The 72,089-nt window shown below is 35.6% G+C and overlaps 4 protein-coding genes and 2 non-coding genes across 10 annotated transcripts; 4 read left to right on the forward strand and 2 right to left on the reverse strand.

Moving 5' to 3' along the window:
* Nucleotides 1–5,235: 5,235 nt before the first annotated feature.
* On the reverse strand, nt 5,236–5,308 carry TRNAV-UAC. The gene has a single exon. It is a non-coding gene; the product is annotated as a tRNA-Val (tRNA).
* Nucleotides 5,309–20,929: 15,621 nt separating this feature from the next.
* Nucleotides 20,930–38,185, forward strand: LOC120177170 (ATP-dependent Clp protease proteolytic subunit-related protein 3, chloroplastic-like). 2 transcript variants are annotated; one of them, XR_005521387.1, is made up of 10 exons: nt 20,930–21,278; nt 22,080–22,181; nt 22,653–22,775; nt 23,171–23,230; nt 23,401–23,497; nt 23,607–23,680; nt 23,880–23,932; nt 24,045–24,128; nt 24,366–24,494; nt 37,966–38,185. XR_005521387.1 is itself a non-coding variant. In XM_039183393.1 (10 exons), the coding sequence occupies exons 1-9, from the start codon at nt 20,985–20,987 to the stop codon at nt 24,459–24,461; spliced, it is 975 nt and encodes a 324-aa protein (XP_039039324.1). In that variant the 5' UTR covers nt 20,930–20,984; the 3' UTR covers nt 24,462–24,494; nt 37,966–38,185. The 2 variants fall into 2 exon arrangements, 1 of the variants encoding a protein (XP_039039324.1); XM_039183393.1 differs by having other exon boundaries at nt 23,607–23,685; nt 23,893–23,932.
* Nucleotides 38,186–39,337: 1,152 nt separating this feature from the next.
* Nucleotides 39,338–43,583, forward strand: LOC120177218 (F-actin-capping protein subunit alpha-like). 4 transcript variants are annotated; one of them, XM_039183440.1, is made up of 10 exons: nt 39,338–39,543; nt 39,752–39,867; nt 40,540–40,629; nt 40,854–40,918; nt 41,466–41,627; nt 41,791–41,869; nt 41,988–42,065; nt 42,469–42,543; nt 42,645–42,658; nt 43,241–43,583. In XM_039183440.1, exons 1-10 carry the CDS (start codon nt 39,441–39,443, stop codon nt 43,371–43,373), a joined length of 915 nt encoding a protein of 304 aa, XP_039039371.1. In that variant the 5' UTR covers nt 39,338–39,440; the 3' UTR covers nt 43,374–43,583. The 4 variants fall into 4 exon arrangements, with proteins under 4 accessions (XP_039039371.1, XP_039039370.1, XP_039039373.1 ...); XM_039183439.1 differs by having other exon boundaries at nt 41,791–41,865; nt 41,984–42,065; XM_039183442.1 differs by having other exon boundaries at nt 42,623–42,658; nt 43,241–43,580.
* Nucleotides 43,584–45,888: 2,305 nt separating this feature from the next.
* TRNAE-UUC lies at nt 45,889–45,960 on the reverse strand. Its single transcript has one exon. It is a non-coding gene; the product is annotated as a tRNA-Glu (tRNA).
* Nucleotides 45,961–47,243: 1,283 nt separating this feature from the next.
* Nucleotides 47,244–51,172, forward strand: LOC120177373 (26S proteasome regulatory subunit 6A homolog). The gene is made up of 4 exons (XM_039183551.1): nt 47,244–47,432; nt 47,691–47,812; nt 48,142–48,207; nt 51,167–51,172. Exons 1-4 carry the CDS (start codon nt 47,321–47,323, stop codon nt 51,170–51,172), a joined length of 306 nt encoding a protein of 101 aa, XP_039039482.1. The 5' UTR covers nt 47,244–47,320.
* Nucleotides 51,173–56,622: 5,450 nt separating this feature from the next.
* LOC120177375 (26S proteasome regulatory subunit 6A homolog) lies at nt 56,623–66,651 on the forward strand. Its single transcript, XM_039183552.1, has 4 exons — nt 56,623–56,835; nt 56,944–57,135; nt 57,290–57,323; nt 66,563–66,651. The coding sequence occupies exons 1-4, from the start codon at nt 56,776–56,778 to the stop codon at nt 66,649–66,651; spliced, it is 375 nt and encodes a 124-aa protein (XP_039039483.1). The 5' UTR covers nt 56,623–56,775.
* The last annotated feature ends 5,438 nt before the right edge of the window (nt 66,652–72,089 follow it).

The following is a 72,089-nucleotide window of genomic DNA, read 5'->3' on the forward strand; positions in this document are numbered from 1 at the left end:
ATGATCCAACCAATGGGTTTTCAGAGTCAAGATCATCCTGAGTATGTGTGTAAGCTGCAAAAAGTACTCTACGGATTGAAACAAGCACCCAGGGCATGACATGGTAAGATTTCTGAATTTCTAACAAAAAATGGCTATTCAGTAACACCTGCAGATTCTAGCTTGTTTGTCAAAGTCAATGAAAGTAAGCTAGCTATCGTGCTAGTGTACGTGAATGACTTAATCATAACTGGTGATGATGAGGCAGAAATTCTTCAGACAAAGGAGAATTTATCAGTTCGTTTCCAGATGAAGGAACTTGGACAACTTAAGCACTTCCTTAGTCTAGAGGTTGATCGCACACACGAAGAAATATTTCTGTGTCAACGGAAATATGCTAAAAATTTGTTAAATGGGTTTGGAATGCTCGAATACAAGTTAACTTCAACGCCAATGGAACCAAATGTCAAAATGTGTGCACATGAAGGAAAAGATTTGGAAGATGCAACAATGTATCGACAATTGGTATGTAGTCTGATCTACTTAACTTTGACCCGACCTGACATTTCTTATGCAGTTGGTGTGATGAGTCGATATATGCAAAATCCAAAGAAGCCTCATTTGGAAGCAGTTCGACGAATACTGAGATGTGTGAAGACTACAATTGTCTATGGTCTGTTGTACAAGAAAGGTGAAGACTGCAAGTTAGTTGGTTATTGTGATACTGATTATGCAGGAGATCATGACACCAGGAGATCAACAACTGGGTATGTGTTTAAGCTTGGCTCCGGAACAATTTCTTGGTGTAGCAAGAGACAACCAACGATATCATTGTCAACCACTGAAGCTGAGTATCGAGCAACAGTAATGACATCTCAAGAGAGTTCATGGTTGATACAGTTGATGAATAATCTACATCAACCAGTAGATTATGCAATTCTTTTGTACTGTGACAACCAATCGGCAATTCGGCTGGCGGAGAATCCTGTTTTTCATGCAAGAACTAAACATGTGGAAGTACATTACCACTTTGTTAGGGAAAAAGTTTTGCAAGAAGAGATTGAGATGAGGCAAATCAAGATAGATGAGCAAATTGCTGACTTGTTTACAAAAAGCTTGAGTGTTGGAAAGTTTGAACATTTCCGTCGTCAGCATGGCGTGATTCAAAGAATGGAGGCTAACATTGAGGGGGAGTGTTGAAAAATCAATATTAGCCTAAATAAGTTCACACCTAAATTAATTTGATGTCATTGCTTACATCAATTTGGTTAGGTGAAAATTAAGTATTTTTCTCATGTTTTAATTTCAATGGTTTAGATTATTTAGTGCTTATTTTAATGAGTGGTTTAGATTGTTTCTTGTAACATATAAATACCCTAATTGTATTTGAGTTTTATCATCCAGCAATCAAAGCTTAATTATAAATATTTAAAAACTTTCTTAAGAGTTCTTCCCTTTTGCAATTTTGTGAGATTATTCTAAAGAGAGTTTTTCTTCTTCTCAATCAATTAGAGTTTTTACTCTATTTTGATTCAACATGAATGAAAATTTTCTTAGTGGGTATAAAACTTATGACCTAAAGAAATACGAACGAATTAAATATGTTATTGTATAAAATATGTTAAGCAGTAGAATCAAAAAGCAAAATGTCACACATGCAATGTTTATAGTAGCTTTTTGTTGGTGTTAGTTTGAAGGAAATATAGTAGAAACATGGTTTCGTGGTTAATGAATTTTTTATGCATACATCTACAAGTCTAGATATTGTTCCCGTCCTGTGTTAAGCCATGGAAGCAGAAATTTACATTATGTATCTGTTGTGAACTCAAGAACACACTGATATGAATTAAAGATGATAAACCTGTATTTTCACTGAATAACAAGAAAATTACAGTAACTAAGAAGAAGATAGAAGGGAGATAGGATAGAAGAAACACATAGAAGACGAGAGAGAATTAGAGAGGAAAGAGGATAACAGATTTCAACAATATTTTCCATCCTTTCCTTCTATCTTCTATTGCCTTTAATAGCCAGCTAATGTAACCACCAAACGAATCGATTTTGGAATGCCCTTTCTTACGTGTATTCTTCCTCACCATTTGCTGACTTGGCAATGATTGATGTGCGTGCTGAGTTGGCATGGACTGCTCTTGGGTCATAACAATACCCTCATCTTGGAAAAGAACCTTGTCCTCAAGGTTCGAAGCAGATGTTGAGCCTGAATTTTCCAACCGTGGTTGTGGAGTGATCAGTTGTAGAAGAATGTCATGACATGGCTTAAGCATGGCTGCATGAACAACTCGATGTAGTCGAGGAGATGCATGTAGCTCCGGCTTATACGTCCCAATACTCATCCTTTGAAGAATGTCGTAGAGTCTGAAATAATTGGGTCCAATATCGTGCTGCTTGTGAAACCAAAGTGACCTCTGACAATATGATTGCAAGCATAAAAACATCCAACTACCAACTTGCAGGGTATTATCTCGACGCTTATGGTCAACTTGCATTTTCATTCTTTGTTGTTCTCGAGTTAAATTTGACTCTAATCCTAGCCACAATGTATCTCGTTGTATCAACAATCTATCTCCTCCAAAATTTGGATCAATATTCTCATGATTTCTCCAATTCTGATGCATAACATTACTCCCATCTCTGAATAGGACCTTGTCCACAAGGTCCCAAGTAAAATTTGCTTTCCGAAACTCCTCCATAGTCATCCAATTAGTTGTCTCATTACATAGATCATCCCATTGAACTAACACTTCAGGCTCCAGAACTCCATTTATCATTAATTCCCATGGTGCTAGAAAATGAAACAGTTTGTATTTATCATCAATTGTTTCTGACATCAATAGTGGTATGATTTGCGTACCCATAGATCGCACACATTTCTTAAGAGAAAACATACGAACATGGGAAATTCTTGAAGTTGTGCGCACATCCAGTTTATATCCAACACTTTCAATCCATTCAAGACCACCGAATGACCCAAAGTACATTCGACTTAACTGCGGATTGCTCTGAAAGCAAAGTGGTAGCTGCCGGTTTGGTTGTAATTTGTCAAAAACCAAATCGCTTGTTACACTTGCCTCATGATTAATACCATCTTTGCTCGGTGCTAACCTGTTTTGCATTTCAATCAAATACTTAATCCATCCGAAGTTGTCGAAGTCCTTTGGTAGGTTAGCATAATAACAATATCCTGATAAAGCTTGTCCCCCACTGCTTCGAAAAACAATTGCCGGTAAATGTTTACCAATAAACGTATCACTTTGAGCATTCACTTCATTCCAAGCTAACAAATAGTTGATATATTGCGGATCTTCAACAACTGTCTCGATATGTTTTGCAAGTTTAACAAGTCCATCAGCTTTAACAAAATTAATTATAGCGCTAAGGATTTGATCACCATCTCCATAAACATCAATATGAAGCCTCCAAAAGAAGAACCACTGAGAAATGAAAATGACGGCAATGAATTCAAAAATTCTAATGATTTGAGGCATATACTTTTCCATTAGCAGAAGCCTAAACTTGGAAGGATCATTAAACTTAACCAGCACCTTCATATGTGGAAACACCCATGAATGAATCCCTCTAAACTTTTCCCAAATATGAACAATTAGAAACATGAAATTCCTAACAGATAATCTCTTATATGCAACTCCCATAAGCTGTAATTTATCCATTGTCAGGAACATACGATGCACACAACATCCAAGAATTTAATCTTAGATACCTAACGATATGAAAACTTAATTCAAAGTGATGGTTTCCACACTTACTGCCATTGACATGATTTTGGATGCTCCTCACATGTAGGTTCCCCATCTCATTTGGTAACTGCTATTGTAATTTAATATTCTGATCTTCAATCGGAATTTCTGTTGTTTCCACAGGTTTAGATGAACCTATGATTCCCGTTATATCACTTGGAAAATCAATTTTCTCACTGTTTCGATTTGTTTGGTCTTCAACGCCAGATTTCTTTGGTGTTGGCAAATCGTCGAACATGTAGTGAGCATTTATGCTTAAGTCATTTTGTTTAGCCTCAACTTTCTCAGATCCATCGATTTCAGGGTGTTCATTGAACGTCAGCCCCAACTGCATTGAGATTGCAGTTATTTGACGCATTACATCCTGAAGAATTTGATGGGTCTTTTCGTTTACTTGCTTCTGCTCCTCAGCATGAGCTTCAAGAGAACCCAATAGTTGTTCGTGGCGAGCGACAGTCTCCTGCAAACTTTTAATGGCCTCTGTTTCATTCATCATAGCTCAATCTCTCAACGAAAGCACCAATGTTGTGAACTCAAGAACACACTGATATGAATTGAAGATGATAAACCTGTATTTTCACTGAATAACAAGAAAATTACAGTAACTAAGAAGAAGATAGAAGGGAGATAGGATAGAAGAAACACAGAGAAGACGAGAGAGAATTAGAGAGGAAAGAGGATAACAGATTTCAACAATATTTTCCATCCTTTCCTTCTATCTTCTATTGCCTTTAATAGCCAGCTAATGTAACCACCAAACGAATCGATTTTGGAATGCCCTTTCTTACGTGTATTCTTCCTCACCATTTGCTGACTTGGCAATGATTGATGTGCGTGCTGAGTTGGCATGGACTGCTCTTGGGTCATAACAGTATCTGTCTGCAAAATTTAATCTGGAAACTGCAATAACCTTAAGCAATCAGGATTCCACAGACAATGTGCATTCTGTAGAATGAATTCAATGTTGAAAACTGATATTCAATCTATCCCGTCTCAGAAATAACCTCAAGAGCAGAAACATCGACACCACATCCCGACTTTAGGCAAAACATCAACTGAAACTGTTGTCGATACTCAACAGTAAGTGATTACAGAAGAGTTACCGTCTTACCGACACGACCAAAATCAATAAAACATCATGAGACACGCAACTCAAACTATTAACAAATGGATACCACTTCAACAACAAAATCAGTAGTTTCGCCCTTTCACCATTCAAGGAACAATTTGACAAGAGAGAGCATCTATCCAATACATCTTTAACATCAAACGATCCGATAAAGATCAAACATCAACGTATATTAGTCTTCGCAATGGTATCAACTAATCTGCCCGAATAACTGTCGACCACGGTAATCGAGGTCATCTCTCCTACGCAAGATGAAACAAATATTCCCCAAGATTAATGTCACGTTCATTAAATTGAGCTCAATGTAAATTTCCAACTTAGTAGGAAGCAAAATAATTTCAAAATTAAAAAAATTGCTGCCCAGGATTGAACTGGGAGCCTTCAGTGTGTAAGACTGACGTGATAACCATTACACCACAGCAACCTGTCGATTTTTTATGTTCCTTGCTTCTTTTCCTATTGGGTTTATGCTGGCGTTAATTTGAAGGAAATAAGCAGAAACGTGCTTATGTGATTTATGAATTTTATATGTACACAAGTCTAGATATTGGTGGGCAGTCTTTCCAAGAAATAATAGTGTCGATGTTGGTGAGGTCTGTATGAACATGATCATTTATGTCAAGAGACCTCCCAAACTTGACAAGCTTTCATCTACAACAGCATTGTTAAATATCATATGAAACAGCTCTGACAAGGAGACTTGATCCCACTTGATTAAATTCAACATTTAGTCCAACTAAGGATAAACTACATGAATGATCACTTAATTACGAGGGAGGTTGTAATTTAACCAATCATGTCACTTAACTATCTAAATAATATCAATCAAATTATTTGTCGTGATTAAAAAAGATGTATTACTTTAAAACTGAGTTAAAAAAAATGAAACTCTTAAATCGAGGTTGAATTCAAACTTAGAATTTAAATCATCTTGAGAGAAAGACAGAAATCAAGGAATGAGCTATAAAGTTTGATATAGAACAAGAGAACAAGCTAAAAACGATAATTTAACCGGAGAACATGTTACATACAAGAATCAATCTATAGAACAAGCAAGAACTATTCATCCATGTGTTAATATCTATGGGTAGAGTTTTTGAAACTCGGTATTAACTTATTTCTCCAAACATTAGGGACCGAAATCCGTATAACAATAGGAGTCGAAATGAGAACATAACATGCTCATACAATCCGCATACACAATGTGAGGCAACACGGTTAATATACAAAATGCATAGCATGCTCATAAAACTATCCAAGATGCATGGTACATGTTATAACATAGATACAGATTATGTGTAGGCATACTTATCATGTGCACATAATATCATACAAGTTTCACAGAACCATATATTGTGCATATTTGATTTATAACAGAAAATCAAAATCTATAAATTACATGTAGTATATATATATATATATATATATATATATATATATATATATATATATATTTGAAATATCAATTTCCGATTTATTAACCAATTAATTAGAATCTAATTGTACAAGCAAGACCTGTTATAAGAATAACTCTCTCGTAAAAAAATTAACATTAAAAATTACTTTTGACCCCTCTGAAAAATTAATAGTTCAATTTATGAACTTTTAAAATTAAAAAAAGAGAAAATAACCTCAGTGACCGAAAATTCCTTATAATATACGATTTTAACCAACTTTTTTACGATTTGCCAAAATAACCAACAAAATTGCAATGCGATCTCTAAATCGCAACGCGATCTCCATTATCGCAATTCAGTTTCCAGATTCGCAACGCGATTTTGACCTTCGCATTGTGATTTTTGAAATCCGCGTTGCAATTTTAGATAATCGCAATGCGAATATGTAAATCGCAACGCGATAACACGTGATCGCAATGCGATTCTGACTATCGCAACGCGATAATACGTGATCGCAACGCGATTTTGACTATCGCAACGAGATTCTAACTATCGCAACGCGGTAATACGTGATCGCAACGCGATTCTGACTATCGCAACGCGATAATACGTGATCATAACGCGATTCTGACTATCGCAACGAGATTCTGACTATCGCAACGCGATAATACGTGATTGCAACGCGATTCTGACTATCTCATCACTGAATTTCAAATTCGCAATAGGTTTTAGTTTCGCAACACAAATGGGTATATAACTACTACACAGCAGCATCAACTCATAACCTAAATCCCTAAATCGCAACTCATTCCATCTCCATCTATCACTCTCTCCGGCGACATCCGTTCCTATATCCAACGACATCCTTCCCCATCCGGCAACAGGTTTTAGTTTCACAGCTCGTTTGTTTAGTAAATTAATTTAAAATAATGAAATCATCTAATGTTGATCATGTTTGGATAGATTTGTGTTTTGGAGGGTCATGGGAGAATGTTCATAGTGTTTTACAATATATGCCTTTACCCATGAATCTTCAACTAAAACTGTCATTAAAAAAGTTAACTTATGAAACTCTAATGTTACGTGTTGCAAATAAATTGAATTTAGAGCCTCTAAGTGGATTTAGGCTATCTTATCAGAGAAAAGGTAAAGTTTATTTGTTAACCGACAATGAAGATGTTGAACGATTCATTGCTTACATTAGTGTTTCGCAAGATGATGTTACATTGTATGTTGTTGAACCTAGAAGTAGGGAAGTTGGGTCAGTAGCGGGTAGTAATCAACTAAGTTTTTCAACCCCAGTTTATGGTGCTCAAAATTTAATGGTTCCACCACAATTTCATCACCAAGCAAATGTTGTTTCACCACATTTCCAATACCAAACACAATCTCAAAACCCACAACCTTTCCCTAATCCAAATCTCAATCAACTTTCAGCACCAAATTCCGGTTTTTGTATTGACCAGTTAGACGATGATGAGCCAACAGAAAATTTTTTTAGTACTAGTCAGTATTCGATGATGTTTCAGAAGAAGAAACAGACTCTGCGTGTAATGATTTTGATATTGGTCAATACCCGAATTTTGATGATGAAACAGCCGCTGTCGAGGAAGATGTTGTTGATAATAATGAGGAGGAAGTTACGACTGTGAATGAACATGTTGAACATCCATTCTGTAATTCATATAACCCTGAAGAAGAAAAAGAAGAAGAAGAAATCCCCGAAGAAAAGTCCCCAAAGAAAATGCCACGGGAGTATAACTGGAATATGCCAGAATTACTTCAGATACCGAAAGAAGAGTTGGTAAAGATAGCAGTTGATTCTTACACAAAAATTATTCGTATCAAGAAAGATGATTGTTTTGATACAAAGGAAGACTTGAAGATAGCTTTGTATACGAAATGTGTGGAAGATGGCTATCAACTAAAAGTTAACAAATCAAGCAAAGATCGTTTCAAAACAAGGTGTATGATTGATAAAAACTGTACGTGGCGTATGATTGCAAAGGGGATAAAAGATTGTGAAATGTTTCAAGTTAGGAATTTTATTGATAAACATACATGTTCAAGAACCCAAGTTTTTCCTCACCATAGACAGGCAAACAAAAAGTTGTTGGGTGGTTTTCTGGCTGAGTTAATGTTTTTGAATGGCAGGGTATATCGGGGACATGAAATTATGACTGACATGAATGCTCGGTTCAAGATTAGTATCTCATATTCTCAAGCTTGGAGAGCCAAATGTTATGCCTTGGAATTGTTGAGGGGGTCGCCAGAAGCATCGTTTGCCCAACTGCCAGCTTATTGTCACAATTTAAAGCTGAAAAATCCTGGGTCGGTAACTCATATCAAAACAGATAGAGATGGACGCTTTGAGTTATTGTTTATCGCCATTGGTACTGCGGTTAGTAAATCAATATAATTTTGTTGACTCATTTTTGTTAGTTACATGCATTTCATATTTAAATGATTATATTTTTTGTGTATATTATTTTGTAGATTCGTTCTTTTATTACTTGCATGCGCCCAGTTATTATAGTTAACGGAGCACATTTGAAAGGTCGATACCTTAGAGTAAACTTATTAGCAGTAGTCATGGATGCTAAAAATGGGATATTGCCAATAGCTTACGGGGTTGGAAAATCTGAAACCTCTGATTCATGGACATGGTTTATGGGGCATCTTAGGGATTGCATAGGTCCTATTAGCAATCTGACAATCATATCCGATAGGGCAAACTCAATTGACAACGCTGTTAGAAGGTGTTTCCCAGATGTTTTTTATGGACTTTGTGGTGTTTATTTGTATAGAAATCTAAAATCAAGGTCTGCTGGTATAAAAAATCACAAATGGACATACTGGAAGGCTGTAAAAGCTTATCGGGAAGTAGATTTTAATAAGCATATAAATTATTTAAGACGTATTTTGCCTCAGTGTGCTCAAACACTAGAAGATGTCGGGTTTGAAAGATGGTCAAGAGTACATCAACTTGGAGCAAGATATGGTTTCATGATGTCTAATAGTGCAGAATCAATCAACGCTCTAAGTCGTCATTCCCAAAAATTACCCATTACTATGTTAATAGAGTTTTTTTGAGCCTCTATTCAACAGTGGTACTACAAGAAAAGAAACCATGCATGTATTATTTCTTTAAATTCGTAACTTATCATATAATTTACTAAGTATTATTTATTTAAATTTACAGGAACATTGGAACATCGTGTTACACCATGGACTGAAAAAAAGATAACGAAATGTGTTGTGAAGTCAACGTCATGGAGAGTTGAACCATGTTCAAACACTTTATTTGAAGTACTGGATAATAACTTAAATGGGCTTGTCGATCTAAATGCAAAGACGTGTAGTTGTATGAAATGGCAAACATCTGGTTATCCGTGTGGCCATGTTATAAAAGTTGCTCTTCATCTAAACCAAGATGATTCAAGCGCATATGCTATGGATTGCTACACTACAGAAGTATATCGACAGACTTATGTCGAGATTATCTACCCTATTCCACATCCTTCTGAGTGGGACATACTAGATGACTTACAAACAGTTTTGCCACCAGCCATGGACAGAAGGCTACCTGGCCGACCAAAAAGTCACGATCATATACCGTCTAAGGGTGAAGAGAAGAAGAGATCGATATGTAGTCGGTGCAAGGAAAGTGGTCATACAAGGTTGACATGTGGATCACCAGTGCCATCACAATCATCTTTTCCTGTACCAAAATATGGATCATCATCAAAATCCAAAGCTCATATGGTGTCAAGCAAAAGGCAATCAAAATCGCAATCAAAATCAAAATCCCAATCACAACCGACTTCACCTTTTGGGACTATTAACTTAGGTGATTTTTAAATGCAAACGTTGTATTATGTGTATTTTATGTGTAAACATTTAACATTTTCAGTTAGGCCCATGTATATTATTAGTAACTTGAGTTTGAACATTGCTATGATTTGTTCAGTTGTTATCACTTATTACACATTCATTTGACTATCGCAACGCAAATATGACTATCGCAACGCGACTATGACTATCGCAACGCGACTATGACTATCGCAACGTGAATTTGAATATCGCAACAGGATAATCGCAATGCAAATTTGACTATCGCAACGCGAATTTGAATATCGCAACGGGATAATCGCAATGCGAAAATGACTATCGCAACGCGAAAATGACTATCGCAACGCGAATATGACTATCGCAACGCGAATTTAACTACCGCAACGCGAATTTGACTATCGCAACGAGATAATCGCAACACGAAAAGACTATCGCAACGCGAATTTGATTATCGTAACGGGAATTTGACTATCACAATGAGAAAATCGCAAAGTGTATTAGACTATCGCAACGCGAATATGATGCAGATTGAAATCAACAAATCAACTTTTACATTTCAATCAATTAAACAAGCACAAATAAGAATTATTTACACATCAATAATCAACTTTTAATCAATTAAACAAGCACAAATAAGAATTATTTACACATCAATTAAACAAATAAGAATTATTTACACATCAATTAAACAAATCAACTCTTATTATATTATTTTTCTCATCAATTAAACAAGTCAGACTTTTAAGAATCAATTTCAATAAAAAAAAGTGTACCCCAGACAGTTGTTTATGCACCCATACATCAATTTCACGCAGCTCACTTCAGGATTAACCTGCAGAAACCAAACATTTGCTCAAACAACACTTTCTACACATCTAAAACCAACAAACAACAAATTATATTGAATTCTAGGTACTTAACAACACTTGCATTTGACTTACCAATTGTTTATGGACACTTTCATAACTCGGATGCAGGTAGGCAGCGTCTCACATATATCGTTCTAGCCATAAAATGCCGAAACCACAAGCCTACTGCACCTCTATCTCTATCGGTAGGAGGTAGAAATTTGTGTACTTCCTGTCATCAAACGCTCCAAGCACATGCATACGAGAGAACCACAATCCCCTCTGGCTTCTTGTGGTTTGTTGTGGCGCGGTCTCGTCTCTGATAACTGTAATATTGAACTTCTTTGGCTTCTTGTTTCCAGAATAAGTCCAATAATTAATCGCATCCAAGAATTTAGCCAAATGAGAGCTCCATCCCTTAATAATATCTCTCAAATCAGATAATGATATGTAATTTATCATGCTGTCATATACTATTGTATTCAGGGATGGAAGCTGAAGCTCGACGAGAAGCCAATGAGTACGTTCCAAAACAGGGATAAACACTTACAATCATAAGTAATAATTCAATTGCGCACTTATTTATAAACACCTTTAAAATATTTAAAAAATAAATACTAACCTTATCGACCTCCCACCATGCAGGATAAAGTTTAGCTTGTCCTTTAGCCAACACATATGATTCATGTCGTTGATTCTTCATGTGAACTACGTGAAAAGACGTCGGCATAATTGTATATCGTGTATTTTTTTTTATTTTTTCTGAGTTTCCTTATTATTAGAAGACGTGACACCCATACATCAATATGCTGTTTACAAAAAAAAAGACATATATTAGTGAATTACATAAATTTAAAAAAAAATAATCAAAATGAAATATAAGAAGAAAAATATAAGACTTACCCCCCATCGAAATAGTCGTTGTCGTCAACCCCTAATAACACACCCCACCAAGACTGATCAATCAACAAATGCATATCATCGTTGAGTTTGTATATGTCAGCGTAACACCCCTGGCTCCGCTCATGTAGATAAAAATCAACTGCGGTCTTAGCCCAAATGGTATTATCCAGAATTATTTCCGGTAGTTTTTTCCTCTCCACTTCATCTGCCGGAATGGTACTGGCCGGTAACTTATACGAAAGCCAACAGTCATCCATCATGTATGGCACGGGAGGGGGTTTCTCAATAATTCGATATAATATACCGTGTGAATCGGACTCTAGAATGTTGGGAGGGACCTCTTCAACGATGTCATGGGCCTCTTGAACGGTGGGAGGGGACTCTTGAGGGATGATAGGGGCCTTTTGAACGATAGGAGAGGCCTCTTGAACGATGACAGGTGAGTCGAGCTTCTTCTTACAGAGTCTACGCACTTTGGGGTGAACGGAGACTTAATGGCACGTGCACGCCGTCTGATGCATGAACCCCGTCGTGCAAGAAAAACCCGACGTAAAGCATCCACCTTATCGGGCCGCTAAAAATAAATTAATACATAAAATCAGTAAATAAACAGACATGATATTAAACAGTGAAAACAAAGACAAATATGTTTCAAACTTGCACGATATTCACCCAAGTCATTATTCTATCATAAAGGTTTAGTGCATGTTCAAGGACAACATAAAGGGTAGTAGTTTATTCTTCAAACTTAAATTTGCAACACTGTGAAGTTAGTATTTGTCTTTGTCTTTTGGTTGAAGTAATGCAATCCATTCGAGTTTCAATTTGCAGAAGAAGAATAGTTTCTGAAACTTAAAATCGCAACACGAAACTTAAAATCGCAACACGAAAATGATTATCGCAATGAGAATTTGACTATCGCAACGCGAATTTGACTATCGCAATGCGAATTTGACTATCGCAACGAGATAATCGCAACGCGAAATGACTATCGCAACGCGAAACCAAAATTGCAACGCGAAACTAAATTCGCGTTGCGATAGTCATTTTCGTATTGTGATTATCCCGTTACGATAGTCAAATTTGCGTTGCGATAGTCATTTTCATATTGCGATTATCCCGTTGTGATAGTCATTTCCGCGTTGCGATAGTCATTTTCGCATTGCGATTATCCCGTTGCGATAGTCAAATTCGCGTTGCGATAATCATTTTCGTGTTGCGACTATTCTTCTTCTGCAAATTGAAACTTGAATGGATTGCATTACTTCAACCAAAAGACAAAGACAAATACTAACTTCACAGTGTTGCAAATTTAAGTTTGAAGAATAAACTACTACCGAATGAATTTACTAAGCAATCCAAAAGACAAATATGAATTTACTAACTTCAACCAAAAGACAAAACAAAGACAAATACTAAGTTATTTTAGAACTGTTTAGTAGTATTGGCAGCAACCGAATGAATTTACTAAGCAATCCAAGTGAAATGGTTAATCTAAGTGAAATTACGAGTAAATCAAGTTTAATATGAAAAATCTTAAACTTACCTCGTTGCGTAGAGTATGAACCTCATTCTGCAATGATGCTACCATCTCACGTAGAGCCGCTACCTCACCACATAAAGTAGATACCTCATCACGCCATTCACCATTGTCATCGCGTAAAGTACTGACCTCCTCACGCAAGGCATTGACTTCATCACGTAACTCCCCTAACTCATCCCGTGGAGGTGAAGGTGGAGAACAGGGAGATAAATGTCGTGGCATCTTTGCCGGTCGCCTATCATGAGGTGATGGTGGAGAAGAGGCTCGATGATGTGACAGAATAGGTGATGGCTCTCGTTGTATAGGTGTATAGTGTGGTCGATCAGGTGATGGCTCTCGAAGTGGAGGCTGCTCATCATCCGTGCCATCAAAAAAATGCTTACTAGCTTGCCACCAATCAGTAACAAGCTCAGCTTCCATGGGTGTCAGCCTCTGTAATGGAGTGTTGGCCTCCTAACAATATAAAAGCTCAAATAAAGTTAAACGTGTACTAGTAATAACTTGTTTATATATGGTAGTATTTGTGTTAACTTACATCATTTATTGTCATATACCGTAGTAACTCTTCCCAAATCAACAGCCGTCGTTTCCTCTTCCAGGAAATAGCCCTAGGAATATCATTTGAAGTTTTGAATGCATATGTCTGCATGTCGGGAAAAGCCTTAAATATCCAAATCTACAAACAATATAATACATAAACATTAGTAATTGTTAAAATAATTATAATTTTGGAAACATTATATAGAAATTCTTACCTTAAAGGCCCAAATAAAACCTGACAAAGTGTATTTGGAACCATTGCCACGCAAACTTTTGCGGTCATCAAAGGCAGACGACAACTTATTCCAGGTAGCTTTTCATAGATACGAACCCCAATGAAATAGGTTCCATGCATTTAGGTCCTCTACCAATAATATTAGGTCCTTAGGAATAGGTTGTCTGCCCTCTCTGCCTAAAAAGTCGGCATGCAAAAGTACTAAAAGGCATACTCGGACAACATCGACGTCATCTATCCGAGTAAAACCATCTTTCTTATTAAATAATCTCGTCAAGTCGTTGACGTGTAAATTCGACTTCTCCATTGACAGCTCAGGAAAAACCCAGGATAACCATGATGGGCGGGTAATATGACTAGTGTATCGACCTATATCATCGTGTCCGAAGCGTAGACCAGTGATTAAGCAAAACTCCTCCCGCCCAAAACACGTATACGACGGTGGAAAATAAAACCATATCTCTTTATTACCACGTTCTATACTCTTGGGTAGATCGCGTGTCATGGTCTGAAGCCACAAATGGGTCAAAATAGCATCTCCACCCGGATGTTGTACTTTCAGCCATGGCCCGAAGCAAGTATCCTCAAACAATTGTCTTTGTACAGGTGAAAGCTTCGACGCAATTGTAGTGACTAGGCTTATTTTATTCCTTAAGGTCAATTGAGCCGAAAAAAAGTTCTACAAAATCAATAAACATACCAAGTTAGATATACCAAAAACTACAATGTGAAGATATACCAAAAACAATACATAAACATAAAGCGTAGTAGTTTATTCTTCAAACTTAATTTTGCAACACTGTGAATTTCGTATTTGTCTTTATTTTTTGGTTGAAGTAATGCAATTCATTCAAGTTTCAATTTGCAGAAGAAGAATAGTTTCTGAAACTTAAAATCGCAACACGAAAATGAAAATCGCAACACGAAAAATGATTATCGCAACGCGAATTTGACTATCACAATGAGATAATCGCTACACGAAATGGCTATCGCAACGCGAATTTTGTCGTTGCGATTTTCATTTCGCGTTGCGATTCTCGGTTTCAAATGGTCATTGTCTAAAATTGAAACTTGAATGAATTGCATTACTTCAACTAAAAGACAAAACAAAGACAAATACTAACTTCACAGGGTTAAAGACTAAACAGTAGCAGTATTGGCAGCAATCGAATGAATTTAATAAGCAATCTAAGTGAAATGGTTAATCTATTATTGAAATTACCAGTAAACTTATCATTAATTTCAATATGAAAAACCTAATAATAATGCAAAATTTTCAAAATAAAAATAATTAAAAAAACTAACCCTCGGTGGTTGATTTGATTGATTTTCCATTTCTGATCGAGAATGATTGTGAGGGTGGCTATGAGAGATGGAGATAGACGGATTTCGTCGGAGATGGGGATGGATTTCGTCGGAGATAGGGACGGATGTCGCCGTAGAGAGTGAGAGATGGAGATGGAACTGAGTTGTGATTTAGGGTTTTAGGTTAAGAGTTGCGATTACGGGTAAATATTCATGTTTGGAATTTGAAAATAAAATACGCGTTGCGATAGTCAGAATCGCGTTGCGATCACGTGTTATCGCGTTGCGATTTACATATTCGAATTGCGATTATCTAAAATCGCAACGCGAATTTCGAAAATCGCAATGCGATGGTCAAAATCACGTTGCGATTTTTGAAATCCGCATTGCGATAATGGAGATCGCGTTGCGATTTAGAGATCGCATTGCGATTTTATTGGTCATTTTGGCAAATCGTAAAAAAGTTGGTTAAAATCGTATATTATAAGGAATTTTCGGTCACTGAGGTTATTTTCTCTAAAAAAAATATGTTTTATCTCTTCTCAAAATTTATAATTTTGTCTGCATCCATACAAAATTCTTGACTTCTACCTTACTCGAACCATTGCTCATACCAGAGTCCTCAATTTTCCTCAGCAGGACTTAGACCAGAGTACTTGATGGCTCCATGGGTTCGAGTTTGACTATCTGTGAACTTTTTTCCCACAGCAGGGCTCCGACCAGAATTCTTTTTGAGGCCTACATTGATGCTAACAGTTAGCTTGTTCCCTCGGCTCGCAGTGGAGTTCTTAATACCGCCAAGAGTTAAGTTATGTCCCTCACCAGTGCTCGGCTTATGTCCCGCACTAGGGCTTGGACCAGAGTTCTTAATACCGCTAAGAGTCGAGCTTTGTCCCTCACCAGGGCTCGGTTTATGTCCCTCAGCAGGGCTTGGACCGGAGTTCTTAATTCCACCAAGGGTCGAGCTATCTCCCTCTCCAGGGCTTGGCTTATGTCCCGCACCGGAGTTCTTAATGCCTCCGAGGGGAAAAGATTAAAAAAGATTGGACTGCGTTCATCATATCGGAAATAATATGAAATGAGAATACGAGTAAGGCGACTATTTATAGTAAGGGGAAAGTTTGAAGTTCAATGATTTAACCATGTATTTTATATATAATATTAATTTAATTCTTAAACTTTAAATAAAATATCATTTTGATTAATAAATTTTAATTAAAATATTAATTTAACCCTTAAATTCGATGAAAATCTCTAGTTGTTGGCTACTCACCACCGTCATTGGTCACAGCTAATCGCCGTAAGTTATTGTTAACAATGACCGTTAGACATTCTTTCTCTCCTCTTAAATCGTGAATGTATTTATTTCACTAAAAAATACTTCATACTCTGCAAATCTAATCTAAAATCCTGTACGATATCATCAATTAAATCATTCATTATTTTCATGTGTAATTATTTTCCCTAATATGGTAGTATTTTTAGCATGTTCCTCAATTGTTTCCATGTATAGTTATTTTATTTTTCTAATATGGTAGTATTTTTAGGGCATAATGTTAAAATTAGCCCTTAACAATGATCAAAATGATCATTTTGGTTTCTTTTTTTTTTTTTGGTGTATTTTGGCCTCTCAATTTTCATTTTGGGTAAACAAGCTACTCCATGGATGAAAATCGTTGGTTAACAAATGATTAACGCTCTAAAATAAGAGTTCTTTTACCATAAAATGGAATGTTGGATCTAAAATACTTCAGAAAAAAAGAATAATGGTCAAAGTGACTAAATGAAACGTGGGGCCAAAATGCTCTAAAAAAGAACATGAGCCAAAATAATCATTTTGATAAATATTGGGGACTAATTTTGACATTATACCTATTTTTAGCTTGTTTCTTCAACATTCCCACGTACAGTTATTTCTTATTCTAATATGTTAATATTTTTAGCATGTTTTTTCATCATTTACATGTATAATTATTTTATCTTATTTAAATAAAACAATATCTTTACCATGTTTCTTCATTATTTCCATATATAATTATTTTTTAATATGGAAACATTTTTACCACGTTTCTTCGTTATTTCCATATATAATTATTTTTTTCTATTATGGTAGAATTTTTAGCATATTTCTGACAGAGAATACGCAGTGTAGATTTTTTTTTTCTGAATAAAACCCTTTTCTGCTTATATATTTTGATTTATAAAGAAGAATAAAGGTTAGAATAATAAAAATTATGAGACGACCCTACGGGAAAAAAATGTGAATTTAAAAGAATGCAAACAAAAGATATTAGAGAAGGGTCATTGAAGAACTCAACTAATCATTAACTCCTCTCCGAGATTAAAATAAATTAAAGAAAAGAAAAATACATAATGCCAATTTTCTTTTAATTTATGTTTTATTCTATAATATAAATATATTCTTATGATTTTACAGTTTATATTGTAATTAATATATCTTTATAAGAAGTATGATACATTTACGCCGTGTATTTTTTTTTAATTTTTCGTTTTTATAGAATCTTTGTATAAGTGAAAATAAACTAATGAGAAAATAATAGAAATGAGAATACTCACTGGAAAAAAATAAGAAAATGATTTTAATCATTTATTTTCACTCATTCAACTATCTTAAAATTATTTATAACTTTTTAATTTTTCACCAGGTGTAAGTAGATTCTAACAGTGGCGGATGCATGTGGCTCTCTACGGGAGCACTTACACACCCATTATTTTGGGGGAAATTTAAATTTAGTTTAATTTGTTAATGGAAATAGGAAAAATAAGAAAATTTGCATGCCCAATTTTTTTAAAATAGAGTATTATAATTTTGGACCCTCATTTTTTATTTTTTAGATCCGCCACTGGATTCTAACCCCTTATATATATCATTGATTTAATCATAACTTAACCTAAATAATAATTGGGTAAATTACAAATTTAGTAATTTAATTTTACCCTCTCTCCTATTTTATTTATTGTACTTTAAAAGCTTTTAATTTAATAATTAAACTTTATATATTGAATTTTTTTTATAACTCTGTGGTTAATTTTATAACACCTTATAACTTGACATAAAAGATGATTTCTTTAATCTTTAAAATCCATGTCAGAAAAAATTGAAAAAAAATAAATAAAAAATAAATTTGTTTAAACCCAAAGTGACTTTTTTTGCCCTAGATGTAAGTGGTTGTCGGTTGTTAGAAAGGAAACAGAGCGAGAGAGAAATGAGTTCTAGAGATAGGGACCAAACATGCACAACATCGCATCCCTCTTTCTCTCTTCGCCACCAGGCGTCACCGTGTCCGTAGACTGCAACCTCTGCAACCCAGCTGCAAGCTTCCCAGTATACATCGTCAATGGATTTTTCTTCTGCTGTCTCCGAGCTCCTCCTTAACTTCGCCACCGTTCTCCTCCATCTCCCATTTCAACAATGTTGTTCTCGTTTTACTTGTGATGGTTATTAGAAATGGTTTGTTGGGAACTTGGCATCACGGCGTTTAGTGTAATTAACATCTCCGAGTTGAAGGAAAATGGAGTGTTGATGGCATTACAATCAAAAGGGATGCAGTCCCAATTTCACATCTTCTTTATGTTGGCAACAACTGTATCTTCTTCCAAGCTAATGTTAATCTGCTATTCTACACTTTAGTTGTTTTAATTTGAAGGATATATCTGGAAATTGAATGAAAAGAAGAATATAGAAGTAAAAATGAAGGAAGTACTTCAAATGAAATTAGTTATATCTTTACCACCAATTGAAAGCAAATAATTTGATGTTGGTGTGCATATTTGAAACTGCAATAGCCCCTAAGCAGACAGGACTCGATAATGCTACAACAAATAAAAGATAGTATAGTAGACTTGACTACATGAACATGATCATATATGTCTTAGTGACACAAACAAAGATGGATCGAGCGGATGCTGGTGGAGGCAGTTTCCTCTTAAAAGTTTTAAATTCTCGTATATTTTTTTATACTTTTTTGTGTATTTTTTATCCTTAAAATTTTATAAATTAGTCTCATATCATAAAATCATGTGTCAGTGCTGAAAACAAGTCTAGCAAACAACAACATGATAAATAACTGCTGCATCACAAGGACTGTGGCTAGGATAAAAGGCAATATGGGCATTTTCATTTGAACTAAGCAGAATCCCTTGGAGGAGGTATTGAAGTAGAGGTTATAATCTTCTTACTTCAGGTGATGTTTAGTCTTAGATCAAATAGGTAAATATGTTTTTTAACTCGATAAAAGTAGATATTATCTTGTCGATTGTGTGTAAATATTTGTCTCGTCAATCATGTTTGTTAAAGTTTTGATTATAGCCATTGTATTACCATACGTGTAACAGGCAAGTTGTGCAAAAACTGTATGAATGGAACTAAGAGCATAATTTGCCAATATGAAAGCTTATCATGATGCCTTTGCCAATATGTAATTCCCCAAATGCACACGAAGAAGTAAGTATATCAAGAGAAATTAATGATGAAAGAGAATATTATTTTTTTTAAAGATTTTTGGTTTAAACAATTATGTTATGTCAGTAGGATGTGTGTATAACATAAATACTATCAAATTTATTACATGAGATTAAGTTAAATCTTACAACATGTCAAGCCAAATTTAGAAATTTATAGATCGGGTATTGCAGAGACGATGGAAACTTTTCCAACCTAATTTGCTCAATTCGCAAATGTCATGATTCAAATCTTTGATCATGCTTAAGAGATCTAGTTCATCATCCCACTTATCAACTGATTGTTGGGTAAACTATACTAGATACTACTAAACTTTGCTCTTTAACTTGTTTGTACCACTAAACTTTTAATTTTATCAATTATAACATCGAATTTTAATTTTACATCCAATTATGTCACTCCATCATTAAGTCAGTAACGAGATGACGTGACTAACGATTGTTGATGAGACCTGCCACTCCAAAACAATTTCATTTTGCTGACGACTATTGATATCCAAAATAACGACAGTTTAGACTCCAAATTTTAGAGGTGTATCAATTTTACCATTGAACTTTTAAAAAATTTACCTTTTTGACATTGTATTTTTCAATTAGTGATAGGTAGTTTGGCCGTTGTCGGCAATCAACCACCGCCATTGATTATACTTCGTGATAAGATGGTACTAAAATTATTCACAGTTTACTCATTTTTTCTAAAATTATTTTTTTACGAAATAACAAAAATAATAACCCATAATAAAAGAGATATAATAATATGGTGACTAAGTAAAGAGAGATTTATCAAGTGCTAAGTTGCGGATAAAGCCCAAAACAATGTCCCAACATCAATTCGCGAGTAATGGGTCTTTCCGGGTTATCATTAACCCGACCCGAACCAGAAACCTACTTCCAGGTTCCAGATATTGAGCTGAAAAAGACAGAATCTTTCTCCCCCCTCGAAATTTCCTAGTTTTCTCAAAGAGGAAAAAAAATTCAAAGCTTATAAGGAAATCATGGCGTGTTTCTTACAGGCGCCAATGGCTTACTCAATCGTGTCTTCAGCTTCTTCCTCTTCTAGAGCTGTTCGGGTACCAAAGCCTTTGAAGCTCAGTTGCGGAGCTTTGGGTGCCAGAAACGCCTCTAAAATCCCCATGCCTCCGATAAACCCTAAGGACCCATTTCTTTCGAAGCTAGCTTCCGTCGCCTCTTCTTCGCCCGAAACGCTTGTTAATAGCTCCGTTAATCCTGATACGCCGCCGTTTTTGGACTTGTTTGATTCCCCCAAGCTCATGGCTACTCCCGCTCAAGTATGTTTTATTGTTTGATCTATTTATTTTTGTTAAATTTCTTTCTTCATATGAACTTTGAACGTTTTGAATGGAATTATATAAAATTTTAATGAATTCATTTAGATTATATTTGGGAGCTTGGATTTCACAAGATGGAAATTGTTTCATAGAATAATTATAAATTCAGTGATGATTATTTTTCTGTTTTTACTTTTGAAGTTTCTATATATATATTATTTAGAAAGTCATGCTTTTAAAGGAATTGTGAGAAGTTCTGAATGGAAGTATAAAAAAATTTAGTTAATTAATTTAGGTTGTATTTTGGGAGCTTGAATTTCAAAAGATGTAAATTGTATAGTGGAAGTATAAATGAAAGTTCAATGAATATTTACGATATCTTTAAATATTAATTGGAATTCTTATGAATATTTGTGATTTTGGAATTCATTTGCAAGTATAATTATATTGAATCATAAGTAATTTATATAACTTTTGAAAAGTTCTGAATGGAATAATAGAAAGTTTTGATGAATTAACTTAGGTTGTATTTAGGAACTTGGATTTCAAAATATGTAAATTTTATGATAGAACATGTTCAATGCTTATTCATAATTACGTTTTCAAATTTATTTGAAACTCATATAAATATTTGCGATATTGAAATAATTATGTCGAATATTAACTAATTTATGCATGAAAGAATGGAATCCAAAATTTGCATTCTTGTTTCCAGATAGAGGATTGATCTTTTTTATTTTAGTGATTAAATTTGTATTGACTGAAATAATGTGAATTAATTGTTCATTGAAACTGAACTAGGTGGAAAGATCAGTGTCATACAATGAGCACAGGCCGAAAAGCCCTCCACCGGACTTACCTTCATTGCTTCTTAATGGTAGAATAGTTTACATTGGCATGCCAGTAAGTATTCTTGAATTCCGATTTTAGGAGAGATGAGGTTAATTTTTATAATTATAATTTTGCTGCCTTTGCTTTATCAATTTAGAAATTATTTGTATGAAAATTGCAAAACAAGGTGTTGGATAGCCACAATCATTGTTTATGGGCATTTTTAACACCCCTACAATCCTAGTTTTCATGTTCTTTCAATTTTGTTAAGAGTTTTGAGATCACCAGTTCCTGGAAAGTCTCGTTCGCGTGGGACCATTTGTATCTATATGTATTAGGATCCTGATTCATGAATCTCTCAGTTTAGAAATCAAAATAAGATGAACAAACTATTTTCTCCGGACTCTTTTATAGTTCAATAAATGTTGGTTGATTGTATATTGCATTATAATTCTACAACTCAGAGCACCGTTTCCTAATTTGGACTGTTATGTTGCTATTTTAAAATGTTCAAATGGTTTATAACTGGTTTTTATAGTTCAGCTCGTGCCTGCAGTTACAGAGCTTGTAGTTGCAGAACTAATGTATCTTCAATGGATGGATCCCAAGCAACCGATATATCTGTACATAAATTCTACAGGAACAACTCGTGATGATGGTGAAACGGTGAGCTTCGCTTATGGAAACTTTAATTTGATAATAAATCGATTTATTGTTCAATATGGAATAGTTTTTGTATCTCATAACTTCTGGAGCTGTTAGACTGATACATTAGTTTTTAGTTAATAAGACAAAACTAAGACAACTAGAGTCAAAATTTGGGTTTTCAGTCTTTTGTGTAGGTTCAATGCATTATAAACCTTCAATGCATTATAAACCTGCAAACACGAAACTGTATATAAACCTGAATACCCTCTGGATTGTAAATACTAGTTTCTTCTTCTTCCATGCCAGTGCTTCTTCTGCTTGTTATTAGTACTCGTATTATGTTTGTGTATGTGTGCAGATGTAGGTTCTCTTTATGGTCTATATTTATATAATTTAAAACTCTTATAACGCAGGTTGGAATGGAGACGGAGGGTTTTTCCATCTATGATGCACTTATGCAGTTACAAAATGAGGTGAATTTTCGTTCTTCGAAGATATCAATCTGTCTCGTTTTCTGTATATTGATAAGAAAATTTTCTCTGGATGTCTCGAGTTTATGTTACTTTGTTCAAGAATGAGATTAGCTTTTTTCCCCTTTATTCCTGGTATTCCTTCATAACTTGGTAAAATTTGTGCCCAACAGGTACATACAGTTGCTGTTGGGGCTGCTATAGGTCAGGCTTGTCTTTTACTTTCAGCTGGAACTAAAGGTAAACGGTTCATGATGCCTCATGCAAAAGGTACGATGCAGCTATCTTGTCTGTGATTCTAAATTTAATATCTATTCTCTTCTATGATGCTATCTTTTAAAATACAATCTCTCAGGTGTTTACTTGTATTCTATTTCAGCTATGATCCAACAGCCTCGTGTTCCATCATCTGGATTGATGCCAGCCAGTGATGTTCTCATACGTGCCAAAGAGGTACGGTGAAACTTCTTATTCTTTACTGAGAAATGTAATTAAGGTGTGTTTGTTTAACTGAAAACAACTTTCGGAAAATGATTTCTTTCCTTTAAATGTTCATCATCCTGAGCTCTTCTTGGAGGCTTTTATAACCTTTTTTTGAGGCTGCAACTTAAAGACCGAAACTGTGTCATCTCACTGCAAATTTGTTTTGCAGGTACTAATAACAGGGACACACTTGTGGAACTTCTAGCCAAGCACACTGGAAATGTAAGTGTGATGAATCAATTTTGTTCTTGTTTGTTAAAAATAGAACCCCCCCCCCCCGGATAATAATTATAAACAAATAAGGAACTCATTGTATGATTTTATATTTCATTAGTCGGTAGAGACGGTGGCTGATGTGATGAGAAGACCATTTTATATGGATGCTAATAGAGCTAAAGAGTTTGGGGTCATTGACAAGGTAAGTGCAGTTAAACGGTTGGTAGTTATCTTTCATGCATATATGATATGCTTTCTTGTTCCGATTCTTCATTTTTCTTCAAGTATACACGTCCAACGCATATCCGGAAACGGTATGCAGATATGACCCTCCAAGAATCCTCTAATTACCGATAAAGAATGTGTTGGTTACAAACTTGTACTTGATACTCAAACCTAAGTTCAAGTAACATAACTGAGATATGTGTTTTGGATACAGATCCTATGGCGTGGTCAAGAAAAGGTAATGGCGGAAGTTGCTTCTCCCGAGGAGTGGGACAGAAATGCTGGCATCAAAGTCATGGATGGCTTTTAGTATCCAGACTCCAGATGGTGGATACTATTCGTTGTAAGTGAATTCACCTCCATTTTGCCTTTGTTGAACCAATTATGGTCGAATAGGTATATATATTCCGCCATGAAACTGTAGATGCTCGTTTTTGTCCAGGGTCCAATACAAGATTCAAAGTGGATTGCAGGACTAAAATAAATATAACAGTTTGCAACACCCAGTTGTCTCTCTTCAACCGTTTCGCCTATAACTGCAGCAAATAACCAAGTCAGATTTTTTGGGAGCCAAGTAAGAAGCAATGAGGCAAACGGTTATGGAAAAAGGGTAAAAACTGATGGAAACAGTTTGTAAGTGGGGGCACGACTTGATGAGTATTTTGGGGGAAATAAACTGTAAAGAGTTCAGTTTTTAGGATTAACCACTGGAAAAGGAAGACAAAAAAAGAAAAAGGAGTAAAGGGGGGAGGCTACGCACAAGAGAGGAAGCACAAAAGATTTTTTTTTCCTTTTCATTCGCTTTACACAGAAAAACAACGGATAAAAACAGTGTAAACAATATTTTTTTTAGATTAAAAAGATCAAACAGTGGGTGTAAAAGGGATTCATGTAATTGATCCATTCAAAAGCAATAGAAAACAGAGGGGTTCATCAGCAGCAGAAAACAAAGGAGAGAAGAACAAGAATAAGTGGGAAATTGAAGAAATTACAAGAGCTTGTTTCTAACATGGACAAGCAAACGAGCTATTCAGATATGCTGGACTTGGCTGTGTAGCATATTAAAGGCCTTCAAAACGAAGTTCAGAAACTCCACAAAGAATTGGAAACGTGTACATGTGGGTGCAAACAAAGCTTATGATGATTGCTCGACAGGGTAAAGAAACAAAGTTGTCTGATTTCCAAATTTTGAAGGCAAGACTAATTTAGTTGGATTAACTTGACTTAATAAGGAAAATATAAGATAAACAAAATCAAAATCAAGTTACAAGGTAGTTTCTAAATCTGATTTTAGGGAATTTTTGTTTCTTTTTGTTTCTGTTTTTCATTCGAATTAAAAAAATAAAATAAAAGGGATTGACGTTAGTCTTAATAAAAATATTTTCTTTCTTTAATCAAAACAGTAAAGAACGAAAGAGAGAGAGAGAGCTTACCTTGGTCGAGCGTTCGTGGCTCTCAATCGAAGGGATTTTAGGCATGGTGGTCACCATTTCTGTTAGTTGAGTAGAGGAAGAATAGAGAAGATGAGAGGAACGGCTGGGTTGTTTAGTTTAGAGTTAGGTTAGGTTTGTTATTTAGGTTATATGTTAAAATTTTAGGGTTAATTAGCTTTTAGCCACTGAGTCCTTAGAGTGTCGTTTAATCCCTATAGTTTTTGTGTTTATTTTCATTTTGGTCCCCAAATCGAATGTTTTCCTGTTTCCAATTTTGCATCTTTATCTTATGCGTTTTAATTTTCAGTCCCAAATGTTATATTATTTAGTTTTTGTTATTTTAGACATTTAACTTCTGAATTGTTGCATGTTCGTTTTAGTCCATAAATCAACATTTGCATGTTTATAGTTTTGTCTCTTTATTTTACCCGCATCTAATTTTAGCCCTAAGTATTCTTGTATTTAATCTTTGCCGTTTTAGACATTAAACTATTAATTTTTGCATGTTACATTTTAGTCCCTAGTTAGAAGTTTGCATGTATCTAATTATGTCTATTTATTTTATGTTCATTTAATTTTCGTCCTAAATATTGATTTGTTTAATTTATGTTGTTTAGATATTAGACTTTAAGGTTTTTGCATGTCACATTTTAGTCATGTGGGCATGTTATTTTAAGTTTATGTGATGTTGCATATTTGGCATAACATTTTCTCGGTTTTCATTTTAGTTTTACATGTGGTCTCAGTTTTATGTTGATCTTGATATATGTAATGCATTGATAGTTTTTTTTTTGTGGTCTTTGTTTAATAGTAATTTTAGCTTTAGATTTATTTACTCATTTATTTTAATCGTATGTTTAATTGATTTTTACATGACATCATTTTTGCATAATTTGCATGATAGCCTCACTTGCATAACTCGACATATTCATAATTGGATTAAGGGTAATATATTTTTAATTTAAAATTATTTTAAGTGGGCAGTCATAACTAATTTGAGGTCCGCTTTTAATGATTTTAAAATAAAAGTGTATCCCGAAAGTGAAACAAAAAAATTGATTCGTCACCTAAAATTTGGAAACAAGAGAAAAAGAAATGTTCGTTTATTTAAATATATCGAGAAAAGATTGTTATATCTTTAAGATCTGGTCTCGATATTTGTAAATAATCGAACATTCTTTATCTTTCTAAAATGACTCAGTAATTTTAATTTAATTTATTTGAGTGTTTTTTAGTATTGTAAAATTCACTTTTTTGTTGTTTTACGGGATTAAAAATTAAATTAAATTCGATTTTGTAAAGTTCATTGCAAAGACGTTAATTAATCGACTAGGTACCGATTTAGGGCGTTGTGGGGGTGCTAATCCTTCCCCACACGTAATAGACTCCCGAACTCATTTTTTTGGTAACGCAGACCTCAATTTGTTGTTTTAATTAAAATTAATTTTTATTTAAAATGACAAAACGTTTTTGGGTGTCCAATCACACCCTAATCAAAGATTGGTGGCGACTCTTTGAACTGTATTTTTTTCGATCGTAAAGGAAATCCAAAATTTTTCGAAACGAGAGGTTTTTAAATCGCATTTGTTTTTAAATTAAAAATCAATTGAAAGAGGCAAATTAAAAATTAATGTGGTTTTTTAATCTCACTTTTTCACCTTTTAGAAAAAAATCGTTTCGACAGCTTGGCGACTCTGCTGGGGATTACTTTTTAGAGAGTCATGCCGATAGTCGATTAATTAAGTGTCTTTGGAAATGAAAATTATAAATTCGTTATAATTTGGTTTTTGATCCCTTGTTTGGTTTTAAATGAATTTTTGTGTGCATTTTGATTTGTAATTTGATTAACCAATAAATAGTTGTACTGATATGTTTGTTAATGGTTTCAGATTATTTGTGTGTTGGGATTGATTTTGGAGTGCTTTTATTATGTGTTTTTTCGCTTTTCCTCACACACTGCACAGTTGCATTTTCATGACATGAGCTAAAACCCCGCTCCGTCCTATTTAAGTAGGAATGAGAGACTATGCCCTCGTGTGGTTTTCACCTCCGCATGGGATAGTGGATCGCTCCTGGAGCTCACACCTTATGGTCCTCGTGATGGTATTCACCTCCTCACGGACATAAGGAGGTGTGTTCCCTCGAAATTGAACTCGATCCCCTAAAGCCTGTGATGGGCCAGGATTGAGGGTTCGGTAGCCTAAGAGGGCACTGACAAGGACAATTCGAGAACCTATTACTTTAGAACCGAACCCAGCATATAGTGAACATAGAGCCTGAATTTGGGTCGAGCCTAACCCGAACCTTAAGAATCCCGTGAGGAGTGTCCACAAGGAAAAGCTTTTTGGGTCATTTATTTTTGTTTTTGTGAATAAATGCATGCGAACTAGATATCATGCGGTTAGGTTTATTTTTCGAACAAGCATGCGAATTAGATATCATGCAGTTAAGATTTCTTTTTGTGAATAATGAGGCATGGGGGTAGATATCATGTTGGGTAGGATTTGCTAAAGCATGATTGGGTAGCAAGCATGTGAGGGTAGATTTTATTTAATGACTTTGATACTTATTATTTTGTTGTTTATATTATGTGTACTAACCCATTTTGTTATATGTCTATTTTATTTTGATTTTATTGCATTTGCATCTTCATGTCATCCAAAGGTGTTAATTCACAAGTGATTGACTAATAAGAAGGCTAGTCATAATGAGACAAGAAATTCTTAACCATGTAATCAAAATCGGGAGATCCAGAGATTTTAAGATGATTCATGAAGAAGGACGTCCGATGAATGAAGAAATTTGAACCTGATTGAAGAACGATTCATGAAGAAAGACATACGATGAATGAAGAAATTTGAAACTGATTGAAGACTGATCCATAAAGAAAGACATCCTGAAGATGTTCCTTCAGGAGATAGATGCAGTAATGCCAAGGACGAAAAGACCCTTCATAAAGACGTGAAGAGCACTTTTCATTGAAAGTGGAGATGGAGATCCCAAGATTCAATTCAAGGACAATCGATTTCATCAAATATGATAAAATACGCCGACCATTTTGGAGATGCAATGCCAGATTCCATGAAGAGTATGATTCAAGGAAATGAAGAATCACAATTGTATTTTGATTACATGGTGTAATGAAATCTTCTTGTCTAAATGAAGGTTGTTCTATAGTGGTCACTTTTGGAATTAACACCTTTTGCATTTGCATTTTGCACCCACATTTGCATTCGCATCGCTTTAATTTAAGCACTTTTACACGCATCAATCATGAAAATGTGATAGTAACTCATGAAAGATACTGTGACAGAAGCTTTGGAAGCAAATTGAAGTTACTCTGAGACGTGTTTCTAGAAAGAGAGACAACAATGAATGAGATCTTAGCACGAGTTAGTAAGATCGAGAGAATTCAAGAACAGCTTGTAAAGACCCAACAAGAAATGATTGATGAAGCAAGGAAGTTCCAAGTTGAATCCAGGGGAAAAATGTCCAAGTTGATGAGCATGATGATTACAGTGATATACGGGGAGAAATCATCAGATGACCCTATTACACAAGAAAATATGAAGACTTCGGGTGAGAATCTGAATGTTAGTGGTGCAACCAATGTGATGATAGCAAATGATCAAGAACAGATGAAGACTTCGGGTGAGAATCTGAATGTTAATGGTGCAGCCAATGTGATGATAGCAACTGATCAAGAACCTGTTATGGGATGTGGTAATTCAAGTCAACTCCAAAAATCAAATAAGATTCCAGAAGATGCTATGGAGATCATACTGGGAAAAACAGAAGTTAAGGGTGGAACTTCTAATACGAAAGTGGAACCGGACTCAAAGAAAAGAGGCATAGAGGAAGTTCAAGTGTCAGTAAAGAAGGCCAAAAAGAATAGAAAGAAGAAGAAGAGGACATCTATGGTTCCGATTCCGATCTCATATTCAGATTTGTTACCCTTTCTCTTTGAAAGTGGGCTTCTAAAGTCTTTTCCTCCGAGGTACAATACTTATTTGCGTCCAGATTGGCAAGGTGTCAAAAAATCATGCGGTTATCATTCTCATGAGTTTAGCCACTCTACAGAAGATTGTACGATCCTGAGATTTAAAGTTCAAAACTTCATCACGGAAGGGTTGTTATGCTTTGAAAATGGAAAACCTAAACTCCCCGGAAGTTCAAAACTTATCGATGAAGGGAGATTTGCAAATCAATGTCTCTCCCAAGATGTTGGTCAAAAGTTAAACCTTTAAAGCGAATGTTCCAGTGGTCAGTCACAAGGTCTTCAATATGATCATAATAACGGCAAGGAGAAAGTGGGATCAAAAGAGTTTTCATATAGCCAGATATATCCAAAGTTGCTCCAAGCCCAACTGATTGTCCTACGTCTGGCTAAGCCTTTGCTGCCCCCTTATCCGAGTTGGTATAATGAGGATGTTACTTGTGAATATCATATTGGAGCCTGAGGACACTCCATCGAGAATTGTAGCAACTTCAAGTGACAGGTTCGAGATCTTTTGGCTCATGGAGTTATAGAGGTGGATGCTCAGCAGTTGAAAATTAATCGCCAGAATAAAGTTGATGGGGTTGAAACAAGTGAAGTACATGCCAAAGAGAGTGTTGAAAAGGAGAAAAATAAAATCAAGGAAAGGGAGATATGTGAAGCAGAGATAAAGGACTCAACTCTTGAGACCTCTTTGATGCTAAAAAAGAAGATAGAAGTGGGAAGTAACAAGAAGAAAGTTAAAGAAGAGGTAGTCCGAGACTGGCCGCAGAAGATGTCTTGGGAAAATACGACCCTCAAGGTTTTTCAAGTGCCCATTTCCGACTTGTTATCCCCTTTAATCAAGAATCAGTGCCTCACTCCAAGGCCATTAAGAATGAAGACTAGCCCATCCGCTTATGGCTACGACCCGAATAGTGCTTGTGATTTTCATATAGGAGCATTAGGTCATCCCACTGACAAGTGTATACCGTTGATGGAAGAGATAGAAAATCTCGTTGATAAAGGAGTCATGACACAAGAAATGATCGAGATATGGGGAGAGAATGCGGATAAAAACCCTAATTCAACGGGGCACCCGCCATTCTAGGGAAAGTAGGGCCTTTTGGTTGAACAAGTGAAGGTTGTGCTCCACCACAATCGCATTTCCCATTTGCAACATCATGTTTGAACTTGTTTTTCATCATTTCTCAGTTTTTTTTATATATAATGATATTTAAATGAACTCATGTTACTTTAAGAATGGCGATCATTGAATCAAATCCATGATTTGAAATTCTTCGAATATCAATTGAATTAAAAGCTCTTTAATGGTTAGAGTTATAAGTTTTTGACAAAATGACAAGGTTGAAACATGATAAAACAAGGACCTTGACTTTATCCCAGAAGATACAATTGAACACCATACCTTTTTATTGCAGGGATCGATATAGCCTTTTTCTATCATAATAGAATGAACCATAGGCTTAGTATTCAGATATGCATAGGAGCGGACAACATGGGGCATCTTTTGCGTATGACATTACAAAACTATCTAGACCATACTTTTGTTGACGACGTTCGATGATGATTATGATCTTTACGGATGGAATAGTCGAGTAGATGAGTCTAGTTTAGGTCAGTTGCTTGTGAATTGAACTCTAACGATGAAATTTTCTGACTTTCAACAACACCTAGACTATGACAGGTTCTTCTTGACAAGCTTAAGAAATTGGATCCGTATACCCAGATTATAATAGTATATGTATATAATAAAGCTTGAGCTGTCCCTCTAGAGCAATTGGTTAAAAGCCCCGGCTTTATGGATAGAATTCAGCTACCCTGATAAAGATGATTATATTATATGTCTACAATAAAGCTGAGCTATTCCGCTAAAGCAATTGGTTATAGAGGAAACTCGAAAGCCCTGGCTTTATGAATAGATTATATTCAAACCATGACCTTAATCGGGTACTTGGCAATTCGGTGTATGCTCCACTATGATTGTCAAGTCAAAGACTTTGTGATGAGATGAATCCTTCAGCTAGCCCGATAAAGGGAAATTACAATAAAGCTAATTTCAGCTAGCCAGACAATGGAAATTAAATCAATTTTATAAATAAGGAGTGATGGCAAAAATGGACTAAGGGAGATAAGGAACACCTGTTATAGTCAATTTCACACGTGCACTCAGAAATTTCATTTTTAGATCGATATTTCTGCACTGCCTTGGTTAGAGGAGTCTACGAGGCTTGAACAAATGAAAGATTTCAGAGAACTGAAATGGAAGTGTTCTAGAAAGTCCAATAATGGATTATGCTAGTTGCATCATTTTGTCCGCATCCGATTAAAATACCAAGCCAAAAAAAGAAGAAGGGCATATTGCAATATTCACGATGACTGAGAAGGAAATGATATTTTGGTGGTTGAAACCTTAGAAAATAGTAAGCCAACCTGAAACCAACCCCTCAATTTTGACACTTGTCAAAGAGCTATAACCCTAAAAATATTAAAGAGCTATTGATTCTTTTGATATTCTGTGAACTATTGTTTATGATTTGATTCAATTGTGAGTCTGAATTAAGGGGCAGTGTTTTACAAAATTATTTCATTCTTTGATCCTTAAAGTAAGAGAAAAGGGAAAAATATTTTCAAACAGGATAGTCTTAAATGTGAAAGGTCCTTGAGGTTGACGAGGTTTTTTTTGCCTCCATTGAAGAAAGAATAAGCGATGCCAGAACATGAAGCATTCCACAGTGTTGAAAGCAAATAGTCTGAGAAATCAGAAGGACTAAGGAATGGAGCTTGTAACGTTTCCTTGTGACGTTGTCAGTAACCCATCAAGAAGAAGATGATATCATCATTCAGAAGAGGCACATTTTACGACTTGTATAAAAGCACAAGACATTTTTTTAGAAGAATTGATCACTTATTAAGTGTTTAGGGCAACATGAAGAGAATCCCTCAAGATATTCGGCTATACTGTTGTGTAGCGGCACTAGAATTTGAGCATTCAAAGTCAAGAGATTTTGGTACGAAGGGAGCCGTGAATACCCACATTGGGGCATGACTGAACCCCCATCATTTTGAGATGACATGATTCGGACGAAGAATGCATTGAGAATAAGCCTTACAATTTGAGGTTTTGGGGCATTTTGAAGACCCGTACCAGTAAAAGATAATATTGGGGCATGACTGAACTCACATCATGATGAAATGACAAGATTCAGACCAAGAGGACGTTGAGAGTGAGTCTTACAACTTGAAATGTTGGGGCATTTTGAAGGCTTGTTCCAGCTAAATGTATTATTGTGGGGCATCTTTAGAAGCCAATGAAGACCTGTGGAACAATCATTGAATTGAAAAATGGTTCCAATGGGATAAAAATGTATGAAGAATGAAAATGGTGAAACAGTGACAGTGGAGTTTACCATATATGATCATGTTGTCCATCATCAATTGCATTATTCCAGTGATTTCACATGCATTAATGTTGGCGAGCCAAAATATCCCATCTTAATCTCCATTGAGTTTTGGTATCCTTGTAATACCATGCAAAAAAACTCTAAGCGCTTTGTAAAAAGCTTCTCCAATTGAAAGATATGGGCAGAAGCCACAGGAAAAGATGAATGTGTTAAATATTTTACGAGCCAGTAAATATGATGCAAAATCAATGTTGAGATCATGTGTTGTTTCCATTATCCAAGATGAAGGTTGTCTTACGCAATTCCAAGGTTAAAATGAGAAATGATGTGATGAAAAGAAATTTGGATGGGTCCTCTTGGCGTCATGTTTCAAGAGTCAAATCAGAACAGACATAGCTATCCCTTTAATCTTGGCGGAGTTTGGTAGTCATGTACATAGTCTCCAAAAACGGGGCAACACAATCATGCTTCTGACCATAGCGAGAAGTAGAGAGAGAAAACACTTTCTCTGAAATAAAGATAGATAACAAAGACGACAAGGAGATAGAAGAAGATCAGAGGGCTCGTCAAAAATGCAAGTTGGAAACTATGAGTTGCTACACGGGTATATAAAGCAGATCCTGGAAAGGAATGATCAAGTATAAGAAGACTAAGTTCACCACTTTGAAGTCAAATGAAGATGGAATCGGCATTTATGCATTCATGAGAACATCATTTGCATAAAAGAAAATGCATTACACTAATACATTTAATTGCATTTGTGTTCGTGTTTCATGCATAAACACATGGTTTTGACAGATCTTCCAGTGAAAAGAAAAGATGCACGATGTCAGAAGCCCAATAAGTCGAAAGGAAGATTTCAAACCTCAAACGTAAAAAATCACATTTAGAGAGGCATACCCTGAAGAATTGAGAGGTCTAATCCACAGAAGAAGCATTACTCTAAAGTGATAACCATCAGATATAGAAGAAAAACAGAGATGTTCGCGTATGAAAAGAGAAATCACTCGATTAAAGTGACTTGTACACAGAAGATTGGGGCAAAGCCAAGTCTTCACCAAAGAGTAGTGAAGCAAATCCATTTTGAGCTTTCACTAAAGAGTAGTGAAGCAAACCATCTTAAGCCTTCATCGAAGAGTAGTGAAGCATATCCTTTTTAAACCTTCTCGGAAGAGTGTTGGAGCAAACCATCAGACTATCAGATGTAGGAGAAAAAGCAAAATTTCTCGAGTACAAAGAAAAGGAAATGCGCGCGAGGAGTTATTAACCGATTCAATGTCCCAGGAAGGGATGGGTTCAAATGACAGTCAAGTCAAGGAAGACTCTCGCATTTAGTTGCGGCGAGACAAGTTCTCACAAGAGAAATGAATTCAAAAAGATTCTCTTAAATTCTAAATTTTTGAGTATAATGATTTTCAAATTTTCAAGCACACAATAATGATTGATAATGTTTGATTTTCAGGTTCGACCTTCGAAGCAAATCAAACTTAAGTCTTCACGAGAGAGTAGTGAAGCAAATCATCTAGAAGTCTTCACAAGAAAGTAGTAAAGCAGAAGAAGATGTTCGAGTTCCATACTCCCTAGAGAAAGAGGGAGCGAACCCGTAAGAAGGAGATGTTTGAGTTCCATACTCCCTAGAGAAAGAGGGAGCGAACCAGTAAGAAGAAGATGTTTGAGTTCCATACTCCCTAGAGAAAGAGGGAGCGAACCCGTAAGAAGAAGATGTTCGAGTTCCATACTCCCTAGAGAAAGAGGGAGCGAACCCATAAGAAGAAGATGTTCGAGTTCTATACTCCCTGAACGAATAGGGAGCGGACCCATTTGTTGAAGATTGTTCGAGTCCTATACTCTCTGAATGAATAGGGAGCGGACACGTTTATTGAAGATCGAGTCTTATACTCTCTGAAGGAATGGGAGCGGACCCGTTTGTTGAAGATTTTTTGAGTCTTATACTCCCTGAAAGAATAGGGAGCAGACCGTCATTCGAAGATTTTTCAAGTCTTGCTTATCCTGAAGTAACAGAGAAGCGGATTAATCTTTTGAAGTTCTAATGGCCGGACAAACTTGATTATCTATTGATCTTTGCTCTATTCTCGTTACACGACAATGAGCAAAGAGGGGCAGCTGTAGATGCTCGTTTTTGTCCAGGGCAATACAAGATTCAAAGTGGATTGCAGGACTAAAATAAATATAACAGTTTGCAACACCCAATTGTCTCTCTTCAACCGTTTCGCCTATAACTGCAGCAAATAACCAAGTCAGATTTTTTGGGAGCCAAGTAAGAAGCAATGAGGCAAACGGTTATGGAAAAAGAGGGTAAAAACTGATGGAAACAGTTTGTAAGTGGGGGCACGACTTGATGAGTATTTTAGGGGAAATAAACTGTAAAGAGTTCAGTTTTTAGGATTAACCACTGGAAAAGGAAGACAAAAAAAGAAAAAGGAGAAAAGGGGGGAGGCTACGCACAAGAGAGGAAGCACAAAAGATTTTTTTTCCTTTTCATTCGCTTTACACAGAAAAACAACGGATAAAAACAATGTATACAATATTTTTTTTAGATTAAAAAGATCAAACAGTGGGTGTAAAAGGGATTCATGTAATTGATCCATTCAAAAGCAATAGAAAACAGAGGGGTTCATCAGCAGCAGAAAACAAAGGAGAGAAGAACAAGAATAAGTGGGAAACTGAAGAAATTACAAGAGCTTGTTCCTAACATGGACAAGCAAACGAGCTATTCAGATATGCTGGACTTGGCTGTGTAGCATATTAAAGGCCTTTAAAACGAAGTTCAGAAACTCCACAAAGAATTGGAAACGTGTACATGTGGGTGCAAACAAAGCTTATGATGATTGCTCGACATGGTAAAGAAACAAAGTTGTATGATTTCCAAATTTTGAAGGCAAGACTAATTTAGTTGGATTAACTTGACTTAATAAGGAAAATATAAGATAAACAAAATCAAAATCAAGTTACAAGGTAGTTTCTAAATCTGATTTTAGGGAATTTTTGTTTCTTTTTGTTTCTGTTTTTCATTCGAATTAAAAAAATAAAATAAAAGGGATTGACGTTAGTCTTAATAAAAAATATTTTCTTTCTTTAATCAAAACAGTAAAGAACGAAAGAGAGAGAGAGAGCTTACCTTGGCCGAGCGTTCGTGGCTCTCAATCGAAGGGATTTTAGGCATGGTGGTCACCATTTCTGTTAGTTGAGTAGAGGAAGAATAGAGAAGATGAGAGGAACGGCTGGGTTGTTTAGTTTAGAGTTAGGTTAGGTTTGTTATTTAGGTTATATGTTAAAACTTTAGGGTTAATTAGCTTTTAGCCACTGAGTCCTTAGAGTGTCGTTTAATCCCTATAGTTTTTGTGTTTATTTTCATTTTGGTCCCCAAACCGAATGTTTTCCTGTTTCCAATTTTGCATCTTTATCTTATGCGTTTTAATTTTCAGTCCCAAATGTTATATTATTTAGTTTTTGTTATTTTAGACATTTAACTTCTGAATTGTTGCATGTTCGTTTTAGTCCATAAATCAACATTTGCATGTTTATAGTTTTTGTCTCTTTATTTTACCCGCATCTAATTTTAGCCCTAAGTATTCTTGTATTTAATCTTTGCCGTTTTAGACATTAAACTATTAATTTTCGCATGTTACATTTTAGTCCCTAGTTAGAAGTTTGCATGTATCTAATTATGTCTATTTATTTTATGTTCATTTAATTTTCGTCCTAAATATTGATTTGTTTAATTTATGTTGTTTAGATATTAGACTTTAAGGTTTTTGCATGTCACATTTTAGTCATGTGGGCATGTTATTTTAAGTTTATGTGATGTTGCATATTTGGCATAACATTTTCTCGGTTTTCATTTTAGTTTTACAGGTGGTCTGAGTTTTATGTTGATCTTGGTATATGTAATGCATTGATAGTTTTTTTTTGTGGTCTTTGTTTAATAGTAATTTTAGCTTTAGATTTATTTACTCATTTATTTTAATCGTATGTTTAATTAATTTTTACATGACATCATTTTTGCATAATTTGCATGATAGCCTCACTTGCATAACTCGACATATTCATAATTGGATTAAGGGTAATATATTTTTAATTTAAAATTATTTTAAGTGGGCAGTCATAACTAATTTGAGGCCCGCTTTTAATGATTTTAAAATAAAAGTGTATCCCGAAAGTGAAACAAAAAAATTGATTCGTCACCTAAAATTTGGAAACGAGAGAAAAAGAAATGTTCGTTTATTTAAATATATCGAGAAAAGGTTGTTATATCTTTAAGATCTGGTCTCGATATTTGTAAATAATCGAACATTCTTTATCTTTCTAAAATGACTCGGTAATTTTAATTTAATTTATTTGAGTGTTTTTTTAGTATTGTAAAATTCACTTTTTTGTTGTTTTACGTGATTAAAAATTAAATTAAATTCGATTTTGTAAAGTTCATTGCAAAGACGTTAATTAATCGACTAGGTACCGATTTAGGGCGTTGTGGGGGTGTTAATCCTTCTCCACACGTAATAGACTCCCGAACTCATTTTTTGGTAACGCAGACCTCAATTTGTTGTTTTAATTAAAATTAATTTTTATTTAAAATGACAAAACGTTTTTGGGTGTCCAATCACACCCTAATCAAATATTGGTGGCGACTCTTTGAACTGTATTTTTTTTCGATCGTAAAGGAAATCCAAAATTTTTCGAAACGAGAGGTTTTTAAATCGCATTTGTTTTTAAATTAAAAATCAATTGAAAGAGGTAAATTAAAAATTAATGTGGTTTTTTAATCTCACTTTTTCACCTTTCAGAAAAAAATCGTTTCGACAGAAACGAGCTGGTTTCTCTCATAGCAGAAAGATAAAAACCTAAAAACTACAGATGCTCTCTTGTTTATTCCCAAGGTTGCAGTCTACCGATTCAGGGTGCTACGACTGTTGATGTTTGTCCATCCAACGTATTAAGACTTGTTTTTTTATCTTGCAGCAGGGAGTTCGTAAGCCAGATCCGTGACGTCTGTAACAGAGTCCGACTTGGTAGAAATAATCTTTTGAGGAGTCTTGAATATGCAGGAAGGAACACCATTGCAGTGATTCATTTAGCTGAAATATATTGCAGGTTGATGGAAAGATAGGGATACCTCAGAACAATGATGGTTTCTTTTTAGGTTTAGTCAAATTCTGTATAATCTTACAAATTGTTGATACAAAATCCCCAGTGGATATAGATTGTTAGATTCATTTCCAATTAATGGACCAACTAAACATTGACTGATGCGGCTAAGGATGAGTATTCGGTTGTGTTTTATTTTATAACTTAAATTTTATTTTAATTTTTTTGAATCAGTTGTTTGAGTTTCTGTTTAAATTTAATTATAAATATTTATAATTTTATGATATTAATTGGTTCTAATTTAGGCAGCTTTCTATAATAATATTATACAAAGTTGAGGGATACAATTGAAATTTGAAAATCAATCAATTAATTATTATAAAAATTTTGAGTTATTTGAATCTTATTTTATAATTTAAATTGTATTTGAAATTTTTTAGGAGTTTTAAAATTTTAAATTCAGTTAAGTCGACTTTTTCAATGTCTAATTGGATAAAAAAAATTTGAATAAAACTGAGTTTTTCTCACCTAGCAATATTGAAAATCATATCAGAATAACATTTTTAATACGGAGGTAATAAAGACCAAAAAAAGTTCAAGGATCAAGTTGGGAAATTATTTGAAGTTTAGGGACTAGATGTTTTATATCCCTTTATTATTACGATATCTTTTTAAAGAGGGAAATACAGCAGTTTATGTGAATAAAACGATGACGTATAGATATGACGACCACATGGTTCCGCGAACCAGAAAAACATGTTCATTATCTATAGGGATGACAACAGGCCGGGTTCAGCCGGGTATTGATCCTCGTCTCCGTCCTCATTTAAAAAGTTTGTACTTGTTTTTGTTTAAAAAATCGCGAGAATCTAAACGGGAATCCCATCGGGTAATCGGAGAAAACTGTGGGGAAATGGGTATCTAATTTAACATAAACGGTTATTTAAACGAGTATCGAGCCGGGTATATATATTTAAATTAAATATATAAATATTATATATATTTTAATTTAAATTAAATTTATTAATATATATATATATATATATATAATAATTATTATTTTTAATATTTATCGAGCCTAGTATCAGGCCGGGTAATCGGGGTGAGAATTATTAAATCCGTCTGTTTAGCATAAACGATTTATCTCCGTCCCGTCCCCGTTTATCATTCTCAATTTCGACCCATTTAATTCGATTTTCGATTTTAATAGTCGAATTGTGTTTTTTTGTCATCCCTAATTATCCTTTCATTTTTTCTTCCAAACAAATACTCCTCATCCCTTCGTTTTTTGTTTCTACTCTTTAAAATTTGATTTTTTTAAAGAGCACGGAAGAAAATAAAAAACAGTTATGGCGGAAGAAGAACCAGAGCTAAGCGACGAGCAAAAGAAAGGAATCGCCAAATGGTTCCTCATAAACGCTCCCGCCGGCGAAATCCAATACGTAGCCAAAGGTCCTTTTTCTCCAATGTCATTTCATTCTTCGCCATTGCCTTCCATTTTCTTTTAATCTCATGATCGATGAGTTTGCTGCTTTGACGAATTAGTTATAGTATTTATCTCCTTTTAATAATTCGCATTTGATTTTGATTAGATTATTTGAATTTCGTTTTACCTTCGCGGTTATTTTACTTGTTTATTTCATTTATGTTTTTTTGGCAGATTTAAAATCGGTTTTGAAAGATGATGCCGTGTACAATGAGGCGGCAGCTGAGGCGTTTCACATTTACAACAAATCTCACCTGATTTCCCTCAAGATGCCTGGTGGATACGGAGATGTAGGTCTTAGAATTAGAAATCGCTGAATTTGATTTCATTCTTTATAATAATTTGAAAATTAAGGTGTTTTTTAAAAGGGTAGTCGTAACCCAAATTTCTAGTAGTATTACGATATTTCCTCCGGTTTGATTTTCAGAAACGTGAGTGGAATTGCTTGGAATTTAGTTCATGCATTATTGTTTTTAAGAATGGCATTTGTTTTCGAATTGCGGATACTTCATCTATGTTAATTGGATGGAACACCCGGATGTTTATTTTTTTTTCTCAAGAATTTCATATGCTTGAAGTTAAAGGATTATATCATCACAATCAGGTCCGGTTATGAATCGGATACAGGTATTTCAAGAAAAAAATAGTCCAAGAAGCATAGCACTTTATGGAGATTTTTAGTTGGATTATTTGTGAGCTTGTCTTGGTAAGTGTCATGGAATAGGTTTCAAGATTTATATGGCATTTAAGAGGGTCGTTGTTGTTTGCTTTAGTGGCAATTTTTAGATATTGGGCTCCTTTTCACATGGATATGGTAACTCAATTTCTAATGTTGACTTGTTATTCCTATCAAATAGGATGATGGTCGATGTTTGGCTTGTTTGTCAAGATGCTGGTTTCATTGAATTTGGTTGTAAAACAAATCTAATTATTTTGATTTTCTTTCTTCAATTGGAGTTTAGGTGTTGGTTACATCATATGGGGAGCTTCATGACAACGAGTATCTAGACCCCAAGACAACCCAAGTTGCCATAGTCGACCATGTCAAACAGGTACCTTTTGGCCTTATTAATGCATCTTGTGATTTAATATTTTTATTTTCATACAAAATTGATAGCCCTTTCTGTAATAATATCCTTCCCTGAAATTGTAATTTTTAGTAGCAAGTAGATTATAGGTTACTATTCCCCCTGTAAATATGGTGCTTGTCTCTTAGCCCAATAATATGTATCAAATGAATTAAATGTTTATATTTTGATGTTCTAAACTGGTTCAGGTTTGTAAAGGGGTGAGATCTGCCACAGACGAGGAGCTTCCTTCCCCATATATTGAGGAATACCGGTATGCATTACAACTCTGATGAACTGATATTGTTTTTAATTGATTCCCTATAAACTATTATGAGCATTATTCTCTGTGAATACTGTAGTTGACATTATAATTCAGATCACTAGATTCCAAGTGTCCATTTCCTTCATTGGCCCAATCCAGATTGGAAACTTCTTCCTCCTTAGTCCTAACTTATTCCACGTTTTGCTGAACCAGCTAGCCCATACTGGTAAAATCCTAGGTGTCATGTCCCAAGTAACAATTCCTTACATGGATTGATACTCAGGACTATCCCAGGAACCATAACCTTGTATATTTTATTGCCAACAAATAATAAGTTTGATAGGTTTTCACATTGAGGATATACTACTCTATTGTGTCACAGTTTTCATCATTCTTGCTTAAACAAACATGCATCGTGAAGAGAGAAGAACCCATAATTTCTCTTTTGAAAAACTTGGCAAAAATCAATGATTGTTTATGGATGGGATTGACACATTTCTTTGTGTAGTACTTCAATTGCTACATGTAATTAATTTCTTTGCTCTTTTGTTTTCAGCTATGCTCTGGAAGCGGAATTGCTGAAGTATGTTGCTGAAGCTTATCCAAAAGGTTCTTGTTCAGTTTACTGTACTAATGGAAAAGATGTGGAGGGACCTGGATCTGATTTTGAGCTTGTTGCAGTGATTTCTTCTACTCGAAATAGCCCCAATAATTTCTGGTGCGTGAAGTTTGTTAGACAACAATGTAGTAGTAACTTGTGTAGTGATTGCTTGATTGTATAACCAACTAGCTATTTGGTTAACTGTTATTAAGTTGATATTGGTCACGTAGACACATGCGACTATTTATGTTCTAATAACAAGTTTTTTCATATTGTTTAGTAATGGAAGTTGGCGGACAATATGGAAGATTGAGTTCAAAGATGATATTCAAATTTTGGAGTTAAAGGGAAAATGGAAGGTATTTCAATACTGCTTATGATGAATGTGTGGCATATTGGGTGCCCTTTTTCTCCTTTCATTTCGGATCTGAATAAAATAAAGTTACATAAATCTGCTATAAGTTATTCTATTCTCAGGTTGGTGCGCACTATTTTGAAGAGGGAAATGTGCAATTAGATGCAAAACGTGAATGTAGAGATTCTGCAATGTTTCAGGTTATTACAATATTAACAATCTCTTTTAATGTTGTAGGATCGTAGACAGTCTAGAGTTACTTAACATTGAAGTTTTCGATTTTGTTGGCTTACTATATGCCATGTATGGCTCCTGGTTGGTATGTTAACGCAAATGTTTCTAAGCTCATGCTACCCATGTCACTCAGACTTGTATGTGAGTATCGGACATCGGTATGTGTTCGAGGTGGTATGTTCAATTCTTTTCAAGGTTTTATATTTGGACTTTGGAGGATCCTTGGAGAATCAAATATCTATACCCATTTATGCTTAAGTATTGGACTCGGACAATTCATAGAAAGTGAATAGTTGACCAACATAGCTTGCTACCATGTCAGGGTGTTAGTTGTTTTCATATGTTTACTACTTACTGTGTTTGTTTCAGGGCCCGGATGAAACTGCAACTGCCATAGTCCATCTCATTCGCCACCATGAGAATGAGTACATGGCATCTCTTGAGGTTGTTTTAAATCTATCTGCTTAATTTAAAATGCTCGAGTTTTCTAGGATTCTCTACTGATCATCAAGGGATGATGCAGGGGTCGTATTTGGATTTGTCGGATAACACTTTCAAGGTATGTTTCATTTTTTGAAGTCTTTGAGCTGAAAAGCGTTAGATTTGTACCATTTTAATTTATGGCATACTGTATGACTGCATGTTTCTCAACTGATTTATATCATGTTTCCATGTAAAAATGCGTGTAATCAAGTCGAGTTGAGCTCAAGCTTTTAGGAACTTGAGTTTGAGCTTGCCGGGAAATTTGAGGCTCAAGTTTGACTTGAGCTCGAATGTGGTTCACTTTTAAAGCTGAAGCTCGATGATTAGGCTCATTTACCTGGTAAAAAGATGGGCTAGATCTTTTGCTCGGCTTCAAGCTATATTATTTTTGTTTGACCTCAAGTTCGAATTGAAAATTTTCAGTACTAACTAAAACTCATTAAAAAAAAACAACTAAGCTCATGAATTACTCGAATCTTGAATAATGATCTTGAATTCAGCTTGCTAGATAGCTTGATGTGCTCAAGCTCAACAATGACCGAGCCAAATTAGATCTTCTTTAACTGAATCTGAATGACAAGAATTCATCTAGAATATATGCCTACTTATGAAATCCATGGAAACGCATCTCTCTTAAACCCTCATGTATGCAATGCAGGAACTTCGGAGGAAACTTCCGGTTACTCGGACCCTATTTCCATGGCACAACACACTGCTATTTAGCTTCAAAAGAGAGATTGACGAAGAACTCGGAATCAGGAAGTGAGTATATGATATCGAAAAGGCATTAGAGCCAATCCCCTTAATACATACACCGAGTTCGATCGGATCCCCGGTCACCTGGCTCATTGTATTTTTAGTGTAGTTCTGAGAGTTTACAAGCCATCATGTATAAGCATTCGCTTCCATGACACTTGGCCGGAAGAGAACCGATTAGACTTAGTAATATTAGGCACGCGATTCTTACTAAGTTGAAATTAGGCACTTGGCTAGAATGGACACATTCCCCCCTTAAATGGTAAAATATCAAATATTAGTCCTTTTAAAATCTAAAGGTACAAAATTAAGACAATGCTAAAATTTTATTTTGGTCAACAAAAATTTGATTATATTCTAAAATTGTATATAAAAATGAGAAAATAATCTCAGTGATCAAAAATGCCTTATAATATACGATTTTAACCAACTTTTTTTGGATTTGCCAAAATGACCAACTAAATCGCAATGCAATCGATAATTTGCAACGCAATCTCCGGTATTGCAAATCAGTTTCCAGATTCGCAACGCGAACTTCGACTATCGTATTGTGATTTACATATTCGCATTGCGATAGTTCAAGTTCGTTGCGATAGTCGAAGTTCGTGTTGCGATTTATTCCAAATTCGTTGCGATTTATTCCAAGTTCGCGTTGCGATTTATTTCAAGTTCGCGTTACGATTTATTCCAAATTCGTTGCGATAGTCGAAGTTCGCGTTGCGATTTATTTCAAATTCGTTGCGATTTATTCCAAATTCGTTGCGATTTATTCCAAATTCGTTGCGATTTATTCTAAGTTCGCGTTGCGATTTATTCCAAATTTGTTGCGATTTATTCCAAGTTCGCGTTGCGATTTATTTCAAATTCGTTGCGATAGTCGAAGTTCACGTTGCGATTTATTCCAAGTTCGTTGCGATAGTCCAAAATTGTAACGACGGTATTGCATTTGTTTCTTAAGAATTTTCTCTAAAAAGATAGTATTCGCGCGGACGTGTCGAAGACACGTATTACCACGACCCGAGACGGACGGCGGCGGCGGCGACGCGCGAGAGTCCCCCTTGTTCTCTATCACTCAACAAGGAAGTGGGAAAGCCAAGCCTTAAATACCATTCCCAATAGTGTTTCCAATACTATGTGAGATTGAGCATTACCAACACTTGTTCCCAATACTATATGGGATTAAGCCTTAAATAGTGATATTATTTTTGAATGTTTTGGTTAAAATTGCAATAATCGCGATTGATTGTAGATTGACATTTAATTATGACATATTTAATCGTATAATACTAATGCAATTGATATTTAATTATGACATATTTAATCGTATAATATTAATGCAATTGGTTAAAATTACAATAATCGCGATTAATTGTTTCCTGAATAATCACATTGTATTGAAAACAAGTGTTGGTAATGCTCAATCCCACATAGTATTGGAAACACTATTGGGAATGGTATTTAAGGCTTGGCTTTCCCACTTTCTTGTTGAGTGATAGAGAACAAGGGGGACTCTCGCGCGCCGCCGCCGCCGTCTATCTCGGGTCGGGTCGGGTCGTGGTCGTGGTCGTGGTAATACGTGTCTTCGACACGTCCGCACGAATACTATCTTTTTAGAGAAAATTCTTAAGAAACAAATGCAATACCACCAGTCGTTGCGATTTTGGACTATCGCAATACGAATATGTAAATCGCAATGCGATAGTCCAAGTTCGCATTGCGATTGTCGACTATCGCAATGCGATAGTCCAAGTTCGCATTATCGCATTGCGATAGTCGACTATCGCATTGCGATTTACATATTCGCATTGCGATAGTCGACTATCGCATTGCGATTTACATATTCGTATTGCGATAGTCCAAGTTCGCATTGCGATAGTCCAAGTTCGCATTGCGATTTACATATTCGTATTGCGATAGTCCAAGTTCGCATTGCGATAGTCCAAGTTCGCATTGCGATAGTCGAAGTTCGCGTTGCGAATCTGGAAACTGATTTGCGATACCGGAGATCGCGTTGCGAATTATCGATCGCATTGCGATTTAGTTGGTCATTTTGGCAAATCCAAAAAAAGTTGGTTAAAATCATATATTATAAGGCATTTTTGGTCACTGAGGTTATTTTCTCTATAAAAATTGATAATTTAATTATATTCTTCTAAAAGATTTGTGTAAACATTTGATTCGATGGCTTTTGGGTGGAATAGAACCACTAAAGATTTGGTAATATTGAGCAAAAATTATGAATTATGAGAAAAAAATATAAATTAGATGTAAATATAAAAATCATTAAGTAAAAATATAGATATAATCTTTTTATATATTAAATTATATATATATATATATATATATATATATGAAATATCAATGAACTATTGCATAATGTATATATTTAATACATTTAAAAATCGTGTAAAATCTTTTATTTTGAATTTACATATCCCAATTATACGGATATGTTAAATCTGTAAAACACAAATGAGCTTAAAAACTATTCAATTCGATTGATTACTAAATCTGGTAAAAAATAGCAAAAAAATGTAAAACAAAATCCAATTTCATTGCCGGGAATTGAACCCGGGTCTCCTGGGTGAAAGCCAGATATCCTAACCACTGGATGACAATAGATTCATAGAGTAAATACGAACATTTATTTATTATTTCTATTAGATATAGTCATTCTTGTGACAAGATTATTTAGGGTGAAAAGGAGGGGAAAAAATTAAGAGCCAACCTGTTCAATCTTGTAGGTTTTTTTAAGTCGAGTTTTGATTGTATTATTCTTAAAAATTATATTTATTTTTTTATATTTTAAAAGGATAAATACTTAAATCAGAGTCCACTCTTTAGAGGTTGTTTATACTTTAAATAGAGCTCGCCTAGCATTTCAAAACACTCGACTTTTTTGAAACATATCCAAATAAGGTCTATCTTAATATTTGTAGGGTAAATTATAGATTGCACCCTCTCATTCATATTTTGATCATAAAAACTTTTTAAAAAATAATTTAATTATTTATCTATCGAATTACTCATGTGTTAATCACTCAACAACTAAATTATAAACAATGTGATTATATTAGTTATTTTATTAATATTTTTGCACATAAAATTTAGAGTAAAATTTATTTAAATCTTTCACCTTCACCTAATCATTACTCTCACCATCCAAAACCAATTTCATCATAATCTATTGCTTCCAACATTCATTCTCAATACCAATCGCAATTAACCTTCTTCTCTTACACGAGATTCACATGTAAATCTCTTAATCGAGTACTATGAACTAACCATCTTTAGAAGTTCATTAAAAAGACCTCAGTGATAAAAGGGGATGTTGTTCTTTTTAAAAGTTTAGAATTCGAACGAATATGTCTGTAAAATGTGTATGAATTATCAATTATTAAGATATATTCTAAATATATACCACTGTATAATTAATCTAAACTATTTAAAAAAAATATGAACCAAGCCAATTCAAAAAATACATTTATACCACAATCCAAAAAATTTTATGAACCAAACCATACATGTGTACACATACAAACATACATATCTATGTACGTGCAAATAACTGCATAATAATAAAAGATAACCGAAAATAAAAAATATCAAAGAAGGAAATGAGAGAAATATAGGGAGAGTGAAGGCGGAAGAGAATGTATGAGTTTCTCAACAACGAGTATGATTAAATGATGTCAAAAAGTAAATTAATGTATCACATTAATCATTATTAATCATCGAATGATCGATTTATTATAAATCATTACTTTTGAGACATCAGTGGTGAAAATAGAAACTTAATCGAACATTAGTGACTATATATATAGTTTACCCTTTTAACTCTCAAGATTACTCAAAGAAGAACATATAAATAACACATGAATAAATCTTCGTCTCTCTACTTCTGCTGCTTTTATGGGCTCTGATTTTATGTTTTCGATTAAATTCTTCGTTTATTTATTATTATTTTTTAAATCCGCCATCGATGGCGTCCGCCACGGTCGAAGATTCGAGATTTGAAGAAGACCAGTTCGCTTCGATGACCACTGAGGACATCATCAGAGCTTCTAGTCTTAAAGATAACAAGATTCGAATTCAGAAGTTCCTTTATATCCATGCTTCAATTATTATTTCTATTGTTTAGTTTCTAGGGTTTTAGTTTTGGATTTTGATTATACCCAAGTAAAGTGAAGTTCTTTAGTCTAGCTTTTTAATTCTCTTGTTTTAGTTTTAATTATTGTTTGGATTTGCGATCTGGATATTGATTAAACTTAAGTAATTGTCTGTTGTACGCAAAATGTGTTTCTTTTGAAAAGATTTAGCTATAATTTGTGTGAATTTTTTGATTTTGGGATCAAAGGAGGAGATGCAAAGGACAAATCTTGAGTTAGATTCATTCAAGGAGAAGATTAAGGAGAATCAAGAAAAGATTAAGCTTAACAAGCAATTGCCTTACTTGGTCGGCAACATTGTCGAGGTAAATTTTTCTATAATGTTCAAATTTGAATCCGAATAACTACTTTAAAAGTTTGAATTTGTTTATTAGCTTCCTGATTTGAATCCATTATCAGCTTAGGAAATGTGGATTTAGATAATGTATATTCGAATTTCGAAGGTTAACATCCACATCCATTTCGGATATAATAATTCTAATATTTGAATCTAAATGTTAACCAAATATGAAAAAAAATGGATCCAATATTTGTGAATATCCAAATTTGCTCTCTCCATTACCATCCCTAATCACTAAATGAATACCGAACCATTGATTTGGATGTTTCAGTACTTAATTTCTGTTTCGTTCAGATATTGGAGACGAATCCTGAAGATGAGGCAGAGGAGGATGGTGCCAACTGTCGTAACCGTCTTTCGGTTGGTTCCCGGAATTGGGCTTCGACTTAGAAAAATGTGGATTGGAGTCGCCACCGATCATTTATTTAAAAATAAATGAGTTGATCGGATACCCTATTTCTTACCTGATATGCGTCTTACCAGAAATATGTCGGGCTCGGGAGTCGGTTACGGTTAAGGAAGGATTAGCACCCTTGAACCGCCCTTTCGGTACTACGTAATTTCCAGTTGTCTTAATTAAGAAAAATAACAAGTTAAATTAAAAGGTAAAGTTTCAATCCTAATTACTTACTATTGATTAATTTGAAAATATCCTTTAAAAAGAATCGAGAAATGTGTTAGATAAACAAGGTAAAGAAAACAAATAAGATACAAGGGAAAAATAAAATAAATAAAATAAATAAGTAAGAAAATAATAGTAAAGTAATAATTATATAATAATATTTGAAAAAAGAAAAAATATAAATATATATATATATATATATATATATATATATATATATATCAAAGTATTAATAAAATAATAAGCTATATATACACCAAACTTAAAAATAGAAAAGCTACCCTCCCAATTCACCGAAAGTGGGGGGCTTTAGTAAGAAATAAGACAAAAAAATGGACCATCTAGGTTAGTAGTATATATAATGTTTAATAATGATAATGATAAAGACACAATGTTTTTTTAAAGAAAATATAATATAATAATAATGAATAAAAAACAAAAATAATAAAAAATAATATAAGTTATAAAGTTATAAGATATATTACATAAATAATCAAATAAAATAATTAAGATATATATATTAATAATAGGTATATAAATAAACTATAAATAAAAAAATATACGACTAGATAAAGATAATTACAATATATATAGTAATATTAGACTTATAAGTAAAATATTAAATAAATATATATATATATATATATAATAATAAAATATAGTAAAAAAAATAAATGAAAATAATTATATATATATATATATACATATAATAATAATAACATGAATAATAAAAATAAATGAATAAAATATTCATATAATAAATAAAGGGACTAATATAGATTTTTTTTAAAAAGCTCTTCCCCTCCTTTAACCGAAAATCAAACCGGTTTTTAAAAATAAGCCTCGGGGTAGATCTAGGTTCGAAACTTCGAAACCCCACCCATTTTGGTCATCGGCGCAACCCACGTTTTGGGTTATTCGAACCAAATCTCAAGAAAAATAGCGTGCACATGCAAAAGAAAGAAAAAGAAAATGCTACCTTTATTTCCTTTTCGAATCCTTTACAATAGTTTTACCTTTGTATCTTCCCGTGCTTTCCTCTATGTTTTATGTGTAAATCATGTGTTACAATAGTGAGTTACAATGGCTATTTATAGTGCTTGTGGATCATATCTTTAGGAATTTAAATCTTAGTAGAACTCTATCCTATTTTTAGGAGTTTGAATCCTAGCAAAATGTTATCCTATTTTTAGGAGTTTGAATCCTAAAATTCTATCCTATTTTTAGGAGTTTGAATCCTAGTAGGACGAAAAATGTGTGTTGACAGCTGCCCCTCTTTGCCCATAGTCGTGTAACGGGGATAGGGCAAAGATTAAAAGACACACTTTTCGTTCAGTGGAGTTGAAAATTAACTCTGATGTTTCAATAACTCCCTCTCGAATTGAGTTACGGATGACTCCTCCATCGTGAAGTCGAGTTCATCTTGAAATGATATAAAATTAAAGCCGTCGTTCGGAATTTGAATCAGCACGTGGCTTCCCGTTACCCTTCGGTCTTCTTCTCGGTTTAAAGACCTTGGATCGGAATCGAACTCAGAAATCTTCATTAACAGATAGCTTTTTCTTGACTTAAGCTATGCTGTTTGAAAATGGTTGTTTGTCACTAAGGCACGGCTAACCCAGGTCCTCTTCTCGACTTGAAAACCTCAACTGCAACCGGAAAGTAGTGCGATTGATGTGTCATCGAGCTGAATGGAGTCGAACTCGAAAATTTTGATGGCAGATAATCCTTCTTTGAGTTGGATATCATTCGTCGTGAAGTTGAAATCCAAGTAAGTAGCATTGTTCCAAGTCCAATATCCTCCGTCGTGAAGTTGAAATTGGCTCTGGAACCGGGAAATTGTTTGTTGACAACCAGCCGTCCCTTCGTTGTGAAGTTGAACTTGTGTTGTCTCGAGTCCAATATCCTTCGTCGTGAAGTTGAAATTGGCTCTGAGATTGGGAAGTTGTTGTTGACAAGCAGCGGTCCCTTCGTCGTGAAGTTGAACTTGCATTGTCTGGAGTCCAATATCCTTCGTTGTGAAGTTAAAATTGGCTCTGAAATTGGGAAGTTGTTTTTGACAAGCAGCGGTCCCTTCGTCGTGAAGTTGAACTTGCGTTGTCTGAAGTCCAATATCCTTCGTTGTGAAGTTGAAATTGGCTCTGAAATTGAGAAGTTGTTTGTTGACAACCAGCCGTCCCTTCGTTGTGAAGTTGAACTTGTGTTGTCTCGAGTGCCACGATATCCTCCGTTGTGGAGTTGAAATCGCGGATGGCCCCTTCGTTGTGAAGTTGAGCCTTGACTTGAATATCCTTCGTCGTGAAGTTGAAATCCAAGTATTGTATGTTGCGGGTGGACACAATTCCCTTCGCCGTGAAGTTGAAACCGTGGAGACCCCTTTATTGTAAAGTTTGGCTTCGAGCTAGATATCCTTCGTCGTGAAGTTGAAATCCACTCTCGAGCAAATTGTGTTGTTTCGAGAGAAACTTTCAATCTGTTGAGTTGGTTGAAGTGTAGCTTCTTGCTGCTGAGTTGAGCAACCAACATCAATCTTTAAAGGGTGCTTTTGAATCGAGTATCCTTCGTCTTGAAGTCGAAACTTGACTCTAAAAGCTGCAAAAATTATGTATGTGGGAAAAAATGATAAATATGATGCTCTAAAATGCATGCATAAGATGCATGTAACATGAATTGGTTATATTTTATCTCCTGAAAAAGGCCTGATAGTTCACATTAGGATGTTGAATCCCCAAAGATGCCCCAAAAAATGCCCCAATATTTCATGTTGAATCTTCAAAGATGCCCCAAATGTTCCTCATTTCTTGCTTCAGCATTGATTCTGAGCATGAGTTTTATGTCTAAGAGTCACATGTCATTTATCAAGATCCACTCTAGAGAGACTGTCTTGTTTGAAAAAAAATGTTTTTCTTTCTTTTTTATTTTCAAAGTTATGAAAATATCAATTAAAAGAGTTTTGAAAAGTGTTTGATCCAAAGTTTTGAAAATATTGTCATTTTCACGGTTTTACAATTGAGACGAATCATAAAACTAGAGTTCATCGGATATCAAAGAATTAATTACAATGTTAATCCTTCAATAAATTATAGCTATTTGACAAGTGCCAAGATCAAAGCTATCTTTGGGAAATGGTTAACTAAGGAAATGATAAAAAGGTCTCAGGTTATTGTGTTTGGTCAAATGTTTGGCATTTGATGCTCAAAGGTTTGGCATTTGATGCTCAAGGTTTGATGGGGTAGCTTGCATGCTCCTATACTGGAAGTGTTCTTCGACTCCCAGTATTCGTGGTCACACTCGGATTGTGTGATGCCTTATCAAGGAATTTGTGTGATCGCCTCAGTTGCACAATTTTTATATTCGAGCCGCCTTTTCAGGTTTTTAACTCGAACCCTCCTTTGGTTTCAAGACGTTATTCAGAATTTACGTCTTGAACCCCCTTTGTTATTTTTCTCTACCATACATTAATTACATTGTTTTTTTGCAAATAAAGATTAATTCTGATGGGCGGGATGAAATTTGAAGATAGCCTCTTCTGTTTAGAAATCCATGTATGATTAGAAGGGACTTTTAAGGCACGTAATGTAGGTCAGGGTTCATAGTTATGAAAGAAAAGATAAATAGGCTCAAACAAGTGTTTCAAGGTGTTGAACCAAGAATCAATTCATTATGATGCCTTCAATCTTGCTCAAAATATTTCTCTCTCTTGATTCTCTATGATCTTCGAGTGAAGTGATTCAGTGATTCGGGAATGATTGTGCTTGATCAATCTCATAGTTTGAAGCTTGATGTGCCATTTGTCTTTAGGGAATCTTTGCATGTGCTTTTTTGTCCCTTTTTCTTTTTGATTTTTGTTCTTTCTTTTGTTTTCTTCTTTTTTTGCTTCTTTTTTTACCCTTTTTGTTCTGATTGAATCTTCGCACTTGGCATTTGGTTCACCATTTGGTATCTCATCTGAATCAATGTCTTCACTCATGCGAGCAGGTTTTCTCCACCTTGCCCCCTAGTGTGGGGGGTGATCCTTGGTTAGGGTTGAATCAAAAGAAAAATACTACAGGCTCAAAAGGGGACACAAGGGATATATATTTTCTCCTGTTGTGAAGGGATAAAGAGAGAAAGCCGTTCATCATTTCATACATGGAAGTCCTCACAGAAGAGGTATCCCCAGGGGGATAGATTTGCAGGATTAATTCTATTCACATGAAAACAGTGTAGTTAATGCGTGATAGAATTATTTCGAATGAATTGTTTTTTCTGCTCCTTGCTCCCAACATGTCTCAATGTTCAGGCTCCCGGCGAGATGCCCCAAGTTGTGTCTTTAGAAGAATGCTCATGTTCAAATGACCAATTCAATGCCTTGGGTATTAAAATGTCAATTTTGAGTCTAAAAAGACAAGGGTGTGACTTTATTTGACTCAAAGAAAGGTATGGGTGTATCATAAAGGTAAAGGCAATGTTCAAGAATTTCAAAGGGAGGTAATGTCAAAATTTGGTCTTTTTGGTAATGACCATGAGTTATTTTGGGTAAGGAATCAGGGTATTTTGTTTTGGGGTTTGAGACAGGATAAGAAAGGTCTAATCTCGCCATATGTCAAAAATCTATAATTCTTGAGGAATTAAAAGAATCCTTAATTCATTTAATATTCGAAGAACTAAAGATTAAAAATTGTTCAATTGCTCCACTTTAGAAAGTAGCATAAATTCAATCCTTTAAAAGATTAAGTAAACATGAAAGATCAAAGACGTGTTCAAACAAAACAATCCTCTAAGTGCAAATGGTATATGTCATGCCCCCTTCTTCGGCAAGCGCCTTACAGTTTCAGAAGAATGTTTGGGGCTTCTTATGTGGTAACAACTAACAACTTCAACATCGTAGCCCTTAGGATATGGGGACTCTTTTCTCAGATCATCCTGGCAGGCTTAGTCCTACAATCAGCTGATCCTGCTCTCCCTGTACTGATTTCAGTTTTTCTTTAATTGTTAAAATCTTGCTTTCATGTGGTGTAATGTGGTTAAGACCACTTCATCGAATCCTCCGTGACTTAATTTCATGTTTATGAAAATGCTTTAAAATGTAGATGAAGATGCAAAAATGCAAGAATGCATGAAATGTTCGAGGCATTGATCCAAGAAATGTGCCTGTTATTATGAATAATCCTTATTGGGGACAGAAATGTTTTATCTTTTAAGAGACAAAAATATCCTGACAGCTTCTGACATGTTGACTAGTCTTCTGCTTTCGTCTTTCACCGGTTGAATAACTTGTCGAACCGCTCCGGCCTCTCTGGATGAACCGTGAAAATGTTGAGTTATTTTTTGTACTGGTCCAAGAAGTCTCGAATGACCGCATCTCGAGCATTTACTTTTGTTGAGCCTGTTCCCAACGAATTCGTTATTTGATCCCTTAATTGATAGGAACTATGTGAAGTTCATTAGTCTGTTTCTTGAATTTGCCAGTAATGGTCTCCAATTTCAGCTATCATTTTGCCATTGTCGTGTTCAAAGGGACTTCCAAGATACATAACTTTCATCCTGCCCCTGCAACCTCTGCCAGTCAGTTCTTCAAAGATAAGCTTTCATTGTGCTTGATGTAGACCCGGTTCATTCCAAGTCCTTTAAAATATAGCAGAGTGATATACTCTTCAATTGTGGGCACCACGTCTTCTGGATTGAATGTGACACATAGTCGCCTTGTAGACTATCCTTTGTATTTTCATCTCTTGTATTACAACACCTTTGTTCATGGATTCAGATTATTCGAGTTTTAACAAACACGTTTTAGTGGATCAATACCTCTTTTAAATGATGCAAGTGATGAAAGTAAAAGGAAAGAAAGATGAAAAGAGTTAGTGAGGTGAAAAATAATAAAAAACGATCATGAAAATGAAAAATCCTACCCCACATGATATCTACCCCACATGCTTATTATTCCTACCCGGACATGATCTCTATCCCGCATGCTAATCTCAAACAAATCCTAATCGCATATTTGTTTAGTTCGCATGCTTTGAACATAAAGTAAGGCAGGAAATAAAATCAAAGCAGCCTAAGGTTTGGAATGAGGTTTTGGGGTGGGCTCTAATTCTCCATCTCCCGGTTTAGGTTCTAAAAAAACGGTACCCGAGTTCTCCTTGCCGGTGCCCCCTTGGGCTTGCCAGACCCTTAGTCCTAAACCCATCGCAGGCTTGTATGGACTAAGTTAAACTCGAGAGGACACATTCCCTTATGCCCGCACGGTGAATAAATTCACACGAAGACATAAGGTATATGAATCCCGAAGGCTACTTGCTAGGCCCGCACGGTGAATAAATTCACACGAAGGCGTCGCTTTCACCCCCACTTAAAATAGGGTTTGGAGCTCGGGTATAGAGCCTAAGATGAAAAAAAACTTTGAAGGCTGAAATCATGAGAAAACGATTAGTTAACTATTTACTCGAAAATATAATCAAAAGTGAGTAAAAGGATCGAAATATTACCTTAAAATTTAAACTTACCCTTTTCGTTAAAAAGACAATTGGAAATTACCTTAGCCTGACTCACTTACATGTGTCCCCAGCGGAGTCGCCAAGCTGTCGTAACCGTCTTTCGGTTGGTTCCCGGAATTGGGCTTCGACTTAGAAAAATGTGGATTGGAGTCGCCACCGATCATTTATTTAAAATAAATGGGTTGATCGGATACCCTATTCTTACCTGATCTGCGTCTTACCAGAAATATGTCGGGCTCGGGAGTCGGTTACGGTTAAGGAAGGATTAGCACCCTTGAACCGCCCTTTCGGTACTACGTAATTTCCAGTTGTCTTAATTAAGAAAAATAACAAGTTAAATTAAAAGGTAAAGTTTCAATCCTAATTACTTACCCTTGATTAATTTGAAAATATCCTTTAAAAAGAATCGAGAAATGTGTTAGATAAACAAGGTAAAAAAAACAAATAAGATACAAGGGAAAAATAAAATAAATAAAATAAATAAGTAAGAAAATAATAGTAAAGTAATAATTATATATAGTAATATTGAAAAAAGAAAAAAAATATAAATATATATATATATATCAAAGTATTAATAAAATAAATAAGCTATATATACACCAAATACTTAAAAATAGAAAAGCTACCCTCCCAATTCACCGAAAGTGGGGGGCTTTAGTAAGAAATAAGACAAAAAAAAATGGACCATCTAGGTTAGTAGATATAAATAAATGTTAATAATGATAATGATAAGACACAATGTTTTTTTTAAAGAAAATAATAATATAATACTAATGAATAAAAAAACAAAAATAATAAAAAATAATATAAAGTTATAAGTTATAAGATATATTACATAAATAAAGAATAATCAAATAAAAATAATTAAGAATATATATTTAATAATAGGTATATAAATAAACTATTAAAAGTATAAAAATATATACGACTAGATAAAGATAATTACAATATATATATATAGTAATATTAGACTTATAAGTAAAATATTAAATAAATATATATATATATATATATAATAATAATAAATATAGTAAAAAAAAATAAATGAAATAATTTTATATATATATATACATATATAAATAATAACATGAATAATAAAAAAATGAAAAATATTCATATAATAATATAAGGGACTAATATAGATTTTTAAAAAGCTATTCCCCTCCTTTAACCGAAAATCAAACCGGTTTTTAAAAATAAGCCTCGGGGTAGATCTAGGTTCGAAACTTCGAAACCCACCCATTTTGGTCATCGGCGCAACCCAGTTTTGGTTATTCGAACCAAATCTCAAGAAAAATAACGTGCAATGCAAAGAATGAAAAAATAAAATGTACCTTTTATTTCCTTTTCGAATCCTTACAATAGTTTACCTTTGTATCTTCCCGTGCTTTCCTCTATGTTTTATGTGTAAATCGTGTGTTACAATGGTGAGTTACAATGGCTATTTATAGTGCTTGTGGATCCTATATTTTGGAATTTAAATCTTAGTAGAACTCTATCCTATTTTTAGGAGTTTGAATCCTAGCAAAATGTTATCCTATTTTTAGGAGTTTGAATCCTAAAATTCTATCCTATTTTTAGGAGTTTGAATCCTAGTAGGACGAAAAATGTGTGTTGACACCAACATTTCAACATTTTCTGAGAATTGGTGAGAGCACTTGGTTTTGATCTTGATTTGTTTTGTAACGACTACATACCATCTTTCTACCTGTGGTTGGACTCGTTGACCCTGATACGTTGAAACCCGGTGATTTGGTTGGGGTCAATAAAGATAGCTACTTGTTTTTGGATACACTCCCGTCTGAATACGACTCTCGAATAAAGGCTATGGAGGTTGATGAGAAACCAACCGAGGACTATAATGACGTTAGTGGCTTGGAAAAGCAGGTAGGTTTTTATTCCACTGCCTTTTGGGTCTCATTTAATGACTGCTTAAGCGAACGATGCCCTTTTCCGTATTTCCCCTGTGATGGGTTTTCAATTTTCATGGAACAGATCCAAGAACTAGTTGAGGCCATTGTATTGCCCATGACTCATAAAGAACGGTTTCGAAAGCTAGGCGTTCGTCCACCTAAGGGTGTGCTCTTATACGGACCTCCTGGCACTGGAAAAACTTTGATGGCTCGTGCTTGTGCGGCACAAACAAATGCCACATTTCTTAAGCTAGCAGGCCCACAACTGGTTCAGGTACGAAGTCCTTTTTTCTTTTCCAAACTTTCTTCTCTAGATGTTTAGATCCTGTTTAATTTCCAATTCAGCTCTGTATCCCATCCTCGTTCTTGGTTATTATAACATGAAAGGAAGATGATAGTGAGTAATTAAAATATTGTAATTCACGTAGATGTTCATTGGAGATGGAGCAAAACTTGTCCGTGATACCTGTCGTATTCTTTTCCAAACTTTCTTCTCTAGATGTTTAGATCCTGTTTAATTTCCAATTCAGCTCTGTATCCCATCCTCGTTCTTGGTTATTATAACATGAAAGGAAGATGATAGTGAGTAATTAAAATATTGTAATTCACGTAGATGTGTTGGATATATGAACTGCAAAACTACACCGTTAGCACTGACTGAAAATATAAACAGTAATTAAGAAGAACAGATTCGTAAACCGTGTCGTGGTAAGAACCACTGCCTTAGAAACGAATTCGCCTCGATGTGTGTAATCGCTGCAGTAGGCGGACCGTCCCCCGAGGTTAACACGGTCGCTCCGAATTCCGTACACCCGAAACCGGAGTGGACTGCTGGTGGTATTGCACTTCTGATCGGAAAGCACTCAGAGAGAACTCACAGAGAGAACTTTAGAAAACACTTTGGTAAGTGAATTGTGAATGTTTTGGAGTGAGTTGAGAAGCTGAATATAGCTCTCTATTTATAGGCTAGAAATAGGGTTAAAGTCGTCCATAAAATTTCAGGATTAAACCTCTTATTTGTAACAGCTGAAACGACTAGATGAACCTGACTCAGAAATAGTCCAGGTTCATTGTATCATTATTCAGCTGTTATAACTCCCGAAATTATATCATGTAACCCCTGGAATTAAATCAAATAACTCCTGTAACTCCTGATATTAACAGCTTGTCTCCTCTGTACAAAGCTGTAAATCAGTCCAGGTACATCTTAACGTTTCTGATTTAATTAGGAATAAATGTTTAATTTCTGATAAAAATAATTCAGCTGTTATTATTTGAAATTCAAACAGTCCTCAGCAGCCTATAAATATCAGTTGATATCTTTCACATTTTCCATTTGTTTCTTTCAAAGAGAAATTCCTCAAGAATTTTCTCTAAAAAGATAGTATCCGCGCGGACGTGTCGAAGACACGTATTACCACGACCACGACCACACGACCACGACCTCGACCTCGACCTCGACCTCGACCACGACCACGACCACGACCACGAGCCGAGCCGAGCCGAGCCGTGCCGTGCCGTGCCGAGCCGAGACGAGACGGACGGACGGCGGCGGCGGTGCGCGAGAGCCCCCCTTGTTCTCTATCACTCAACAAGGAAGTGGAATGTCAAGCTTAAATACATTCCCAATAGTGTTTCCAACACTATGTGGGATTGAGCATTACCAACATTCCCCCACTAATGCGAAAGAAATCTTCTGAAACTCGAAAACAAGCTTTCCAGAAGAGTAATAGCGAGATTAGTTGCTTAAGCACTAGTGAACATATCTGGAACTAGTACATAGTGATGATGAGCAATCCTTCTCTTAGATAAGTGAAACTAGTCTGGAACTTTCTAAGATCAGGGTAAACTCATAACACACAACTAACCCCTTCATCCACCTGAGTCCTCGATGTGTAAGATATATATATACAAAAGTATATTTGGCCATCTTACCTCAGGATTCTAGTAAGTGTGCTAGAAAAATAGCCCAAATTTTTCATAGAAGGCGGCTAACCCTTTCACTTACATAGGTTATTTCATCAAGTTTATCTCAACATAAACCACCCTTTAAAAAGGAATATGAAATAATTAAGAGCTTTTATAGCTCAACCTCACAAAGGGTATGGTGACTTTTTTCAAGTTCATTATAAATGAACCACCCAAACTCTGGGCTAAGAAGTCATTAAATAAATATTCAACCTCATTTATCGGTAAATTCAATAAGTCCTTCTCACTAGAACCATCCAAATACTTGGATTTGAATTTATTAAGAGTTTAACAAACTCAACCTTTCTGTCGGTAAGTTCATCATTTCCTACCCACTCACTTTGGGTTATGAACTTATTAAGAATAGATATTCAGCCAAAATCGGTAAATTCATCAAGTCTTCTCACTAAGACCACCCAAAGCCTGGGCTATGAATTTATTAAGAGCAATTAAGCTCATCCTGGGCATGCACATTATTCATCATAGGGATAGGCAGTAGGAATGTGCACTATGAGTCTTTCCATGGTTTCGTTTGACCACATGGAACTTAGATAACTAAGTTGGGTATCCACCATGAATTCCTCAACCAATGGGCTTTAGACCCATCCCCCTCGACGAATCTAGGACCAGCTTCCGACTTAACCCTTTGGTAAGTGGATCTGCTAGGTTCCTTTCCGACTTCACATACTCTAAAGAGAGCACTCCATTCTTTATCAAGTGTCTAACTGATTCATGTCTTATGCGAATGTGTCTTTTCTTACCATTGTAAGCTTGGTTCTTAGCCACACATATCGCAGCTTGTGAATCACACAACAATGAAACTGGAGGAGTCGGTCTTCCCACAACGGAATATCTGCTAACAAGCTTCTGAGCCACTCGGCTTCTTACCCAGCTAGGTCAAGAGCTATAAACTCTGACTCCATGGTAGAACGAGCAATACAAGTCTGCTTTGATGATTTCCACGAGATCGCTGCTCCACCCAAAGTAAAACATACCCGCTCGTAGAGCTTACCTCATCATTATCAGAAACCCAGTTGGCATCACAATATCCTTCCAATACCGCAGGAAAGCCAAACAAACTCAAGTTTCCAATTCACAGTACCCTTAAGATACTTCAGTAAGCGTTTAAGCGCAATCCAGTGCTCACCACTCGGATTATGAGTATATCTACTTAGTCTACTCACAGCATAAGCAATATCAGGCCGAGTATAGTTCATTAAGAACATTAAACTTCCGATTAATTTAGCATATTCAGTTTGGGAAACACTACTTCCTTTATTCTTAACTAGATGTATGCTAGGGTCATAAGGAGTTCGAACAGGGACGACATCAAAACTGTCAAATTTCTTTAGCACTTTCTCTATATAATGTGCTTGACATAAAGAAAATCCCTTCTCAGTTTTGGTAATTTTGACTCCTAAGATTACATACTTCTCCCAAATCTGTCATCTCAAACTTAGTGGACAAGAAATTTTTAACTTTGTTAATGGACTCAATGTTAGAACTGAAAATCAACATGTCGTCAACATAAAGACTTATGATAACACATTCAGTTTCAAACATCTTCGAATACACACAAGCATCCGAACCATTCAAACAAAACCAAAACTAAGAATAGTTTTATGAAATTTCTCATACCACTGTTTAGGAGCCTGCTTAAGTCCATAGAGTGACTTTTTGAGTCTACAAACTTTGCCTTCCATACCAGGTGCCTCAAAACCTAGTGGCTGCTCCATGTAAATCTCCTCATCTAGATCCCCATTCAAGAAAGCAGTCTTAACATCCATTTGATGTACCTGCAACTTATGAATAGAGGCTAGTGCAAATAATGCACGAATCGTTGAGATTTTTGTAACGGGAGAGTATGTATCAAAGTAGTCTAAACCAAACCTTTGAGTGAACCCTTTGACGACTAACCTTGCCTTGTATCGCTGAATCGAACCATCTGGCCTTAGTTTCTTCCGGAAGACCCATTTGTTGGAGATTGGTTTGAATCCCTTAGGCAAGTCAACTAATTCCCAAGTATGATTAGACATTATCGATTCTAGTTCATCATTAACAGCGCTTTTCCAAAAACTAGCATCGATAGATCTTATAGCTTCTTCAAAAGTTTTAGGATCCTCATCTAATAGAAAAATTTGAGCTATAGGATCTGAAATGAAGTCTAAATCATTTATCTCAGAAATAAAGGAAGTAATAAAATCTGGTCCAAAAGAGGTTTCAACTCTTTGCTTTTACTTCTTCTAGGCTCAAAATCATTTTGTTCAGAAGACCTAGCAGGTTTCTAGAAGAAGTTGATGGAATATATTCTATTTGTGTTTCAATATTTATTCTCGGTTCCTTTAAAGGAAAAGTATTTTCAAAGAAACAGCATCTCTTGATTCACAAATAGAATAATCTTGTAAAAGCATGAATCTGTATGCAGCACTATTCGTAGCATACCCTATAAACACTGCATCAACGGTTTTAGGTCCGATGGTGAACTTCTTAAAGTCTGGCAAGCCCACTTTAGCCAGACACCCCCACACTTTCAGGTATTGTAATTAGGAGCGTATCCTTTCCACAATTCATATGGGGTAGAATCTAATTTCTTATGAGGAACCGGTTCAAGATATGAGTTGCCGATAGAATGGCCTCCCCCCCACATGTTATCAGATAACCCAGAACTTATTAGTAAAGAATTCATCATCTCTTTTAAAGTTCTATTTTTCCTTTCGGCTATACCATTCTGTTGAGGAAAATAGGGGGCTGATGTTTCATGAATTATGCCATTCTTTTCACAAATATCTTTTAAGAAATTAGATCCATATTCACCACCTCTATCAGATCTAACTCGTTTGATTCTCCTATCTAACTGATTTTCAACTTCTGCCTTATAAATAAGAAAGAAGTTTTCAGCTCATCTTTAGTTCTTAGGAGATAAACTTTTGTATATCTTGAATAATCATCTACAAAAGTTATGTAGTAGTGTTTTCCTCCTTTACTTTCAGTGTTTCTAAAATCTGCTAGATCAGTATGAATGAGTTCTAACAGTTCAGTCTTTCTATTAGAAACAGTCTTAAAGTGAGGTTTAGTATGCTAGCTTCTACACAAATCTCACATTTGTTAAAGCTAGTTGTGTCTAGTTTAGGCAGAACATTCATATTCATTAATTTCTTTAAAGCATGAATATTCACGTGTCCTAATCTAGCATGCCACATATCAATGGATTCAACAATATAAGCAGAAGTGGTAGCTTTATTTTCATTAAATTGAGTTTCTATGACAAATAAATCATTGCTTAAAAACCCTTTCCCCACATAATCACCATTTCGGGAAAGTACAAGTTTATCTGCCTCAAAAAAACTTAATGCCTGCCTTATTCAGAAGCCCACCACTTATCAAATTTCTACGCAAGGCAGGTACAAACAGAACATTATTTAAAGCCAGAGTTTACCAGAAGTCAGTTTGAGTAAAACCTTGCCTTTGCCTAGCACTTCAGAGCTGCTAGAGTTCCCCATGTACACGTTCACCAGTGTTTCCATCCTCGAACTCAGTGAAAAACTCCTTCCTTGCGCAGAAAGCTTCGAAGCGCCAGTGTCAACTACCCTTCTGAACTGTTCTCCACCAGATTAACTTTTGAGACCACCGCAGCAATGATCTCATCATCTTTCTACAACGTGCATCTGTGGCTTGTTGTCATTTCTGGCGGTCTGAGCGGTGTTGGCATTGGTAAGCCTTGTGGCCAGGTAAACCGCAGACATAACACTTGAACGTCTTTCCTTCCGGTTTGGCCTTTCCTGACTTCTTGAAGTTGGTAGCCTTCTGTGGTTTCGTCTTTTTGTCTTGATTCCCACGTTTCATGATCTTCTTAAATTTGGACTCAACCAAGTTAGCTCTAAAAGATAAATTACTCATAGAATTAGTAAGCTTATCTTTTAAACGGTTGGCTTCTTCAATCTTCATATGGCCCACAAGTTCTTCAAGCGAAATGTCTCTCTTCTTATGCTTAGAGAGTTACGGTAATCGGACCAGGACTTGGGCAGTTTCTCAATGAGTACATTGGCTTGCAGCACCTCACACATTTGCATCCCTTCAGCGATGATGTCAGCGACTAAGTTCTCATAGTCATGGATTGATCCATTATTGGCTTATCGTCTGTCATCTGGAATTTGAGCCATTCGCCGACAACGTACTTCTTGATCCCCGCATCATCCGCACCATACTTCTTGTCGAGAGTGTCCCATATTGCCTTGGCACTCTTTTCTCTAAGGAACATATCAAATAGTTTATTTGACATGTGGCTGAGCAGATGTCCTCGTACCGTCTTGTTATCCTTCTCGAATTTCTCGTAAGTAGCGAGAGCGGCGGCGGCAGTTGCTAAGGCATCATCATTGAGGACCGCATCAGCATCATTACCAACAGCTGGTTGGCGGCATGGTAGGTGGTGGCTTGAGCAACACGTAATCAAGATCAAGTTGCTCGAAGAATATAAGAATTCTTTGGGACCACCTTCTATAGTTCTTTCCATCAAGTGCATCGAGCTTGGAAAGATCGGGAATGAGTTTGCTCAAAGGTGTCGACATGATTGCAGTTTATGGGAATTCGTTTCTAAATTGTTGGATATATGAACTGCAAAACACCGTTAGCACTGACTGAAAATATAAACAGTAATTAAGAAGAACAGATTCGTAAACCGTGTCGTGGTAAGAACCACTGCCTTAGAAACGAATTCGCCTCGATGTGTGTAATCGCTGCAGTAGGCGGACCGTCCCCGAGGTTAACACGGTCGCTCCGAATTCCGTACACCCGAAACCGGAGTGGACTGCTGTGGTATTGCACTTCTGATCGGAAAGCACTCAGAGAGAACTCACAGAGAGAACTTTAGAAAACACTTTGGTAAGTGAATTGTGAATTTTGGAGTGAGTTGAGAAGCTGAATATAGCTCTCTATTTAGGCTAGAAATAGGGTTAAAGTCGTCCATAAAATTTCAGGATTAAACCTCTATTTGTAACAGCTGAAACGACTAGATGAACCTGACTCAGAAATAGTCCAGGTTCATTGTATCATTATTCAGCTGTTATAACTCCCGAAATTATATCATGTAACCCCGGAATTAAATCAAATAACTCCTGTAACTCCTGATATTAACAGCTTGTCTCCTCTGTACAAAGCTGTAAATCAGTCCAGGTACATCTTAACGTTTCTGATTTAATTTAGGAATAAACTGTTTAATTTCTGATAAAAAAATAATTCAGCTGTTATTATTTGAAATTCAAACAGTCCTCAGCAGCCTATAAATATCAGTTGATATCTTTCACATTTTCCATTTGTTTCTTTCAAAGAGAAATTCCTCAAGAATTTTCTCTAAAAAGATAGTATCCGCGCGGACGTGTCGAAGACACGTATTACCACGACCACGACCACGACCACGACCTCGACCTCGACCACGACCACGACCACGAGCCGAGCCGAGCCGAGCCGTGCCGTGCGTGCCGAGCCGAGACGAGACGGACGGACGGCGGCGGCGGCGGTGCGCGAGAGCCCCTTGTTCTCTATCACTCAACAAGGAAGTGGAATGTCAAGCCTTAAATACCATTCCCAATAGTGTTTCCAACACTATGTGGGATTGAGCATTACCAACAAGATGTTCATTGGAGATGGAGCAAAACTTGTCCGTGATACCTGTCGTAACCGGTTTTCGTCCGGGCACGAAATATTTATTTGGCGGGAAAATTGATGTGAATAAATGGTTTTGAAAATAATTTGGGAGTCGCCATCGGTCTTTTGGGTCAGGTAGTTCGAATACCTAAAAATTATTTTTTAAAAGAGTTTTAAGAAAACATCAATTAAAAAATGAACTGATCTGCATTTATAACCAAAAATTCGTTCTTTTAATAATAAAAAGGGATTCGTGGTCGGTTACGTTTAGGGAAGGATTACACCCTACAACGCCCAAAATTAGTACTTTTTAATTATAAATTGTCTCTATTATTAAAAATTTTAAAAATTCAAAATATATTTAATTTATAATCCTATTATTTCAAAATTATATAAAAAATAATTAAAAATATCGGAAAAGGACTTCTAGGTGCCTTAAGACAGCTCTTTTCTTTGATATTGATAAATATTAATTTAAATTAAATAATTTTTAATTTTAAAATACCAGAATAAGACATCCAGTTGTATTAAGACTGTCATTTTCTTCGATATTGAAAAATAAATATTAAAATAATTTATTTAAAATAAATATTTATTTATTGTATATATTTATGACTACATAATAACAATATTTAAATATATAAACAAGTAAAATAAAAATACAATTAGAACTATATATTTAAAAGCAATAAAAATATTTAAAGTTATTGACTAAATTATAGTAAAATTAAAATTAAAAACCTAATTCATAATTAATCAAAATTATAGGGATTAAACATGCTATTTTCTTATTTTATTAATTTAGTGACTAAAATAAACTTATCTAAAATTCGAAATATCATATTGAAATAAATTAAAAATATAAACTAGGGATTAAAATATTATTTATTAAAATTAAGGGATTAAATCTGTTATTTATCCTAAATATATTATTTTAATATAAAGGACTAAAATAAATAAAACTAAAATTTAAAGTTCAAATTAAAAGGATTATAAACTCGATTTAGTGACTAAAATATAAAAATTACAAGTTGGAATGGCTTCGGACGGGGTTTACCCTTTATGAAATTACAGAAATACCCTCCCCAAAACGACGTCGTTTGGGAGAGGGTATTAATACCCTAAACCGGCTGGCCCTACGGGCCAGCTTCTCATTTCTTCCTTTTTGTTCTCTCTCTAACAGAGAGAGAACAAAATTTCTCTCTGGCTTCTCTCTAGCTTCCCTCATCGGAGGGAAGCCGGTCACCGGACGGCAACCGTCTGCCGCCGTGACCCTCACCGCCAGCCACCGTATCCGGTGGCCGGAAAATGTTATTTTTACATCTTTAGGTAGATCGGACCGTCCTAAGGACGGTTCCAACGTTTTTTTTTTTCTAAATAGCTCTTGATCGGAGCGAATATAAAGAAATACCTTCGGTTTCCGAAGGTTTTGATGACGTTTGAAAGATCCGGTGACTTCCTCGGTAAGCTTCTTTCCTTTCTTTTTGTTTCTGTTTTGGGTTTACTGTTGGTTGTGGTTTGTTTCTCTCTGTTTTCTGTCTCTCTCCGTCTCTGTTGTGGTTTCCCGGTTCTTCCTCCCTTTTTTTTTTCTTTGCAGGTTGGATGATGGCTTTATAGCCATCACCGGTGTTCGTTTCGGACCGGTCCGAAGGGTAAAATTCAGTGAGTCACCGGACCGTAGGTGGTGACTCACCCCAGGGTTGGAACGTGGACGGCGTTCCTTGCTTCCTCTGGAGGTTTCTGTTGAAGCGTGGCAGCAGTGGATGGACGGGTCAGAGAGGCGGCCGGCGTCGTGGCCCTAGGGTATCATAACCCTAGGGTTTCCTGCTGGAACCCATCTGGACCGTTGGATCTTGCCAGATCCAACGGTAGCAAGCTGAGGCGGCTGGGAAGAGGGAAACCCTAATCTGTTAGGGTTTGTGATGGGCCATTTGTAATTGGGTCGGTCGATTGGGCTTGTATATTTTTTTATTATTATTTATATATGTATAATATATATTTAATAATAATAATAATAATAATGATAATAATAATAATAATTATAATAAAAATAATAATAATAAATCAATATGGGTAAAAAATTAGTATCTTCAATACCTTTCAGCTCGCAAAAGAAAAATCTCCTTGCATCATTTTTATAGATGAAATTGATGCAATTGGTACAAAGCGTTTTGATAGGTAATTCATAACTCTATGGCTTCTATTTTCCCCATAATATTCTTAAATTAGCTGACCCTATTCCCTTATGTAATGGGGTAGGGGGAGGTAGGATAGTAGGCTGTCCCCAATGTCAAGTTAAGAGCATCTTCGGTGGGAGACCTCCGGCAGTCAGAATTATAAATTGCCCACCGTAGGACTCGATCTCACGGTCACAAGATTAAAAACCTTACGCTCTTACCAACTGAGCTGGACGGGCAATCATACTTTCCCCATAATATTCTTGAATTCTTCAATTGATTTTGTAGATCCACTCAAGGAAGATGAACGTCCATCTGGATGTCAACTTTGAAGAACTTGCTCGTTCAACTGATGATTTCAATGGAGCACAACTGAAAGCTGTTTGTGCGGAGGCAGGCATGCTAGCACTTTGACGTGATGCAACGGAGGTGCACTTTTTACTCCTGCGTCTATTTTTGAGTTTATTTATATCGCCAGTTTTGCTTGTGAACGTTTGAGTCATAGGAGCAATTTCGAAAATCGGGTTTCGGTCTGACTACAGGTAAACCATGAAGATTTCAATGAAGGTATCATTCAGGTTCAAGCTAAGAAGAAGGCAAGCTTAAATTACTACGCATGATGAGGAGAGCATTTTCACCATTAGAAGTAAGAAAGGTGCCTTTCCCTTGCTACAAGGGAAGGGAAAGCAAGCCCAATTGGGTGAGCGAAATGTCGATTGATTAGGTTCAGGAGTTTATTTGATTTTTTGTTTTATACAGTTACGTACTTTCATTTCAACTTATTCATTGTCATTAGGTTATTTTAAGATTATTTTTTTCAATTCTTATAAATAAATTTTGAATAATTAATTAAGAGTTTCGACAAGATATTACATTACATTTAAAACTCTTATTTTTAAAATTACAACAAATGATATAATTTCTAAACACGATTTAAAATTTAACTTTTGTCTCATAAAAATGCCATCTATTTTATCCAAAGTCTAGGATGAAATACTAAAAATTTTAAGTGAAATTAGGAGCTCGAATACATGTATAAATAAAGTGAACTAAATTAAAATGGTTGTTCTTTTAATAAATTTATGAGAAAATAACCTCAGTGACCAAAAATCCCATATAATATACGATTTTAACCAACTTTTTCCGGATTTGCCAAAATGACCAACAAAATCGCAATGTGATCGCTAATTCGCAAACGCGATCTCCATTATCGCAAATACGCGTTGCATTTTCGCAATGCGATAGTTGAAAATCGCGTTGCGATGGTCTACAGTATCGTTGCGATTTTCCCAATTCGCAATGCGAATAAGTAAATCGCAACGCGAATTGGGAAATTCGCAATGCGAATAAGTAAATCGCAACGCGAATTGGGAAAATCGCAATGCGATACTGACTATCGCAATGCGATAATAAAAAATCGCAACGAGATACTTACTTTCGCAACGCGATACTGACTTTCGCAACGCGATTTACTTAGCGCCATTCGTATTAACGCGTATTTTTTTTTTCAAATTCCAAACACGTATTTTTTCTTAATAAATCGGAAAATGAACCGTCCACAGTAATCGCACGCAACTCATAACCTCAAACCCAAGCACACAACACTCAGTCATCTCCATCTTTCACTCTCTACGGCGAAATCCGTCCCCATCTCCGAAGATTTCCGTCCCCATCGCCGGCGAAATCCTCACAACCATTCACAGTCAAAAATCCCTCACAATCATTCAGAAATGGAAAATCAACCTCCGAGGGTTAGTTTTTTTTATTTTTATTTTGAAATTTTTGCATTATTTTAGGTTTTTCATATTGAGATTGATGATAAGTTTACTGGTAATTTCAATAATAGATTAACCATTTCACTTAGATTTATTAAATTCATTCGATTGCTGTCAATACTGCTAAACTGTTTAGCCTGTGAAGTTAGTATTTGTCTTTGTTTTGTCTTTTGGTTGAAGTAATGCAGAAGAAGAATAGTTTCGAGAATGAAAATCGCAAAGCGGAAATAACTATCGCAACGCGAAATAAAAATCGCAACGCGAAACCAAAATCGCATTGCGATTTTCATTTCGCGTTGCGATTTTCATTTCGCGTTGTGATTTTCATTTCGCGTTGCGATTCTCTCGTCGCGATAGTCATTTCGCGTTGCGATTCTCATTGCGATAGTCATTTCCGCGTTGCAATTTCATTATCTCGTTGCGATTTTCATTTCAACCAAAAGACAAAACAGTGTTGCAAATTTTAGTTTCAAGAATAAACTACTATTTATGTTTATTGTTTTGTTTTTGGTATATCTTGACAGTTTAATTTTTGGTATATCTAACTTGGTATGTTTATTGTTTTTTTGTAGAAATTTTTTTCGGCTTCATTGACATTAAGGAATAAAGTTAGCCTAGCCACTACAATTGCTTCGAAGCTTTCACCTGCACAAAGAAAATTGTTTAAAACTGCTTCGGGCCATGGCTGAGAGTACAGCATCCGGGTGGAGATGCTAGTTTGACCCATTTGTGGCTTCAGACCATGACTAGCGATCTACCTGACAGTATACAACGTGGTGAGGAAGAGATATGGTTTCATTTTCCACCGGCGTATACTTTTTGGGCGGAAGGAGTTCTGCTTAATCACTGGTCTACGATTCGGACACGATGATGTAGGCCGGTACACTCGTCATATCACCCGCCCATCATGGTTATCCAGGGTTTTTCCTGATGAGTCAATAGAGAAGCCGAACTTACACGTCGACGACATGAAGAAATTGTTTAATAAGAAAGATGGTTTTACTCGGATGAATGACGTCGATGTTGTCCGAGTATGCCTTCTACTACTTTTGTATGCCGGCTTTCTAGGCAGAGAGGCCAGACAACCTATTCCTCAGGAGCTAATATTATTGGTAGAAGACCTAAATGCATGGAATCTGTTTCCGTGGGGTTCGTATATATGGAAAGCTACCTGGACTAAGTTGTCGTCTGCCTTTGATGACCGCAAAAGTTTGCGGGGCGATGGGTCGAAATACACTTTGTCAGGCTTTGTTTGGGCCTTTAAGGTAAGAATTTCTATATAATGTTTCAAAATTATAATTAATTATTTAACAATTACTAATGTTTGTTATATATTGTTTGTAGATTTGGATATTCGAGGCTTTCCCCAGCATGCGGACATATGCATTAAAATCCTCAGATGATATTCCTAGGGCTATTTCCTGGAAGAGGAAACGTATGTTGGATTGGGAAGACTTAATACCATATGCGACAAAATAATGTAAGTTAACACAAATACTATCATATATAAACAAGTTATTAATAGTAGACGTTTAACTTTGTTTTAGTTTTTATATTATTAGGAGGCCAACACTCCATTAATGAGACTGACACACACGGAGGCTGAGCTTGCCACTGATTGGTGGCAAGCTAGTCAGCGTTTTTTTGATGGCACGAATGATGAGCAGCCTCCACTTCCTCCACTTCGAGAGCCATCACCTCACCCAGAGCCATCACCTGATCGACCCGACTATACACCTCTACAACGAGAGCCATCACCTATCCCGTCACATCATCGAGTCTCTTCTCCACCATCACTCATGATAGGCGACCGACAAAGATGCCACGACTTCTATCTCCCTGTTCTCCACCTCCACGGGATGAGTCAAGGGAGTTACGTGATGAGGTCAATGCCTTGCGTGAGGAGATCGGTACTCTACGCGATAACGATGGTGCATGGCGTGTGGAGGTGTCTACTTTACGTGGTGAGGTTGCCGCTCTACGTGAGATGGTAGTATCGTTGCAGAATGAGGTTCATACTCTACGCAACGAGGTAAGTTTAAGATTTTCCATATTTAACTTGATGATAAATTTACTCGTAATTTCACTTAAATTAACCATTTCACTTAGATTGCTTGGTAAATTTATTCGGTTGCTGCCAAAACTGCTAAACTTTTTACTTTAACACTGTGAAGTTAGTATTTGTCTTTGTTTTGTCTTGTGGTTGAAAGTTTGAAATATATTTATCTTTGTTTTCACTGTTTAAATATCATGTCTGTTTATTTACTGATATTTGTATTTTTATTTAGCGGACCGATAAGGTGGATGCTTTACGTCGGGTTTTTCTTGCACGACAGAGTTCACGCATCAGACGGCGTGCACGTGCTATTAAGTCTCCGTATACCCCAATAGTGCGAAGACACCGCAAGAAGAAGCCCGACTCGCCTATCATCATCAAGAGTCCACTCCTATCGTTGAAGAGGCCCCTATCATTCCTCGAGAGTCCCCTCCCACCGTTCAGAGGCCACTGTCATCGTTGAAGAGGTCCCTCCCACCATTCAAGAGCCCGATTCACATGGCGTCATATGTAGGATTCTTGAGAAACCCTATGACGTGCCGGACATGATGGATTCAAGTTGGCTCTAGTATGAGTTACCGGCCAGTACCATACTGGTATCTGAAGAGGAGAGGAAACAACTACCGGACACAATTCTGGATAACACCTTTGGGCTAAGACCGCAGTTGATTTTTATCTACACGAGCGAAGCCAGGGGTGTTTCACTGACATATGCAAGCTCAATGATGATATCTATTGTTGCTTGATCGGTCTTGGTGGGGCGTATATTAGGGGTCGAAGACAATGGCTATTTCGATGGAGGGGTAAGTCTTATATTTTTCTTATATTTTCATTTGATTAATTTGTTTAAAAATTAATGTAATTCACTAATATATGTATTTTTTTTGTAAAATAGCATATCGATGCGTGGGTGTCACGTCTACTAATAATTAGGAAACTTAAGGAAAATAAAAGAAATACACGGTATACAATAATGCCGACGGCTTTTAACGCAGTTCACTTGAAGAATCAACGAGATGAATCATTTGCGTTGGGCAATGGACAAGCTAAACTTTATCCTGCATGGTGGGAGGTCGATAAGGTTAGTGTTTATTTTAGATTGAGTTTAAAGGTATTCATAAATAAGTGCGCAAATCAATGAATTTTTATGATTGCAGGTGTTTATCCCTGTTTTGGAACGTAACCATTGGCTTCTCGTCGAGCTTCAGATCCCATCCCTTAAGGCAATAGTATATGACAGCATGATAATTACATATCATTGGCTGATTTAAGAGATATTATTAAGGGATGGAGCTCTTATTTGGCTAAATACTTGGATGCGATAATTATTGGACTCGTTCTGGAAACAAGAAGCCAAAGAAGCTCAATATTACAGTTAGCAGAGACGAGACCGCCACAACAAACGAAAGGACCCAGAGGGGATTGTGGTCCTCTCGTATGCTTGGCGTTGGACCGTTTGATCACAGGAAGTATAAAGTATCTACCTCCCACCGATATAGATAGAGCTGCAGTAGGCTTGTGGTTTCGACATTATATGGCTAGATCGATATATACGAGACGCTGCCTACCTGCATCCGCGTTATAAAAATGTCCATAAACAATTGGTATGTTT

Source organism: Hibiscus syriacus, unplaced genomic scaffold, assembly GCF_006381635.1.
Source record: "Hibiscus syriacus cultivar Baekdansim isolate YM2019G1 unplaced genomic scaffold, ASM638163v2 tig00112285_pilon, whole genome shotgun sequence".
NCBI classification, from domain to species: Eukaryota; Viridiplantae; Streptophyta; class Magnoliopsida; order Malvales; family Malvaceae; genus Hibiscus; species Hibiscus syriacus.

Excerpts from the sequence above, each read along its gene's own strand:
- LOC120177170 (XM_039183393.1), top strand. The coding sequence starts at position 20,985 with ATGGCGTGTTTCTTACAGGCGCCAATGGCTTACTCAATCGTGTCTTCA. Across the intron at positions 21,279-22,079 it reads TCATGGCTACTCCCGCTCAA|GTGGAAAGATCAGTGTCATA; the intron begins GTATGTTTTATT and ends AAACTGAACTAG. Across the intron at positions 23,686-23,892 it reads ATACGTGCCAAAGAGGTACG|GGACACACTTGTGGAACTTC; the intron begins GTGAAACTTCTT and ends TACTAATAACAG.
- LOC120177218 (XM_039183440.1), top strand. The coding sequence starts at position 39,441 with ATGGCGGAAGAAGAACCAGAGCTAAGCGACGAGCAAAAGAAAGGAATC. Across the intron at positions 39,868-40,539 it reads TGCCTGGTGGATACGGAGAT|GTGTTGGTTACATCATATGG; the intron begins GTAGGTCTTAGA and ends ATTGGAGTTTAG. Across the intron at positions 41,870-41,987 it reads AGTTAAAGGGAAAATGGAAG|GTTGGTGCGCACTATTTTGA; the intron begins GTATTTCAATAC and ends TTCTATTCTCAG.
- LOC120177373 (XM_039183551.1), top strand. The coding sequence starts at position 47,321 with ATGGCGTCCGCCACGGTCGAAGATTCGAGATTTGAAGAAGACCAGTTC. Across the intron at positions 47,433-47,690 it reads AGATAACAAGATTCGAATTC|CAAAGGAGGAGATGCAAAGG; the intron begins AGAAGTTCCTTT and ends TGATTTTGGGAT. Across the intron at positions 47,813-48,141 it reads TGGTCGGCAACATTGTCGAG|ATATTGGAGACGAATCCTGA; the intron begins GTAAATTTTTCT and ends TGTTTCGTTCAG.
- LOC120177375 (XM_039183552.1), top strand. The coding sequence starts at position 56,776 with ATGGAGGTTGATGAGAAACCAACCGAGGACTATAATGACGTTAGTGGC. Across the intron at positions 56,836-56,943 it reads TTAGTGGCTTGGAAAAGCAG|ATCCAAGAACTAGTTGAGGC; the intron begins GTAGGTTTTTAT and ends TTCATGGAACAG. Across the intron at positions 57,324-66,562 it reads TGGAGCAAAACTTGTCCGTG|ATACCTTTCAGCTCGCAAAA; the intron begins ATACCTGTCGTA and ends TTAGTATCTTCA.